General features: G+C 45.7%; 1 protein-coding gene across 3 annotated transcripts; it reads right to left on the bottom strand.

Moving 5' to 3' along the window:
- Window positions 1–415: 415 nt before the first annotated feature.
- Ifnar1 (interferon alpha and beta receptor subunit 1) lies at window positions 416–38,710 on the bottom strand. 3 transcript variants are annotated; one of them, XM_051191883.1, is made up of 11 exons: window positions 38,622–38,710; window positions 23,933–24,056; window positions 13,003–13,181; window positions 11,352–11,506; window positions 11,119–11,260; window positions 10,525–10,639; window positions 9,804–10,003; window positions 9,407–9,549; window positions 7,408–7,555; window positions 6,702–6,847; window positions 416–5,129 (listed from the first exon to the last, which is right to left on the bottom strand). In XM_051191883.1, exons 1-11 carry the CDS (start codon window positions 38,692–38,694, stop codon window positions 4,803–4,805), a joined length of 1,752 nt encoding a protein of 583 aa, XP_051047840.1. In that variant the 5' UTR covers window positions 38,695–38,710; the 3' UTR covers window positions 416–4,802. The 3 variants fall into 3 exon arrangements, with proteins under 3 accessions (XP_051047840.1, XP_051047839.1, XP_051047841.1); XM_051191882.1 differs by lacking the exon at window positions 38,622–38,710 and adding an exon at window positions 28,837–28,935; XM_051191884.1 differs by lacking the exons at window positions 13,003–13,181; window positions 23,933–24,056; window positions 38,622–38,710 and adding an exon at window positions 37,833–38,021.
- Between the last annotated feature and the right edge of the window lie 22,238 nt (window positions 38,711–60,948).

Here is a 60,948-nt window from a genome sequence, read left to right as displayed (position 1 = left end):
GTACACGTAAAAATAGTAAGTAAATTTAAAAGAACCTACCTTAAGTGAGTATTATCAAGATATGTTATAGTCATGCATGAAAATATCAGTAGGGGCTGGCAGAGGGTTGCCTAGCATGTACCAAGTGCTGAACATCACCTAAAGTGGGCATGATGGCATGTGCTACAATTCCAAGGACCAGAAGGTCATCCTCAGCCACAGGAGACCCTGTCTAAACAGCCAATAGTGTCACAATGAAACCCATTATTTTATATAATTGATCCATGCTGAAACGCACCCAGTTTCAGATGATAGGGATACATAATGCAAACAATAACCAAAGGCAGCCACACCAACATCAGAGCCAAATATTAGACGGAAGTATGTCCACATATTTTCCACTGGGGTGAGCGATGAATCAAATACTATGTGGGACAAGTTTACATCAATAGATGATTTATTTGAAATGTCAGATGTGACTCAGGAATGCTGGGTATTGAGAGCTCAGGTGAGGCTAGCCCACTCACACCCAGGCTAAACTTAGATGAACTTTAAAAAGTAATTCAATTGAATGGTTGTTCTATTTTTATTTACTCCACCTGGCAGCTTTGCATGGTACATACTGCCTGCAACCATGACATCCATTTAAGAATCTTTTCCTTAAGCAATCTTGGTGGTGTACGCCTTTAATCCCAGCACTCAGGGTTAGGAGGACCTCCGAATTCCAGGCCAGCATGGTCCACACTCTCAATTCTCGGCCGGCCGGCCGGGACTGCACAGTGGGACCTTATTTCACTAAAGAAACAAGCACACACCGGTCAATGGTGGTTCACACCTTTAATCCTAGCATTCAGGAGGCAGACAAAGGTGGATCTCTGTGAGGCCAGCCTGGTCTATAGAAGGAGTTCCAGGACAGCCAGGGCTACAGAGAAAAGCCCTGTCTCAAAAGATAAAGATAAGAAGGGAGGAAGGAGGGAGGGAGGGAGGAAAGGAAGGAAGAAAAACGACAACACCCCAAACAAAGGATCAACAACCCTTTTCTTATATAGCAGCCAGCTGAGCCCAAAGAGGGTGACTTGTCTCCCTCTAGTGGCGAATCCCATCAATGCATGCGCTCTCCATGACCATGATTAAGGAGCACTCCCCAGGAGTCAGCTCTGAAGTCTCCAACAGTAGCAGAGAGACAAAGGGGAGAAGAAAAGGTCTTTATTTTCAGGGCCCACTGTAAAATGCTGTGCTTGCTCTTTCCAGGGAACACGCTATGGGTACGAAGCTGACTTCAACCTGAGAACGTGTGTGGTTCTTAGGATTTCACAGTGGATGCTACTGCATGCCGCAAGCCCATCGCCGGCTCTGTAAGTCGAATCTTAGAAAACTGAAACCTTGTATGGAACTGGGGATGTGGTACAGTACCAGCAACAAAAATGTTGTCTTGCATAACTAAGGGCTTGTCTTGCGAAAGGACCTGCCAGGGACACACAGTTGACCTCTCCTCTTTTCTCTACGATGGATCCAGAAAAACCTAGGGGTACGTGCGTGTGTGCGCATGCTCACTGTAAGCAATATTTAACTTCAAGCACCCATGGGTAGCGGTTGCAGTTTCTCTTTTCCCAATTTACCCTTCCCCACCGAAAGCCAGAATATCCGCCATGCCAACTCCCTTTCTTCATTCTTATCGGGCCTTTGTAGATTCTTCTGCAGACAAGGCTGAGGGGGTGAGGGTAGGGCAGGGATGTGCAGGGCACTAGGAAGAAACACTTTCTTGCCTCTGTTCTCTCAGATGGAGAAAGAGATACTGTTATCCTGTTAAGTAACCACTCCATCACCCAAATGCACATGGATTTAGGAAGCCCTCAGGGCTGGTAACTCTAAGCCCCAGAAAGGTTGTAAAAGCTGAAAGCTGTCTCAGGAGACTGCTCACTGGGCCAGTGCTTGATCTCTGAACACAAGGAACTGAAAACCTATACCAACACCTGACAGAAAGCCAGGCTTCACAGCGCATGCTCTATCCTAGCATCCGGGCAGACAGATCCCCAGAGCTACACTGGTCAACCACCCCAGCCAGAGCCTCCTCTTCAGTGAGAGCCTAACTCAGGTCCCGGTCAGACCTCCACACTCCGGCACAGGTATGTGACAGCGGCGTGCTCATATTCACGCACAGGTGTGCTCCCTCAGACAGACATGGAGGAGGGTTTCTCTGTGTAGCCCTGATGCTGCGGCCCTTTAATACAGTTCCTCACGCAGTGGTGACCAGTGGTGACCCCGGCCATGAAATTGTTGCTACTTCTAATTTTGCTACATTATGAATCATAATGTAAATACCCGATATACAGGATACCTGATAGGTGACCTCTGTGAAAGTATCTTTGACTCCCAACAACAAAGGCAGAGAATCACTGACTTAGGTGGCACCCTCTCTTGGTCTGTTGTTGGTGCCTGACCTTGGGCGGGCGGTGAAGTTTCTTCATGTTCCTAGGAAGAGTCAGGCCGCAGCCAGTGATCTGAGCGGTTGGGAGCTGAGGCAGGGGTATCCCAAATCAAAGCCTGGGGGGGCAACTGGGCCCTGTCACTGTCACTGAGTAACAGGTCACTTCTTAGGAAGGAGGATTTGTTTCCTCCACAGTGAGGAAGGGACCTGACAAGTACAAGTGTGTTCATCTCCTGAGTGTCCCGAGTCAGAGCAGAAGGGATGAGTGACTTCCAGGCACAGCAGTCTGGACCCAGGAAGTCAGCATCCTGCACAGCTCATTTCACCACGCATTCGCAGGATGCTGGCCACAGGGCACCTGTCCCTGTTGTGAGTGGCTGTCAGCCACCATTTCACACAGCACCCGGGCTCAAAGCAGCACCCACCAAAACCCAGAGTTTTGGCTCCAGCATTTGCTATGTAAAATCATTTTACAGCAGCGAGCCACAGGCAAATATACAAACTTGGTGCAGAGAAGCACAGAAACACTCCCCAGTGCCAGCTGAGCCCAGCGCCCTCTGTGCTGAGCGCTGCACCATTACAGGGGCTGGGGTCCAGTGAGGAACTCAGTCCCTGCCGGAGGCTTCTGCACTAGAGGGAAACAAACTCCAAAGGAACAGTGCACACCAGGGACACAGGCTGGGGGGGGGCGGTGTTTCGGTGTCACCTCCCCCCAAGGCCCAAGAGAGAAATATGAACTGCCTGTGCTGGGCTCTGTTTTATATACACATACAAGTATCCACACCTGTACATACTCTCCAACGGGCCCCTGTTATGCTGCTCAGGTAGACCCCACATCCCCCTAGGCTGCTGAGAAGGGACCACCATTGTGCCTGGCCTCTTTGTTACAGACTTCTCCTGCTCAGTCTTTGATTCTGGGCTAGAACAGCTGCTCTCTTTAGCTGTCAATAGGTGCTCTAAGGCACTACTAACGGATGGAGCCAGGTCACCTGTGTGGGTGTGTGTAGACATGTCCAGGGGCCATCGCTGTTTACATCTGCACACACACATTAATCTTAGGTGGCATTGAGCCTCTCTAAGAACTCCCAATAAGTTTCGGGCAGTTTGCCCTTAGGTGCTTGGTATTTTTTTTAGATCTGCTTTTTAAAGGTTTTACTTTTGTGGATGGATGTCTTGCCTGCATCTGAGTGTACCTTGCCGCACCCTCTGGAGCTAAGTGACAGCCGGTTGTGAACACCATGTGGGTACTATGCAAGAGCAGTGAGTGCTCTTAACTCCTGAGCCATCTCTCCAGCCCCACGTGCATGGCATTCCCAAGGACTGTTCTGGAAAACCCTGTCATCTTAGCAGGCAGCCCGTTGTAGTAAGCACATGCGGGCCGTGGGGCGTGTGGGTAGAACTGCCTTCGCTGTTTACTAGGCAAGGGAAGTCCCCCACCTCCACCTGCTGCTGCCACTGAGGACTTGCTCTGGGGTCTCACTCACCCTCAAGACCCGTGTTTGCACTTATGTTCATGTCCCGGCCTTCACTGTCCCACGCGCTAACAGGCCTGGCCTCTCGGTAGGTTGTCCTGTCAGAAGGAGCTCTCCCGGTGGGGACACAGGGTGAGCAGTGCTGGGTTGGATGTTTAAACTGCCACAGTATGAAGGCCACATCCGTCATTCTCATCTCTTCTGGTCTGAACTGAGAGCTCTGGGACTAACAGTCCACCTGGGGCCACTGGACTCACTAGATGTCCCGCCTATGAAGGATGCTCACGGGAATCATTCTCAAGTTAGTACAGGCAGCTGCAGACAGCACCATACACCCTGGTGGTTGACACTTTGCTTTGTAAGGATGCTGAGAAGGTACTGAACACCTGCTGGAGAGCAGCTGGCTGGCTATCAAAGTGATACAGAAAGGCCGTAGACAGGGATGCAGGGTGTTCATGAGAAGGCCGGCTGTATGCACATGGTCTGTGTGCTCGCCAGCTCCCTCGTTACTGCATGACTCCAAAAGGACGAGAGTGCACTGCGCTTCCCCAGGCCACACAGACTTCGAGAGAGTCCCTTCCCCACAGCGTCAGTCACTTCTGAGTTCTAGGCAGAAGCCTCTGCTTGGAAAGCTAGGGGTTAGGAAGTGCTAGTGTATGTAGTAACAGTACCTCTGAGACACCTTAGGGTATGTAGGGTTAAAAAGCCGAGTGCATGGCCTTGGTATCTCCTAGAATATGAACACAGAGACAACACCAGATGGCATGTGTAGCAGCGAGCCACGCTTGTGGCATAAGACAGCACCTGGGGTCTTCAGCTGCCCGCAGAGACAGGCCGCCACCTTCAGACTGTGGCCGTCCGAGCAACGCAGGAGAGCTGCTGTGCCTGCAGGGCTGTTGGGCTCTGAAGATGCTTCTGCTTTCTCAAGAAGCAGACTCCCTCTCACAGGTCCCGGGAGAGCAAGACATGTCCCATGGATTCCCCCTGGGACCCTCCAAGAGCCCACTGTGGGCGGACACAGCCCTATGGCCTGAGCCTGAGCTGCTTTCGCTCCCGGTACTTCCCTCTTCGTTAGAATAGTTCCCCGAGTCCTGGCTGCTCTGGGAAGTGTGCTTTCTGCAATCTTCCTGGGGAATGATATTTCCTTCAGTTACAGCAACAGTGTCTGTGTTTTCAATGATGAAGCATTGCTCGGTGTGTTCCTCAGGAGTCAAAAAGAGGAGGTTTTTTGAAGACGGCTCAGAGAAAAACTAATGGTAAAAAGAAAAGGAACATGGTTGTTTAAGGTAAGAACTGACTTTCAGTTCTAACTTCTCTGCTTTCTTACGCCCAACAGTAGCAGACCCGCAGCTGAGCCACACCCAGCAATGCACTGGCAGGGCTCTGGAGGTACAGTGAGACCGGCAGAGTGAAGGTCTTTTTTGGGTAAGTCTGTGAGGGCCTAGACAGACGCTGGGGTAGGGTCACTGGGATCACAGACGCTCTGAAGTAACCAAACCCAGTGACAAGTGAGGGACGAACGTGTCCCTGCCGGTCTAGCTGGTCAGGAGCTGGCTCTGTTTAGGTCATGCTGTCACTACCAGAGCACACAGGGGAGAATGCTGAGCTCTGAGGGCATCGGGCCCCTAGTTCCTTAGGGCTCGGATATGGGGGCCTCTGCTTCTCTAGCAGAGCTTGCAGCAAGGCCACCAACCCTGGCCTGGAGCTTTTTATCCAAAGCCTGACTTCTGGCTGTACCACTCCACCAGGCCAGCCTGCACTGGCCCTGGGTCACAGGTTCTAGGACCTCTGTCACCTCAGGCGCTGACCTTACAGGAGGCCAAGAGAAACACTCAAGCACCATGAAAGGAAACTCATGGTTTTGGTCTCGCCTGTGACTTTACCCAGGGAGCAAGGGAGACAGACACATAACAGGGCTTGTGAGGCGGCGCTGAAAACCACACAGGTGGAGAACGGGAAGACAAATGCCCCTGCGCAAGAGGCCAGAGAGTGGCCAGGGGACAGGTACTGTGGACAGTCGGGGGCCGTGCAGGCCGACCATGGGTCTAAGGCAGCTCCTGTCTCAGACTCACACATGTTCACCTCCAGTGTCTGCCTGCCTAGACTGCTCATCTGGAGCATGCTAGGCCCTATCACCCCGTGACGAGGACACAGGAGGAGGTCCCTAGTGTTTAGACCCTGGTATCAAGTGCCTGTGCTGGGAACAGGAAGTCTGAAGCCTCATTCATAGAGAAAATGTCCTGTCCCAGACTCTGCATCTAGACTCAGGACTGTTAGGGCTTCTCTGGTCATTTCTGGGGGATGACATAAGTGCCACTTTGATGATGCTCTTATCTCCTGTCCACTTTCACATTGGTTGTTACATACATGTACAGAACAGCTATAATGCATTAAGCTATTGTTTTGAAAAAAAAATAATTTTTTGAAACAGGGTTTCACTGTACAGCCCTGCCTGACCCCAAATTCACAGAGATCCCCTTGCCTCTGCCTCCTAAGTGCTGAGGTCAAAGGAGGGTGCCACCACCCCCTGGTGTGTGACAGGCTGTCTCTGGAGCCCTGGCTGGCCTGGAGCTTCCGAAACCCTCTTGTTTTTGGAGATACTCGGCTCATGCTGGCCTCAAACTCACTGCAATCCTGTCTCAGCTTCCTGAGTCTTACAGGCACGCACTACCATACCAGGCTTCCAACACTGCTGGGATTCTGCTGGGATTCTAACAACCCACCCTCTCGGCACAGGTTACTTTCTACACATCAAGAAAGCACAGATCTGTGGAATCCGAACATTTGCTCCCTATTTCCTAGCTCATGATCAGAGAACGTACCTCATCGATGCTGGGGGGAGGCTTGGGCGATGAAAAGAACACATAATTGAGATATTTCAGGAGGTTCTTTCCAGCATAAAGGACCAGGAAAGAAAAAAACAGAGTGCCAAATCCAGTTATGATCCAGGTCATGGGAGAAGAATTTCCTAAAACACATAACGATATGAGCATCAGTACACTCTTGTGAGGGCAGCCACAGGGAGGAAACTGGCCCGAGAGCCCTCCTGGCTGGCACGTAATGTACACTGTAGGCAGTGACGGTCTCACCGGAAGAATGTCCTGAGAACTGAGTCTGGGCTCAAGGAAAGAACAGTCGGAACAGAGAGGTCCCCTCAGCTGGTGTCCCCAGCACCACAGCTCGGGACCCACAGTCTGCACAGCCTTCAGTGGCTAAGCCAGTCGCCTCCAGGAACAAAAATACAAAAGAGACGAAAAGCACTGGTGCATCAAAATGAACAACAAACGTTCATTTCCGCAAGTTCACTCAAGACTACACAATGGAAACCTCACAAGTGAGCGATCTGGTGGTTTGCAATTGTGTGAGCCCCGGGCGAAGAACAGAGCAGTAGGAAGCATGGACCGAACTGAGAGGAGAGTTGCCTGGCCCCGCAGAACCCCTGTGGTCCAGGAAGGATATGTTCTACCATTTGACGCAAACACATTCTTCACCAGTCCCAATGCAGTGTTTTATCATGGAGATCCTCACCTGGCCTGGTCATCTTACACAGCATGTCACTGAAGTCACTACTCTTGTTCCACAGGGAGAAGGAGAGCACTCTGGCCTGCACACAATACACAGTCTGTGGTTGCAGGTTCACAATGGCAAACTCTGGGCTTTCCTTCACCATTTTCCTCTATAAAAATAATAAAATCCATGATAAAGTCCAGCCGCCTTAGGAAAATCAGATAGAAAGAGAATCCAGGAAACACATTCTCTATTACTGACTGGTCTCTTCCACACTCCTAGTTGGGATGTTGTCTATAAGCTTGTTTTAAGTAACCCATTAAAACCAAATCAAAGTTAAACATCTGTTGCCTTCCTCAGTTAAGAGTAAGGGTCCCAGCCTCACTCTATTGCAAGCCACAGCAGCGCTGTGTGACGGCCTTTCCCCATGCCACAGCAGCGCTGTGTGACGGCCTTTCCCGATGCCACAGCTGCTTTTCTTCCCACTAGGGCACAAACTGACTAGGGTTGTTTCCTCTAAGGCCTGGCCCACCAGTGTTATCCTCTGTGTCTCAGAGGCCAAGCACATCCCTCTGTCACCCAGGTGATGCACAGAGTCCAGACCATGCCATCAGGCACACTTGGGCTTCTGTTCACACCTAGGTACTCAGGCTTTAGCATCAGTGAAGAACTGAGCAACACCCATGTTCGCAAATTAATTGCAAACACAGACAGGCCAAGTCATGTAAAAACCTCAGTATAAGTCAGCATCCGAGTTACTGCTGTGATTTCAGGGGTCTGCAGAGACAGCACAGCCTGAGATGTACTGAGTCTATGCCGGGTATTTTCATACGCCACCTCATTTCAAACCTGGAGCTTCCTTTCCTCTGGGGTCCACAAAATTCACCATAACCAGGACTCTGTCTTCTAAGAACCCAAGTCTGTCCCCACTGAGCTGCAGTTGAGGACATGTGAAAGACACATCTCTGAGGGAGCGCTGCGGCCACCAGAGCTATCCAATGAAGTAAGGACAGCTTCACCACAAGGGATTACCTGGCCCAAATGTCATTCTTGCAAAGGAACCTTAGTTTAGAAGAGTATTTGGGGACCATGGTAAAAATGGTTATAATTCTGTAGCAATTGACTCAGAATGTATTTCAAAAGCAAACGAGAGGGTTGGCCAGATGGCCCAGTGGGTAAAGGTGCTTGCTGAAAAGCCTGAGTTCAGTTCCTGGGAGGGATAAGGTGAATCACTTCACAACCTGTCCCAGACCTCCACGAGTGCCCTACGATACACATACAGTGGATAACTGTAAACATGCAGACACAGACATGCATGCTGTGGAACAGAGTGTTTAACTATGTAAAGATGTGCTGCTGTTTCATCTTCCCTGTTTAAGGCACCTGACTGGTCTAATAAAAAGCTGAACAGCCAATAGCTAGGCAGAGGAGGGATGGGCAGGCTGGCAGGCAGAGAGAAAAGGGAAGCCTGCCAGCCAGCTGGGGGCCAGGCCTCCGTCAGTCAGGCACAGAGGAAGCAGGGCAGTACATAGGTGAGGTAAATGGTAAGTGAGCCTTGGGGCAGGCAGCACACAGATTAATAGAAATGGGTTAATTTGAGTTAAACAAAACAAAACAAACGAGCTAGAAACAAGCCTAAGGCTGAGCATTCATAATTAAGTCTCTGTGTTGTCATTTGGGACCTGGCAGACCAAGAAAGTCTGCTACTCACACAGACATGCACACTCACACAGCACACACGCACACTCACACACACACACGCACACTCACACACAGACAGGCACACACGCACACTCACACGCACACAGCTGGACTCACACACAACAAAGTAGGTCCCAGACGCAGGGACCGGAATCTGACATTCACTCTACTCTGCACACAGCTGCAGACAAATGTTTAAAAGATCTTCCCCAAACCTTAAAGCCGTGGTTTTTCATTCTCTCCCTGTCCTTCCTTGCTGTTTCTTTCCCAAATCACAGTTACGAGGCTAAGTCACAAAGTTACTGTGGAGGCTTCTTACCTTCGTATTTGAAGTCTTTTCCCAAAAAACGATTTCGTAAGTTAGCCCATGACACTCGATGCTGGAATCGTCTTGACAGGTGACATAAGCGAGCAGTGAGTCCCTAGTGGAGCTGACAGCAATGACTGGGGGAGGGATGGTAGCTGGGAAAGACATGTAAAGACAGTATGGGATTACATTTCTTAAAACAATGTTTACAAACGAACTAAATGAGGTAATTACAGCCTCAAGTAAAAAAATTGATGCAAGGCATGCATGAACCACACCCTTAACCTCTACTCTCAGGAGCTCGGGCAGGAGAATTGTCATGAGTTTGAAGCCAGCTGGGCTACACAAGGAGTTTCTGGCCAGCCGTGGCTACAGTATTAGATGCTGTCTCAAAGAAAACTTGACTTACCGAATTTGTTGGAATCAATCAATTTATCTTCAGACCAAAAGGATGTTTGATTTCCACTGAATGCTTGTACCCGGAGAAAGAATGTTCCTGTGTGGATGGTGTTTTGAGGAAAGACACAGTGCGTCGTTTTGACATCTGCACAGGCAGGTATTGGTTTCCATTCATTTAAAGAGCTTCCAGGAACACTTTTAGAGTAGCCACTTTGCAAGAACAAACAAGAGGTTAAATTCAACATGAACTCGGTAAATACGTACTGAGATTTATAATACTGTCTTATAACATGCCGGGCTGCACCAAGTGAACACTATGGCCCCAGGGACCCCTTCCCCACGGAGGAGACACTGGTCCCCAACAAAGGAGAGTGGGAGACGCTCCAGAGTGTGCATAAACTTCTTGGTGATGTGGCAAGCTGTCCCTCACTGTGTGAGTGTATGTGAGTCTATTTGCATGCGTGTTTATGTAGACCTGAAGTTGATGCTGGCTGTCTTGATCTCTCCAGTTTACCCAGGCAGCTTGCTGATGTGACCAGTATAGCTAGCCAGCCTGCCCCAGAACTCCCTGTCTGACTGTCAGGGGTTTGGACTACAGATGCTGCCACTCCCTGCTTCCCAATGCACCACACCCACCTCTCAGTCAGTCACTCTGTGTGACAGCTGCACACAGAAGGAGCGTGAATGCACATCGAGGTAAACGGGGTAAGAACACGTAGGAAGGAACTCACGGGAGCCACTGTGCTCGGTAGCTCGCGTCTGCAGACGCACAGTCCCATTTCAGAACATAGCTCGCACCATGGACATCCATTTCTATATTTTCCGGCACAGGCATCTTATTTGCCTCTAGAAGCCAAAGAATCCATTAAACATATATTTTAAACTAGTGGGACAGAACCATCTTTATCGTGTTTGATTCTACTAGATAAAACACACTAAACTTATCATTAAACCCACGAGCCAGCTCCTACCCCATCTTAATTACTGGCGAGGTTAGCAGTGACTAAGTATTTCAGCTGTTTTCATCTGCGGGGTATGGTCCGGGTGCCAACTACATGATGGTTACAGGCAAATAAAAAGCATTTGTGATACTATACAAATTTAACCTTTAAGTAGAATTAATTTTCATTAGTATGGAGACAAAAATTTCAAAGTAAATGACTTGATTCTGTAAATACTGTTATGCTTCTGTGCTTTTGTGTCTGTGCTAGACAAGTGTTCAATCACACATCCATACCCAATGATCTGTTCTAATAATAACTGCAGTTAGAGGAGAAAATGCTGTCAATATTTGGCATTGATGTAAAGTCAGGGCTGTTCCTTACCCGTGGTGTTGATACATTGCACCGCACTATAACTGCTTTGATTCTTATGGGATTTATGTATCGCTTCAACTTTTAAACAGTAAGTAGTCTCTGGTAACAGCTTTAAAATCTTTTCTGTGTAATAAAAAGTTGTAATATTTTTCTGCAAACAAAGGACAAAAGCATACAGTCAAGTTTTAGCATTCGCTCACCACCTTCTCCCCCATTGAACCAAGGTAAAAACAGAAACTCACTGACACACCCGAAGACTTCTGCCAGATCTCTATCCTGTATTGGAACTGCATAACATCCTTGTCCCACATCTTCCCGCCCTGTCCGGGGTGAGAGATGTAGACAACTATCGCTTGATCTTCAGCTTCTAAACGTACTCCCGGGGGTCCAATGCGAGCTGTTGACATCAGAGAAGTTATGTAACTAACTGCAGCAGCACCACTCCAGAAGTTCACAATAAACAATGTTGTCCCATGTGGTCACACAGAGGAAGGCCCTCAAGGTCATACACTTTGGGAGGACATGGCAAGAACAGTCCCCAAACAAAGGCATGCAGGCATGCAGTGCAGAGACGCATAAAGACATGCAGGGCAGAGAGACAGAAAGACATGCAGTACAGAGAGACAGACATGCAGGGCAGAGAGACAGAAAGACATGCAGGGCAGAGAGACAGACATGCAGGGCAGAGAGACGCATAAAGAGTTGGGGATGGGACCAACAGGGCAAGGAATCAGTGAGATCAGCAAGAAACCACGTGAAGTCAACAAGAGCCGGATGGAATGTGCTGACAAATAAAATGTAGGAGAGCGGACTGCGCTTGAGCAAGCTACCCACTAATGTCATTCCCTGGGATGGTGAGGTCCCCCTTCCCCTGCGGGAAGGGCTGTGAGGGCGACTACGGGGTGGCTTGAACAGAGGTGGACACTGGACGGAGAGGGTGACTTCAGAGGGGACAATGAGCAGGGAATGCAAGGCTGCAGTCAAGAACGGTTTACTGACTGGGCCTGGGGCCTGCTGCAGTCCGACCTTGACATCTGGAGAAGAGAACAAAAGAAACAGAGAGAGGAACACTGGAGCCTCGGGAACCAGCAGGGCCCTGGTGAGGCTGGAGAGGGAGGGCATCCTGGAGGGGGCGGAGCGTGTGCAGGCTGGAGAGGGAGGGCATCCTGGAGGGGGCAGAGCGTGTGCAGGCTGGGGTAAAGAGCACCAGAGCCTGAGCACTGTGACAAGAGGGTGGCCCTGACCAGCTCTGCAGAAGGAGAAAGGAACGGGAGAAACGACAGACAGTGTACAGGCCATCCCTTTCTACACTGCAACAAGACAGTGTTTCTGGAATCTGGTCTCTAGACCTCTTCCTGCTGTACAGAAATCATAGATGCTGTGACAGACTTGTTTACACTGGACATGTGCTTTGGCACTCAGCACTCTGACCACTAAAACAGGTAAAAATCACAAAATGCTTGTGAATTCACAAAGATGATAAACTATAAGATACAGTTACAAAACTACATTTCCAAAAAAAAGATTTTAAGGTGTGATACTGCTCTACGTTAAAAAAAAACCCTCACTAACATGTGGGCTAACCAACCCAGACCCCCATGTCTACAGTCAGGAAGTTCACACCACATGTCTAGTGTCCTTTCAAAAATTCCTTTGTTTACAGAGATAATCAAAATGAAGGAGGAATAAAGTCTCTGGATTCCTAGGGAGAGTCATGACTTCAAGGGACTCCTAAAGGCTCTTGGCGACCACACTTGGAGAGCCACCAATACAGGAGACCAGAAAAACACGGCCTTAGGGGAAGGCAGCAGCACCACGCAGGGGAATGGGTCACACAGAGAATTCTGGGGACATTCACTAGAGAACAACAATGCAGCCAGCAAGCTCTCTTACCTCTGCAAAATGGAATAAACGGGTCAATCTCAGCCCATGAAGAAGCACTACTGTCTGCTTCAGCTCTTACACGAAACTTTATTTTCACATAAATATTTGTGTCCAGTAAAGAGAATTCGCATTTGGTCCCTGTAACATGTTGACACCCAGGCAATTTTAACCAGTCCTCCATCTCTTCTCTTTTAATTGAGGAAACAAAACAAAACAGACAGAGTGAGCTATTGACTACAGAAGTTTCAAATACATCTTCGACTCAACAGCATGGTTAGCTAAAGAGTTTATTTGCTATGGATCACTATGTGCTGAGTGTGTTTGAGTAAATGAAGGGCCAGGGACCAAAAAACAAAACAAAAACCGACAAAAACCAATGGATGCACCTAAAAGGCCACGTGTGGCAAAGGGCAGGCAATTTGCTATACAAATTGTGCCCGAGAGCAAGGCCATTAAGAAGCTTGTTATTTGGAATAGGAGAGGCTACTGCCTCAAGGATTTTCTGTTTGTTTCTTTTTCAAGTTTTCTCTATAGAACAGCTCTGGCTGTATTGGAACTTGCTTTGTAGACCAGGCAGGCCTCGAACTCATAGAGCTCCATCTGCCTTTGTCTGCCAAGTGCTGGGATTAAAGGTGTGAGCTGCCGCTGCCACCGCCACCACCATTAGCTTATTTAGTCAGTTTTTAACAGGATTTTCTGTAAGGAGTACGGTTTTTCCGCCCGCCGCTTGGTCTTGTCCTGTTGCCGCGCTGCCAGCCCCAAATAACACACAGAGACTCTGTATTTGATATAATTCTGTTGACCCGGTTACTTGTTTCTTATCGGCTAGCTCTGTCTTAATTATTAACCCATTTTTGTTGATTTATGTATTTCTCTTACCAGGGAGCCGGGGGCATACTGCTTTCTCCCGACTCTCCATCTTGGCTCCTCCTTACCACTTCCTATTTCCTCCTTATCTCCTAGCCCCTCCTGTCTTCCTTTCCTATTGGCCAACAATTTTCACTTCAATTTTATGAGTGGTTCCATTAGCATTTCAGGGAGACAGGAATAAATGATCCATGAGACAAAACAGATTTGGCCGGCCTGGTTCAAGACAGCTTGTGACTCCTGGGAAATGAACCTGTATCTCTGGACTTTAACTTGCTTATTATAGACTGGGAATTGATCTGGTGACCCCTCGTGACTCTCTGTGTACAGGCTGCCTGTCCTAGGACAGACCTTGGAATTGTGGGGTGTCACAGACCTGTCACTCTTTCCGTTTCTTCTAAAATTATGTATCTATGTATGTATGTGTGCGTGGACACATGTATGTTATTGTGGGTACCTGTAAGGAGCTGGTGTTACAGGTGTTGAGGCTGCCTGACCTGTGCCAAGCACCCAGGTTGGGTTGTCAAGACCAGCGCCTTTCCATGCTGAGGCCTCGCTAGACCCCAGTTCTATCGCACCTCCAGAAAACACATCTTGGCATGTCAACAGAAACAAATGGATTCCAGTGGAAATGTACCATCACATAAATTTAGGTGACTGGTATCAATAGTTAAAATGGCTACATGGCTGGGGACAGTGGCCCATATTTAGGATCCTAGCACTGGGGGAGGCTAAGGCAGGGGGATTGGACCTTTGAGGCCAGCTGGGCAACAGTAAGTTTGAAATCACTCTAGGCTATACAGTAAGAGTCCACAAACAAACATTTAAACAAAGAAAAATAATAAGTAGTAAAAATTCAATTAAAAAATGTGGTGGTGGTGTGGCTCAGTGGCCACAGGCAACACCTTGACTCAGTGTGACTGACAAAATGACTGACTACATGATTACTAAACTAGCCGCACTGTCCTTTGAACCGACTGTTATCTCTGTCTCCTTTCATGTTCCTGGAGATGTGGTTTACCTGTCAATGAATGGCTACTGAGTTCAAGCTTCTTACAGTGGGAATTACTTTACCATTTACAATAAAAGACTCATTCATAATCTTAGTCTCAAGAAGTATCTTCATGCCCCTTTATGGTTCCTCCCAACAGAGCCATTTGAGCACTCAGGGAGGATACACGACGTAAAAGGCTTTCGGTATCTGCTAAACAAACAAACAACAAACACTGTGTGTGCTAAGTCTGCTCACACTTTAGGTCCATTCCCATCAGTTTCCTGAGCAATTCAGCTTTTATTTTACTTAGATAAATGTTTTTATTTTATTTAAAACACTTAAAAATTATTTATGTGGTTATGTTTATGTAAATACCTACAGATACCTCTGGAGACAATTGGGAGCTGCCTGACCTGGGTGATAGGAACTTACCTTGGTCCCCTGGAAGAGCAATGAGTGCTCTGAATTGCCGACTTCTCTCCCCAACCCCACTGAGTACTTAATATAAAATCACTCACTTGGTTATCAGAACATTAGAGTTAAGCTCACCATCACCATCACCACTACCATCATCACCATCATCATCACCACTACCACCATCATCACCATCACCATCATCACCACCTGTAGTGAGGTAGTCCTTCTGTAGCACTGACCACGCCCATTGGGGGGTGGAGCGATGGGCGGAGGTGACATCCAAAAGGTGTCGTTGCATATCAGTGGGAACCAATACATATGAAAGATTTAAAAGGTATAAAGGAAGCAGTAGTCTCTTATGGCATGTACTCACCTTATGTGAAGCAATTAGTAGAATCATGGGCATGGAATAACAAGGTAACCCCTAAGGATTGGGATCAATTAATATCAGCTGTCCTTGAAAGCTCCTCTCAAATAGAATGGAGGGCTTTATGGAGAGAGGAAGCAAAAGCTCTTGAACTTCAGGGCTTAAAGAAAGGGTATAAAGCTCCCCAAGATAAAATTCTTGGTGAGGGTCTCTATGCTGACCCAGAAACCCAAGCTGCCTATGATGAACACATCTTGTCTCTATGCAGTACAGCAGCTTTGAATGCTTGGGATAAGGTTCATGAATTAGGAGAGAGGATAGAACCCTATACCAAGATAAAGCAAGGACCTAGAGAACGTTTTAGTATCTTTCTAGAAAGATTATCTAGGGCAGTACAATTAGAGATAGCAGACATAGATGCTAGGCGAATACTCATAGAATCTTTAGCTTATACGAATGCGAATCCTAAATGCAAACAGGTGCTTTGGCCTTTAAAAATGCGATCAGCACCCTTGGATGAATGGGTCCTATATACAGGCAACATTGAGTATAATGACAATAAGACTGAAGCATGGATAGGAGAAGCCATATCTAAAGGTCAGAGAAGATATCAAGATAACAGAGTTCCTTACTATGGTGACTTAGAAGCTTGGGTAGGAGAAGCCATCCCCAAAGGTTTGAAAAGATATCATAATGTCAGATGTTATAACTGTGGTAAGATAGGACATCTAAAAAGAAATTGTAGACAAAGCTTCCCTAGAAATAACACCCCCAGGAATGAATCAAACAGAAGGCCTCAGCCTCCTGGGTTATGTAGAAGGTGTGGCAAAGGCAGACACTGGACAAATGAGTGTAGATCGACCAGAGACAAGCAAGGAAACCCTTTACCATCGGGAAACTCCTTGGGGGGCCTCTCGAAGGCCCCCACGTCACAGGTGGTTTGAACATTCCCAGTCACAGTGGAAGACAATCTCCCACAGGACAATTAGAAAATTCTGTGCCTATTATAAAAACTCATACTGCTCTGGATGACGAACTAGTGACGGAAGTTGAATCAAACATGACAGAAGGAAATGAAAAACGTATATTTTGGCAAACTGCTATAAATAGTCATAGGCCTAGATTGATAGTTAAGATGAATAATAGACTGTTTGAGGGTCTCCTGGACACAGGAGCTGATGTAACTATCATATCTAATAAATCTTGGCCTCAAAGATGGCCCCTGCATGAGGTAAATGTTCAATTCTTAGGGATTGGAACCCTGTCTCAGGTAAAACAAAGCACGAGATGGATTGAATGTATAGGACCAGAAGGACAGAGAGGGAAGTTGAGACCATATGTGGCTGATGTAGTGATAAATTTATGGGGTCGTGATCTATTACAGCAATGGAATACACAGATTAACATTCCTCCTGTATTAGATAGGAACCATAGACGACCTCATGATTGTGGAAAGAATACTGTTAAGTACTATACAAGACAGATACCAAATATCCAGGCAGTACAAAAACAGAATACAAGTGCTGAACAAACAGAGGAACCAAAAGCCCTACCTTTAAAATGGCTAACAGAGGAACCTGTCTGGGTAGGACAATGGCCTATGACCTCTGAGAAGTTAGAAGCTTTAGAAAGCCTGGTTCAGGAACAGCTAAATGCTGGACATATTGAGAAATCAACCAGCCCTTGGAATTCTCCTGTATTTGTGATCAAAAAGAAATCTGGTAAATGGAGAATGCTTACAGACCTGAGAGCCATCAATAAAGTTATCCAGCCAATGGGCTCTCTACAGCCTGGAATGCCCTTGCCTTCTTTGATACCCAAAGAATGGCCTATTATAGTTATTGATTTAAAGGATTGCTTCTTCACTATACCTTTACAAGAACAAGACAAAGAGAAATTTGCCTTCACGGTACCTAATTATAATAATTCTCAACCGGTGAAGAGATATCAATGGAAGGTTTTGCCACAGGGAATGCTAAATAGCCCCACCCTGTGCCAATATTTCGTACAAAAACCGTTAGAAATAATTCGTAAACAGTTTCCACAATCCATAATCTATCATTACATGGATGATATATTGTTAGCTGACTCTAAAGGAGAAATATTAGAAAAAATGTTTGAGAAAGTAAAGGAAGTTTTACCTCGCTGGGGATTACAAATTGCACCTGAAAAAATACAAAAAGGAGAGTCTATCAACTACTTAGGATATAAAATAGGTCTACAGAAAATTAGACCACAAAAAGTACAGATCAGAAGAGATCGCTACCAGACTCTTAATGATCTTCAAAAATTACTAGGAGAGATTTCTCAACTGCAAACCATAATTGGAGTAGAAGGGCATGATTTGAAAAACTTGAAAATGGCCCTAAAAGGAGATAAGGACTTGAATAGTCCACGAATACTATCAGCTGAAGCTGAGAAGGAATTAGAATGGGTAGAAAAGAGGATACTAGAAGCACATGTGGACCGTGTGGATCCAAACCTAGACTGTATTCTGGTTATATTACCATCTAGAGAATATCCTTCAGGGATTTTGATGCAGAGAGAAGATATCATATTAGAATGGATATTCCTACCACATAAACAGAATAAAAAACTGAAAACATATATAGAAAAGATCTCTGACTTGATTATAAAAGGTAAATTAAGACTTCGTCAGCTAATAGGAAGGGACCCAGCAGAAATTATAGTACCTTTAACTAATGAGGAAATTTCTTCCTTATGGAAAGATAACGAATATTGGCAGAGAGCTTGCAGTAACTTTTTGGGAACAATTAGCAACAACTATCCCAAAACTGAGAGAATCAAATTCATAAAGAAAACGATTTGGATTCTTCCACGCATTGTAAGAAAAACACCTATTTCTGGAGTTCATACATTCTACACTGATGCAAATAAATCAGGTAAGGCAGGATATAAATCAGGAAATATTAGCAAAGTGGTCCAAAGCCCTTACAATTCTGTACAAAAGGCAGAATTGTATGCCATTCTCATGGTACTTATGGATTTTAAAGAACCCCTCAATATAGTTACTGACTCTCAATACGCAGAGAGAGTCGTTTTACACATTGAGACTGCAGAATTTATTCCTGACAATACAGAATTAACTTCATTGTTTATACAGTTACAAGATACTATCAGAAAGAGGACTCATCCTATATATATAACACACATCAGATCCCATACGGGTCTGCCAGGTCCTCTAGCACAAGGCAATGATGAAATTGATCGTTTATTGATAGGAAGTGTGCTAGAAGCCTCAGAGTTTCATAAGAAACACCACGTGAACAGTAAAGGTTTAAAAAAGGATTTTTCTATCACTTGGGAACAAGCCAAGGAAATAGTAAGGAAATGTCCTACTTGCTCATTCTATAACCAAACTCCTTTACCACCAGGCAGTAACCCTAAAGGTATAAATAGGAATGAAATATGGCAAATGGATGTGTTTCATTTTGCAGAATTTGGAAAATTAAAATATGTACATCACACTATAGATACATTTTCAGGGTTTCAGTGGGCTACTGCTCTGAGCTCTGAAAAGGCTGATTCTGTTATAATGCACCTTTTAGAGGTAATGGCCATTATGGGCATACCTGCACAAATAAAAACTGATAATGCTCCAGCATATGTCTCCAGCAAATTGAAAGAGTTTTTTGAGTATTACAAGATAAAGCACATAACTGGTATACCACACAATCCTACAGGACAAGCAGTGGTTGAGAGATCCAATCGTACTTTAAAAGAAATGCTCCATAAACAGGCAGGAGGAACCAAAACACCCAAACACAGATTACATAATGCTTTATTAACATTAAACTTTCTTAATGCTGATGAAAAAGGAAAAACAGCTGCAGAAAGACACTGGACAATAGAAAAAACTTCTGAACTAAATCAGCCAGTGTATTTCAAGGATGTACTGACCTCAGAATGGAAAGCAGGATATGTGTTACGTTGGGGTAGGGGTTTTGCATTTGTATCTACAGGAGAAGAAAAACTATGGATACCATCTAAGTTAATCAAGAACCGAGTTGAACAAGAGAAACACCTTAATGAAGAGAAATGACAAGTCATCCAACAAACTAGGTCCTATGAGGTGTGCGGAGGCCTCTCAAAGGTAGGGGAAGTGTTCTGTTCTTGTTTTTACAGGAAAACAGAGAAAACCTATCATCAAACAGCCAAAAGACAATGAACATGTAGGTGTCTACAGAAGAGAAGACAGCTCTTCAGAAACAATCACTTAAGGAAGCAGAATCTGATATATGGTAAAAAAAAAAAAAAAAAATATTTAATTGTAGTAAACTATTTCTATATAGAAATCTATTTCTCTCTACTATCTAGTATTCCTGAAGTCCCAAATTTTGTAAACCAATGCTGGCTTTGGAGTTGGATTTGGCTTTCCTTCTCTAAATTCAAGCATGTTGTTAAGATTAAATTCATGGTTTCTGCCTTAAATCAAGAAGCCAATTGGTGTAAGGCAGAAGAAAACAAAATCTGGGGACTCATATCTTATGCAATTTTCTCTCTGAAATCCTAATTTTCTCACATACTTTTAATGCTTATTGTTGTCTTTCCCTAATGCATACCTTAAAACTTGAAAATTTTACTTTAATATTGATGTGTAACTTTTTCACAAGGAATAATAATGATTCCTAACAGCAGTCTTTGAACTTTCCGGAAAGAAGATGGGGCCCCACATCATCATTTCCACTTGACTCAACCTGATGCATCGGAACTACAAACATCACCCTAAAACCGGTTTGAGACTGTTTTGCTCCAGACAACTCATGACTAGCTAGCTGTAATGGTGCACCTTTTTATTACACCCTGGCCAGTTTCAAATAGAACTACAGTCAAGAATTTTCTGCCACACAGTGACTAACTACATATGTCACAGCCAGTTCTGTTGAGAAATTTGGTTGCTAAAAATTTTATTCCTACAGGATCCATTGGAGCAATCATCATCCCATTTCAGCAGGAAGTAATCTTAATATGACTACGCCCCCTTTCCCTACCCTTGGAATTTTGGGATAATAGTCATCGTCTTTGGGTTGGTTTTAGTTATTTGGGATTGGGTGATGCTTACACTCGGGTTTATCTTTTAGACAGGAATAGGGAATGGTGGGTAAAGGTATGGTTTAGATGGGATATAAGTAGATTAGCCTATTTCCTTGAGAATTTGAGTATGAATGAGATAGTATTTTACAGCTTACATTGTTATGTATTCCTATGTGGTAAGCTATGTAAAATTAAGTTTATATTTTGTTATATTGTGTTAAATATTTCCACTTACAATGTTTTATGCACATTATTTTTTACCATATTCTATGTATGTATACTTTTCCTGTATTCAAGACATTTTGTATATTGATACAATTTGGGATATTTATCTTGCTGCCCTTTATAGTTCTACCTCTTGTCTTGACACTTATACTCTACCTCTATTTTAGGGATTTACATGTAGGTATATGTAAATAGTTATATTGTTTAAGTATTTGTTCCTGCTTTACTCAGGAAAGTTTTAATCAGTCTTTTTAGCTAAGTTCCCGAGTATTACAGATTATCTTCACTCACATTTCCTGTACCTATGAGATTAGTCAGATATAGATGCTTAATCTTCAATCACTTCATAGACATGCAGAACATGGCATTTAAATGTTTTAATATTAGTACTCCTTTGACATGAGACACTGTTGCTCCTGACAGCACCGTGCACTTTCCCGAAAATATGTTGGACACTGTTGTTGCTCCTGCTGGAGTTCAATCTCGCCTCAGCTAATGGCCTGTTGGGCATAGAATTGCCCCCACCTTGACCACTGATTTGGACATGCAGTCCTATATGCTTGCAGGAGACAAATATAGAAAACTGCTTGACCTTGCCAAGTCAGGGTAAGACAGCCATTCTATTTCCCTGCTGTTGTTGTGGTCTGTCAAGTTCTCTTGGCCTTAGCCAAATCTGGGTGTACCAACGTCGCTGTGAGACCTAGGGTGACTGTTCAGGTGGCTTACTGTTTCTGTCCTTGATGCACCTTTTGGAAGTTGTCCATCTGCATTTCCTGTCTACTCTAGTATTGTTAATTTCCTTCTCAGGTCTTGATGAGGTTGAAGATTAAACTATCACAACTATTATTCTCTCTTCCTAGTTAGATATATTAGGTACTAGACTTATGTTTTCCAGCTTAGGACAACTCTATTGTAAACTCCATTATGCCCTCACCCTAGGACTAGATATGTAGGTCATTTTGTTCTCGATTTTCCTTTTCTTAGAGCACACTTGTTATTCACTGTTTTGTATATAGTTTTGTATTAAGCCTAAATCTTTTCTTTAGACTAAAAGGGGAATTGTAGTGAGGTAGTCCTTCTGTAGCACTGACCACGCCCATTGGGGGGGTGGAGCGATGGGCGGAGGTGACCTGAGGAAGGAGGTCGGAGGGGGCCAGGAAGGCGCTCTCTTTCTGGCGTGACTCGGACAGGAGAGGATCGGGTTGAATTTCCTGGTGTTCATCTGTCTAGGTTGTAAGTTATTTCTCCCTGATTAAACATCTATTCGGCCTATTTGTTTATCCTGATCCTTATTTACCGCAATAACCACCACCACCATCATCACCACCATCATCACCACCATCATTACCATCATCACCACCACCATCCTCATCATCACCACCATCACCATCATCATCATCACCATCATCACTACCATCCATTACCACATCATCAGCATCACAGTTCCTGGGCAAGTTCCACTTGAAACTTGTTGCCCAGCTCATTTAAAAGTAAATTTCCTTTTGCTCTTAGAACTATCTTGATTTGGAGTAGATTTGGTAATCTACTCACTGTCACACCTGTCACCCCCATTAGCAAAAAGGCAATGCAGACACAGACAGCAGCAGAGGACAGACTCAGGGCAAGCAGATTCACTCAGTCTATTTAACACTGCACCATGCTGTCGGTCACACAGGTTTCTGCAAGGGGACTGCTTACAAAGCCAGCACAACAGGGTAAGGACCACACAGGTGATGCTCCTGCCTGCCAGAACTGAGGGCTCAGACAGCCATGAACCGAGTCTGGGATAAGAAGGGTATCTGTGTGAGACTCTGGCTGTCTGCTCTTTATTATGGGGTGACTTCCCCACTGCACCTAAACCAGCTGTGGGATGAAAGAAAATTCCAACCTAAGGCAAAGAACAAACGGTATCAAAACTCCAAACTGAATGCACAGAAAACTCACTAGAGATCAACGTGCCCGAGTACACAGACACAGTTGGGAAGCTCTACGGTCACTCTGTTTCAGTAACACATGGAGACGGCAGCGCACAGTGGCGGACGGAGCAATGGGCCCTGACTCCCTTCTTCCTTGCTGCCTCCATCCTACACAGGGACAGGGGGCTGCATGGAGGAGCTGGGCCGTCTGTAAGCCTGCCTTCTCAGGCTCTCTGCCCATCATCTTGGCCGAGCATCAGTGCTGAGAAAGAGGCACCGAAAGAAACATCCCGTCTATGGAAATGGCGGTCCAAAATGCTGGTGCGTATGAACTGTTTCTACGATGGAAATACGAGGCTGGAGAGGTGGCTCAGTAGTTAGCGCAGTTACTGCTCTTGCAGAGGACCTGGGTTAGGTCTCTAGCACCCATGGCTTACAAACATCCTTAACCACAGTTCCAGGGAATCTGATGTCCTTTTCTGGCCTGGTATACACCAGGCACCAGGTATACACATGGTACACATACATACAGGCAAAACAGTCACACATATAAATGAACTAAACCTAGCAAGAAAGTTTTAGACAATGAACCCTCTAAGGATGACAGGCGTGAGGGTAGAATGAGGGCTATGAGGGCCTGCTCCAAGACTCTCCACACGTCAAAGGCAGTAGACACTATCACATGTTTAATGAATGTGTGATAGCCATGCAGAGGAGACATGGAATGGCTGTCCACTAATCTCATCCTTACACCTCAAGAAATGTTTTACTTATTCTGTGCATGTGTGCATGGGTGCAGACACACCAAGGCACACAAATGGAGGTCAGAGGACAACTTGCAGGACCATAGTCTCTTTCCGGGGTGCGTCCCGGAAATCCACTCTGTCTATCGGGCTTGGTGGCGAGTGCGCTCCCTTGCTGAGGCACCTTAGCTGCCCTTCATTTCAGATCTTTCTCCACTGAGACAGAGTTACAAATATGTGAGGTAGACATAAAATCCCCTATAATGGAAACAAAGGCTTCTCCATTAAAAACACATTGGTATTGAAATTATAGAAACTGTCCCCATCATGCCAAGCAAGCCAGTCGGTCACTTACTCTTGGTACTCTGCTGAAAATGTCACACTGCCCACTGAGTAGTTCTGGCTGCTCCACTTTAGGGTAAAATTGTCATCTATAATGTAGACATCCACATCCTCAGGAGGCTCCAGATCATCTCCATCTATAAAGCCAACAGGCAACAAAGGGCTTATTTATATGTTGTAAAAAATTATAAATTGTTATTGTTTACGTCAATAGCAAGACTGAATTTTTTTTTTGTTTTGTTTTTTGCTATGATGCCAAAGGACCACAGTGACAACCGATATGGCACAATAACCCTAAGGATACAACAGTGGTACACATACCTTGGAGGTGACCAACAGCTTCCAGTTGATCTTAATATCTGCTTAACAAGACAGAAACCATCCCTGGGACTGGAAACCTTGCCAACTGCCAAGGCTAGTGAAGTCATGCCTACAAACATCACCTTACCAAAACCAGCATAATCCTTAACCATATCCTAAATGTTTGTCCTCACACTCACAGGCTAAGTGTCGTTCTCACTGACCATCGGGGAAACTTCTCTTTGCAACAGTTGGAGACCATAACAGAAAAACACAACTGATAAAACAAAAAGTCATGGAGTCCAGTACCAACGGATACATCTACAACTCCTGAACCCAAGGCTCGGGGATCACCGTGGAAGAGGGAGCAATAGTAAGCGCCAGAACGACAGGGGGTTTGCTGTGAGATTGTGTGTCCTGGAAATCCATGCAATCTCACCAATATGGCTGCCTAACGTTACCTAAACAAGCACACCACCAGCAGACATGTTAATGTGGAAGGGAAAAGCCCAGGAGGCCTCAGTCTTGAAAAACAAAACAAAGACCTATGGGCAACTAAGGGATGCTGAGAGCAGGAGAGAACCGCCTTCCACAGAAGGGCACGACAATCATCTGATATTGATTATCTAATAGCAAATGGCCAACGTGAGAACATACACACAAGTAACATTATACACATTGAGAAGGTTGTTAATTATATGTTTAGGAACACACGTGAACACAGACATACACACTTAAAGAGAATGAGACCATGAAGTTGATAGACAGACAGACAGACACACACACACACAGATACAGACACACACACACACACACACACACACACACACACACACGCGCGCGCGCGCGCGCGCGCGCTGGGAGTGGAGTCAGGTCCTTTGCAAGTGCACTTAAGCACTCAGTCACTAAGTTGCCTCTCCAGTCCCAGGACAGAATTTATTCACGCACATCCAAGTATTAGCAGTCTCTGAAATGTGGGAGCTGTAGCCCAAGGCCCCCCAGGGGATGCCTCAAACTGCAGTTAGAACCCAGCTCTATCCAGACATGACAGTTTAATAAAATAGACATAATACGATAATAGAGATAAATATGATGTACAGTAATTACAGTGGGGTTGGGGACCCGGGTCATTATTAGGTAAGTAAGAGGTTCCTTGGACAGGGTCTCTGTACTACTTCCATGGTTATTTGTACATTCTGGGCAAAGGGAAGATCCCCACCCTAGGAAGGAAGGAGAGATTTCATATACAATTTAAATGTGAGGTGTACGGACCTTTATAACTGTTGTATAGAACCTTCATTAATATATAATGCCTTGTCTCTTATAGCCTTAACTGTGTGAATTAGAAAACTTCCAAAGAAACTATCTGACAATAGACCACTCTAAGAAGGACAAGATTTAGACAGCATCTTCCTCCAAAAGGAGTTAATTAGCATAGAGCCATCTATCTGTCGCCTCAGGCACTGCACGGCTGGGATGTCACTCCTGACTTAACACGTAGGGCAAGTTCATAGAGGAGTAGACCACTGATGTAGACAGTCTTCTAAGAACGAAGTATGGTATCATTTCCTTCTGGTGGCTCGGGCCCTTCCTTTAACTTGTCCATGTAACACCCTGGCCCTTGTGCCCTCATAGTTACTAAATGATCTAGAACTTGTTTGCTCTGTGGGTACAGGGGAAAAAAAAATTCATGTAACCTGGGTTTTGGTCCCTCATATTTGTTTCAGAAGAAAGTATTTTATTTCCCTTCAAAGCAGAGTCACTCTCTTTTGGGTAGATGACTTAAAATTCTTCTGTCTGAAGTTGATACAGCCACCCTGCTCATCAAGTCTTCCCTTGAAGAAGCACGCCTTTGGTACACTCCAGAGTGCCAAAACAGTTTCAACAGTAGTGCAAGTACTGTCTAGGTGAGGACGCCGACCACTGACGCATGCTGCCTGCTCCAGTCATAGTTCTAGAACCCTTAAAAAGACATGCTTTTCAAATTTTTTTTTTAATGTTGAAAGTTTTGTTTGTGTGGGTATAAGCAGATGAGAGCAGGTGCTGTTAGGATTTCCTGGAGGTGGTGATGACAGTGACCCAGCTCCAGTCCTGATGTGCTGTTTCTTTTAGTGTTTGCTTTCCGCATGCGTGTGTTTCCTATGTGCATGCATATGAGTACTGAATCCCCTGGGGCCCAGGTTAGGGAAAGGTCCTGCTACCCCAGCACTCCTGCCCACAGAGCCATCTCTCCAGCTCCTAGGCTGTAATTTTTAAAATGTATTTGTTCATATCTGGCTCCACTGTTATTTCTTGCTTTGAAAACAGGACATCAGGTCTACCCAGAACTGGAGTTACATTTGTATGACACCACATGGGTGCTGGGACTTGAACCCACATCCTCTGAAAGAAAAGCCATCTTTCCTCTCTAGACTCTGTAATATTCTAATTAAAATGACTGTGAGACAGAGAAGAAGTGGAGATCTGATCAGGTACAGCCAGGGATGCTTTCAGGGGTGTAACCCTTCTAACGAAGCAGCTCCTGATGGTATAAGCATTTCGGTGCTTTGGTGACCAGAAACTCAGAAGTGAACGGAGATTTGGAAATGAGAGTTAACTGGATTTTGTTTTCATAGATTTTGCAGTACTTTATTCCTCCCTTAGCATGCAATATAACGTCTCTTAATTTGTCTGTGTGTCTATCTGTAGGCACATTCACACTAGATGGAGCATGCAGAAGTCAGAAGACAGCTTGCTGGAGTTGGTTGGTTCTTTACCATGTGGGTTGGGGACTGAACTCAGGTCTTAGGCTAGGGGGCGGGTGTGTTTCCTATTTAGCCATTTTGCTGGTTCAGGATGTAAAATTCATATAGGAGTGTTTATTTATAATTTCAGTTGCTTCCAACTTTTGATGTTCATCTTGACGGCAAGTAGGGTGTAATATTTTTTGAAATCTGATGAGCAACATTACAATCTCAAGTTCAGAGTACCAATTCACTTACTTCCCAACATCATTACCCCTTTAAGGGGAGAAGAGCGTTAACAGAAAGAGAGCTGAGAAGGAGGCCTTTAACATGTAAATGTGTAGTCAGCTATCTTATTTGCAATGTTTTTCTTTAAGGAAACAGCTCTGCTCGGAAGGTAGTGGTGCACTTTTAATCCCAGTACTCCAGAGGTGGAGGCAGGTGGATCTCTGTGAGTGCCAGTGATCCCAGGGCCATAAAATGAGACCCATCTCAAAACAACAAAACAAACAACCCACCTCTGGCTTGGGGTGGTAGCTCATGCCAGTAATCCCAGCACTCAAGCAGCAGAGGCAAGAGGGTCCAAGTTAAAAGCTAGGCAGCTACACAGAGAGATCCTGCCTTTAAAAAAAAAAAAAAAGGTGCAGGGAAATGGCTCAGGTGAAGGCCTTCTGGGGCACAAGCACCAGAATCTGTTAGGGCCCGCAGCTGGGTGTGGCAGCATGTGCCCGTGATTGCCGTTCCCACAGCAGGAGGGTCCTTGGCGCTTGATGAGCAGCCAGTATGTTATCCAGCTCCATGCTCAGTCAGAGACTCTGTCGCAATACGGAGGGCAGTAGCACTGGAGCCAGGTGCCTGACATTCACCTGTGACCTGTCATGTGACGAGCACACAGGCAATGCACAATGAATGCACGTGTGCACGCATCAAAACAATAGCCCAGAGTGGTTAAGCCCAAGGCTCTCAGGATAGACTCTCAAAGTATGGTTTTCGATTCGGTCAGAAACTGGTGCACGGTGTTAGGCAAGCTACTTAAAAACAAACAAACAAACAAACAACTCTCAGTGCCTCAGTTTCCCCATCTGCGGAATGGCCCCGCCGAAAGTTTAGTTTAGTTTAAAACACTTTGTGACAAGCGTTGTGACGAGTCCAACAAATGCTCCTATAAAGTATGCGTTAGTAACTAGTTCAGTTTAAGGTCAACTCTTTTGAGACAGTCTCACTATTGAGCACAGGGGTGGCGCAAACCCCTCAAACCCCTGCCTCAGTCTCTCCAGTGCCAGGATTACAGGGGGTGTCACAACTGTCTAAAATTAACTTCTTAACGAAATCCTCTTCAAAGGTCCATTTCACGAGAAAATAGGGAGGAGTTCCCTTTTATACCGAAGTAAACGCGAGCATGACGCTAAGAACAAAGATTTCAAAACAATTACCTTGGGCTCTATCGGGCCATCTGCACAAATTCCCTGTACTGGGCGCTATCTGCAGGGTGAGACTTGGGGTGTCCCGTACCTCCCGGGTGTACCGGTTTCTAAGAGGGATGGGAACTTAGTAGCAGCCTCACAAACCCCAGAAGTCCTGGCTGGCATGGTGAGCCGTCTTCCTCTGGTGCCTTACACCACTATGAAGGGTGGTTCTTGTCTACCACCCCTGAGTAGCGCCATTCTCCTGATGCACCAAACTGGCCCAGGCTTCCTGGCTTGCTTGTTACTGTTTTGTTAGACTCTACGGCACTCCTCGGTGGGGCCGGGCCGGCGCCTTCCTGCAGCTGTCTGTCACCCGCCCCGAGCGTGACCCGGTCACCCGCGCCCGCCCGCCCGGCTCGCGGCCAGGCCCAGACGCGCAGGCCTCTCCCTCCCCGCCGCCCGGCCCTCGCCCAGGCCCCTCGGCTCACCTGCGGCTGCGAGCAGCACCCGAGGCGCCCCGGCCACCAGCAGCAGGGCCGCCGCGCCCAGGAGCGCGAGCATCGTCTCGGGAGGCCAGGCCGAGGCTCACATCCCGGTCTCCATCAGCCGAGCGAGCGGAGCCCGAGAGCAGCGCCGCCCTCCCCGTGACGCCCCGCCCCTTCCGCGAACGCCCCGCCCCTCCCGCGGACGCCCCGCCCTCCGCCCCGCAGGCCTCCACCAACGCCCCGCCCCTTCCGCGGACGCCCCGCCCTCCGCCCGGCAGGCCTCCACCAACGCCCCGCCCCTCCCGCGGACGCCCCGCCCTCCGCCCCCAGGCCTCCACCAACGCCCCGCCCCTCCCGCGAACGCCCCGCCCTCCGCCCCCAGGCCTCCGCCAACGCCCCGCCCCTCCCGCGGACGCCCCGCCCCTCCATGAGAAAGGGGGTTTGAAAGTACCAAGTTCAACCCCTGCTAACCTCTGCTCTGTGCCCGTCACGCCCTACTCCCACTTCCGTAAAGACAGACTCAAGAGAAACGCGGGGTGCAGCGAGTGCGCCTGCGCAGGTCCTCCCAAGCCCATCCTGAACCCCACCCCTCAGCTTCCTGTTTTTGCCCTGGGGTGGGGCTGGTACGGGGCCGCCAGGCGCTGCCTCAGGGGAGCCTGGTGCACGGGCTGGCACCCTGCTGCGTGCGAGCCCCGGAGGCCCGGGACCCAGGGCTCCGGCTCCACGGCGTTCACTGTGTCATCGGCGCACGCTGGTTATGCTTGATTCCTTGACTGAAATCCCACAGCGACCCATGGGATGGTCTGGTGGTGCAGATTAGTTCTGTCTGTGGGTTTTGAATTACGCAGTATTTGAATCTGGCCTCTAAAAATATATTTTTTTAGGTTGGTTTTATGTGTTTGAGTGCTTTGCCCGCATGTATGTATGTGCACCATACATACGTGCGTGCCTGGTACAATGTGCCAGATACCCTGGCATTGGAGTTATTGATCTTAGGAGCTACCATGTTGGGCCCTGCTCTCTGAATTCCGGTCCTCTGTAACTGCTCTTAACCATGGAGCCATCTCTCTAGCCCCTAAAAGGAGTTTTGTTTATTTATTTTTTTTAAAAAACACGCTTATCCATCAACAATGATACAATATATAATTAATACAGTGGAAAAAAACAATCCCCAAATACCAAAAAAAAATTCTGTGTTTTATATTTCTGACATGCTACTCTTTAAAACAAATAAGTATTTCCATGTAGTCTCAAGGCATTGAAAATAAATTAAACATGTTACAAACTTTACCTCTATAATCCGAATAGCTAGAATTCCTGGGTAAAGAATCAAGTACACCGTATTTAGTAGTATTTAGAACTACATTCTATAAGAAGGTCAATGAAAACAATTTACAATTCGGGTCTCAGGGTAAGATAAATAGTCTCTCATGGAATCACATAGCCAATATCCATCTATGGACTTTCTTTACATTGGAAATGTTTTATACTTTGAGAGTACATTCACGGGACTCACACAAAGTGTATTGTGAACTCCCGAGTAAGCATTTTATGTTGTAAATGATCCATTCTTGCTCTTCTATAACTTATTATACTATACGTTCAAGTACATGTTCAGTTATACACATGTAGCCTTACGCTAGGACCCACATATGAAGAACATTTCCCCCCTCAAGATTGGTGGCCTTGCTTCTAAATCCATTCATGCTGTGGATATTTTAATTGGGCTGCAGATGTGTTGCATTTGTTTATACTGTGGAATGTTACTTTAACTGTGTCAAGGTGTGTTACTTCTGTTTATGCTGCATTTGTGTAATGACATAAGGATGCGTGTTTAACTATGTAAAGACACATTGCGTCTGTTTCACATTGCTGCCTAAGGCACCTGATTGGTCTAATAAAAAGCTGACCCGTCAATAGCTAGGCAGGACTGCCAGGCAGAAAGAATAAATAGACCAAGAGGAAGATGAGAGGAGAGAATGAGGGAGACTTCAAGACTCCTGGGGTCATAAACCAGGCTGCCATCAGCCGCAGAGCCAGCAAGAAAGTAATATATACAGAACGGAAAAAGAGAGAGAGAGAGAGAGAGAGAGAGAGAGAGAGAGAGAGAGAAACTTAAAGAGAAACAAGATTAAAATAAGACCTAAGCTAAGGTTAACATTCATAACTGATATTAAGTCTCTGTGTCATGATTGGGAGCTGGTTGGTGGCCAAAGAGAAAAAGCCTGGTCCACATTACTTTTTCTTTGGAGTTGAATATTTCATTTTTTTTATATGTACTGGATTTTCAGTATCCATTCACTGCTGATGGACAACCAGGTTGGATACACTTCCTTTGAAGTGACAATAAAAGCAAGGGTGCAGACATCTCTGTGACAGGGTGTGGAGTGGATGCAACAGCTGGGTCATATGATAGTTCTATTTTTGAGGAACCACCAAAGTGTTTTCCGCTACGTCTATTAGTTTGCATCCCCACCAGTAGGAAGAGTTCCCTTTTCTCTGCATCCTCTTCAACATTCGTCAGATTTCTTAATGACACCATTCTGACAGGGGTGAGGCTGCATCTCAAAGCAGGTTTTAATGTACATTTTGCTGATGGCTCTGGACACTGAATAATTTAAAAATAGTTGTTGGCCATGCGTTTCAGTTTTTGAAAACCGTATTTGACCCATTACTCCATTTGTTGATTGTTAGTTTTATTTCCTTGGTATTTAACATCTTTGGTTCTTTGTGAAGTTCTAGTATCAGAGCCTTGTCTGAGGTATAACTGGTGAAGATTTCCAGTGGTCTGTGTGCTCGCTCCTCTGATCGCCTCTGTGGACATAGTCTTCAATGTGTACAGTGCCTTCTGTTGACACTTGGGGGAAGTTCCCATTCAGAAACGTCTTGCCTCCCCAGTGTCCTGCACAGCATTCCCTGTTTTCATCTAGATGTTTCAGGGTTATTGTCTGATTTTTTTCCCCAAGACAGGGTTTCTCAGCGTAACAGCCCTGGCTGTCCTGGAATTCACCTTGTAGACTAGGCTGACTCAAACTCACAGGGATCTGCCTGCCTCTGCCTCCAGAGTGCTGGGATTACAGGCGTGCACTAACACTGCCCAGCAATGTTTCAGGGTTTAAAGTAAGGTGTTTGATTCATTTAGAACTGGCTTTTGTATAAAGTGAAAACTAAAACTCTAATTTCATTCTTCTGCCGGCGGGTGTCCAGTTTTGCCAGGACCATTTGTTGAATGTTTTTCTTCCATGCATTTGTTTGCCTCTTTTGTCAAGAGTTGGATGAACACAGCTTGGTCAGTTTATTTCCAGGTCCTCTGATCCGTTCATTTGTCTACCCGTCTGTTTTTATGCCAGCATCTCTATACCTCTAGAGTATAATTTCAAGGTGTGTGTTGTGTTAGGACTGCTTTGACTATTAATGATTGTTTGTGGTTCCACATAAATCCCTGAATTATTTTTATTGTATCTGTGAAATATGACGTTGGAATTTTGATGTATATTGCATTAAATCTATAGATTAATTTTGATAGTACAGCCATTTTTACATATTAATTCTGCTAGTTTGAGAACGTGTCAAGTTTTTCCATTGTTTAATGTTTTCTTTTTCCGTGTCTTAAATTTTGCATTGCAGAGGTGTTTCTTTTTTAGGTGTATTCCTAGGAACTGTTTTGGGTGGAATGGGGAAGGAATTTGAATGGCGTAGGTCTCCTAACTTTTTCCTTAGCGCATATATTGTTGGCATATATGAAGGGCATTATTTTTGTTGTTGTTGTTTGAGGCAGGGTTTCTCTGTGTAAGTCCTGGCTGTCCTGGAACTCGCTTTGTAGACCAGGCTAGGCTGGTCTTGAACTCATGGAGATCCGCCTGCCTCTGCCTCCCAAGTGCTGGGATTAAAGACGTGCACCACCACTGCCCGGCTGCTATCTTCTTAAGTATTCATTGTACCCTGCAACCCTGCTGTGTTTATTAGTTCTAGTTTCCTAGGAGCTTCTGTAGGGTTTTCTAAAGTATAGAATCATGCCATCTGCAAGTAGAGATAGTGTGGTTTCTTGGTATTCTATTTTTACTCCCTGTAGTACCGTCTCTTATTTTCTATAGCTAAGACTTTGAGCAATATATCAAATAAGAGGGAGAGCAAGCACCCTTGCCTCATTCCTGACGTTTGAAGAAATTCTCTCACTTTACCTTCATTTAATATTGGCTATAGGTTGTGTACCCTTTACTATTTTGAGGCATGAACCATATGTTCCTAACAGTTCCAGATTTTTTTTTTTTAATTATGAAGGCGTGTTCAACTTTGCCAAATGCCTTTTTTTTGGCATCAGTTGAGATGGTTATGTGGTTTCTGTCCTCAAGTTTGTTTATATGATGTATTACATTTATTGATTTATGTTTTAGGTCAAGCTTGCCTTTCTGGGATGAAATTCACTTGAATATAATGTTTGTTCTTTTTAAGGTGTTCCTGAATTTGGTTTGCAAGTATTATGCCAAGAAGTTTTTCATTGATGATCATCCATTTTTTTTGTTGTTCTGTAATTTTCTTTTGTTGTATCTTTACCTGTACTTTTGTATCTGTCCTTTTGTAGTTGGACTTTCTTTGGACCACCAGCTCCCAAATAATGACATGGAGACTTCTTATTAAGTATGAAAGCTTGGCCTTAGCTTAGGCTTCTTCCCAATTAGCTCTCAAAATATAAATTAACCCATTATTTTAATCTGTATTCTGCCACATTGCTCATTACCTCTTTCACGACCTGTGCCTCACTTCCTCCATGTGTAGATGATGAATCTCTGCCTTTTTGATTCCTTCCCAGAGTTCCTATCTCTACCTGAAAGTCCAGTGTATTCTCTCCTGCCTAGCTATTAGCTATTCAGCTCTTTATTAACCCACTTGGAAGGTGTCTTGACAGAGACACATCTCAATGTACACAAAGATTATTTTACAACAAGATTTGTTATTAATTAATACTGACTTCCTGGAATGAATTTGAAAGTATTCTCCACTTTGTATTTTGTGGAACAAGCTATGAAGAATTACTGAGATCTTTCTTGGCATTTGATAGAATCCCAGTTTGGAGACAGGGTTTCTGGGTGTAGCCCTGGCTGTTCTGACACTTGCTCTGTGGACCGAGCTGGCCTTGAACTCAGGAGATCCTCCTGCCTCTGCCTCCTGAGTGCTGGCAGAGTGTGCATGTGCCAGAGGCTGAGAGCAAGCTCTTGATTGCAGCTTCGGCCTCATCACTTGTGATGCACCTGAGTTACTTATATCTTCATCTTAGCTATTTATTTGGTAGATAATTTGCATTTAGAAACTCCATTTCTTTGTCTTCCAGAATATTAGAATGTAAGTTTATAGCGCATTCTCTAATAGGGTCTGATTTGTTGGATTTTATTGTAATGACACTCTGTTGGTCTCTGATTTTGTTTCTTCTCTTTTTATCGGGTAGGCTAAATGTCTGTCAATCTTACAAAAAACAAAACAAAACAAAACAAAAAAACTTAGAGGCTTTTTTACAAATATTTTTTTCCTAATTTCTTTCTTACCACGGGGAAAAATTTAGCATGATATTGAAGATTCTCTGTCTTCTAGGAACCAGTTCTGTTCCCCTAGAGTTCTTGTAACGGGCCCTGAGACCTTAGTATAATAGATACCATGTTAGAGGCAACCGTCCTGACCGTAGAACCCAGTATGCACACCCCAAACGCCTGCCAAAAACAGGAATGCAGATTTAGTGCACTGAAGACCTAGTCTTCAGGGTCTGGGAAGTCCCTGCAGTGATTTCACTTATAATGGCCTCCACAGATTTGAGTGCGTGGTCACCAGGAAGTGTCATTATTTGAAAGAATTAGGAGGTGGTCCTGCTGCAGAAGTTGTGTTACTGGGGATAGGCTTTGAGGTTTCAAAAGCCCAAGACAGGCCCAGTCCCTTTTTCTCTCTTCCTTTCTGTTGCCTGTGGATCAGATGTAGAACTTATCCCTCCATGTCTGAAACTGTAAGCAAGCCCTAATTAAATGTTTTCTTTTATAAGAGTTGCTGTGGTCACGGTCTCCTTACAGCAATAGACCATGTATAGTCCCAAAATGCACTAGCCTTGCTTCTTAGCTTCTGTAGTTTTGCTTCTCACTAACTGTTCCGGCTAACTGAAGGTATGTCAAGCAGGATGAGTGTTTTGTGATAAAAAGCAAAGATCAGTGGGGCCAGGGCTGCATGATGTGAGCAAGTTTCCCATGTAGCCATTGACCAGCAATGTAGACTTTAATTTGGCTTTAAGAGTGTCCATGGAAGCCAGGCAGTAGTGGTGCACTCCTGTAATCCCAGCACTTGGGAGGCAGAGGCAGGTGGATCTCTGGAGTTCGAGGCCAGCCTGGCATATAGAGTGAGTTCCAGGATAGCCAGGGCTACACAGAGAAACTTTTTCTCAAAAAGCAAGCAAGCAAACAAACAAAAGAGTGCCCATGTATGCTCTCTGGAGGAACTGGCTTTGTAACGCTGCTACCTGAGGACATAGGACAATGTCTGAAAACACTTTTGGTCATCACTACTATGAGGGAGTACTACTGACACTTAATAGAGCCAAATGGTGTTAAGAATCCCATGGGGCAAGGACAGCTTCACCTCAAGGAATTACCTGGCCCTAATGTCACTAGTGCACAAAAATCTTGCTTAGGTGACTACTTGGAAATCATGCGAATAAGCATTCTAATTTAGCAAGAATGGCCTCAGGAATCATTCCAGTTTCATTCTGTTACTGCAGTAAAATATGCTAGGAGAAAGGGGTTTATTTGACTTACATTTCCAGGTTTCAGGCCATCATTACGGGAAGTCAGTGCAAGAACTTGAGGCAGAAACCATGGAAGAATGTTACTGCTTGCTGATCTGTTCTCAGGCCTACACTAGGCTAGCTTTCCTACATAGCCCTGGGCCACCTGGCTATGAAGTGGTAGAGAGAACTTGGCCCCCGGACACTTATTAACAATAAAGACAGACCCCCACAGATGTACCCAAAGGCCCATCCTAGCTACACAACCCTCAAGCGGGACTTCCTTTCAGATGACTCCAGGCAGTGTCAAGTGATCTATCAGTAATCTGTTTCAAATGCAAGCTGGGGTTTGGCAAGACTGCCCAGAGGAAAGCATTTGCCCAAATGACCCAGGACAAACCTTTGGGGCCCTCATGGTGGAGACAGAACTGACAACCACAATCTGTCCTCTGATCACCACACACTTAACAGCACACATAATAAATAAGTAAATGTAGTAATAAAAAAAATTAGAGAATATAAAAACAGCAAACTTCAGTCTAGAGGTTAGTGCCCCAGAAATGTAACACACAAAACACAAAACTACAGGTACACTTTGTTCTACACACAAATTATAAAGGTTCAAAAGCTCCCCCTTCTAACCTCAGCCAAGCTCCCCTCCCCCACATCACAGTTATAAGTCTAAGGTGCAAAGTGACACTGTGTTTTAACTTCAGTATTTGAAGTGTTTTCCCAAAAAGTAATTTCATAAACTAGTCAATGACACTTGCTCATGGAATCGTCTAGACAACTGATATACTCATGCAATGAATCCCGATAGGCGGGTCACGGCAATACCCTGAGGAGGAATGGTAGTTGGAAAAGATTGATAAAGACATAATGTGGAAATGACATCCATATTAGTCAGGGTTCTCTTCGTGAACAGAACTAATAGAACACAGACATGTATGTATGTATGGGAGTCTTAGAGTGGCTTAGAGGCTGTGGTCCAGTTAGTTCAACAATGGCGGTCTCCCAGCAGCAAGTCTGAGGATGTCTCAGCTGGTCTTCAGTACATACCAGAATCCCTGAGGAGGTTCTAATGCCAGTGAAGGACTTGTCAGTGAGAGCAAGCAGACAAAGAGAAACCTTCCTTCTCCTGAGTCCTTATATAGCTGTCACCTGAAGGTGTGACCCAGATCAAAGGTGGATTTTCCCACCAGGGAGATAGGGACTTAGGATGGATCTTGTTAGATCTGAGAAAAATCATTTCTATGACGGATGAAAGCAAGCTGTATTCGGAAGTGTACACGGGACTAGCCAGACAAATGCCTCCCCCTAAATCAGGGTTTCAGAGGGCTTTTGAGGTCCCTTTTAGGGGGAAGGGTTACGGGTGCTAGAAAACAGCTGTTGAGATCATTGGGTGTTAGCACTTGGACAGAAGATGGGGCATTAAGGGCTCAAGGCTGCATAATTGCAAGAACTCGTCATGTGGACAGGGAATCATGACAGGTGTTCAGGAATTTAGCAAGGCAAAGGGGAGGACATACATCATGGGGTCAGGAATTCAGCATAGGTTGGAAACCATGACTTACAGGACACAGTAGGCGTAGGAAACAGAAACTTATTCGTATAGAGTGTGGAGATGTAGTAACAATGTATTCTTGTAGAGTATGGAGACTTAGTAACAATGTATTCTTGTAGAGTATGGAGTCTTAGTAACAATGTATTCTTGTAGAGTATGGAGACTTAGTAGCAATGTATTCTTGCAGAGTATAAAGACTTAGTAACAATGTATTCTTGTAGACTATGGAGTCTTAGTAACAATGTATTCTTGTAGAGTATAGAAACTTAGTAACAATGTATTCTTGTAGACTATGGAGTCTTAGTAACAATGTATTCTTGTAGAGTACAGAGATTTAGTAACAATGTATACCAATGTGGCTCCTGCTTTGGTCTCAGTATCTTCCCACTCAAACAATTTAATCAAGAACAAACAGGTGTACCCAGCCTCTTGGGCTTTAGTTAATTCCAGATAATCAAAATGAAGGAGGAATAAAGTCTCTGGATTCCTAGGGAGAGTCATGACTTCAAGGGACTCCTAAAGGCTCTTGGCGACCACACTTGGAGAGCCACCAATACAGAAGACCAGAAAAACGCGGCCTTAGGGGAAGGCAGAAGCACCACGCAGGGGAATGGGTCACACAGAGAATTCTGGGGACATTCACTAGAGAACAACAATGCAGCCAGCAAGCTCTCTTACCTCTGCAAAATGGAATAAACGGGTCAATCTCAGCCCATGAAGAAGCACTACTGTCTGCTTCAGCTCTTACACGAAACTTTATTTTCACATAAATATTTGTGTCCAGTAAAGAGAATTCGCATTTGGTCCCTGTAACATGTTGACACCCAGGCAATTTTAACCAGTCCTCCATCTCTTCTCTTTTAATTGAGGAAACCAAACAAAACAAACTGAATGAGCTATTGACTATATAGAAGTTTCAAATACATTTTCTACCAACATAGTTAGCTAAAGAATTTATTTCCTTAGAGATGTCCTATGAATATTTTCGTGATTACCTTCTTTCGTGATACATATGATCCAAGTTACTACTTGGATTAATTGAGACATATAGTCAATTTTTAACAGGGTTTTCACTTCAATTTTATGAGTGGTTATTAGTATTTCAGGGAAACAGGAATAAATGATCCATGAAGACAAAAGCAGATTTGGCGGGCCTGTTTCAAGACAGTTGTGTGCCTTCTGGGAAATGAACTTGTATCTGGATTTTTAAGTTCCTTATTATAGATTGGGAATTGATCTGATGACCCCTCGTGACTCTCTGTGTATATATAGACTGCCTGTCCTAGGACAGACCTCAGCACTGTGTGTGTGAGTTTCCTTTGCGACTCTACCGCACTCCTCGGTGGGGCGGGGCCGGCGCCTTCCTGCAGCTGTCTGTCACCCGCCCCGAGCGTGACCCGGTCAGCGTGCGGGACTCCGGCCACCCGCGCCCGCCCGCCCGGCCCTCGCCCAGGCCCCTCGGCTCACCTGCGGCTGCGAGCAGCACCCGAGGCGCCCCGGCCACCAGCAGCAGGGCCGCCGCGCCCAGGAGCGCGAGCATCGTCTCGGGAGGCCAGGCCTAACCCGGCAGACCTCCATCATTTCAAATGACGCGCCAAAACCCTTCCTCCGGGGAAGCCATCGAGGAACCCATCGAGGAACCCCGCCCCCGCCACGCCCCCGCCACGCCCCCGCCACGCCCTCCGCCTGGAGCCCAATCCGTCCGTCCCCTCTCCGCTCCCTCCGTGCAAGCTCCCTCTGTCACTCTCCTCCGCCCCGCCCCGCCCCGCCCCGCCCACCCGCCAACGCCCACCCCACTTCCGGGAAGGCTTGCCTCTAACTGTCCCGTAGCGCAAATACGCTGTCTGTGCGCCTGCGCGCCTTCCTCCGCCGGGCTTCCCTTTCTGCTTGGGGCCGGTTTGTGCTCCGCAGACGTGTATTTTACCTACATATTTTAGGACTACGCTGTGGAAATACACCAAGTGAAGTTTAAAGGAGGATGAGGAACGTTGTCAGCTGCTGGGATGTGTAGGTCATTGGTTGGCACAAAGCTTCCATGACAACACTCTGTAGCGGCAAAAATAAACCTAGTTGAGGCAGGCACAGTGGCACAAGCTTGTAATCTCAGCATTTGGTTAGCACAGTGCCTCCAATGGGATGGGCGTGGCGCGCCAGCCTGGGCTGCCAAAGATGATCTTTTTTAAAAATGTAAAGCGGTTGTACCTATTTCCTTTGTAAGGTCTTTGGTATAATCTGTCTACCTTGAAATCATGCATTTTAAATGAACAATGATCTCAGTAACTGGTTGTTAGGGCTTGTTCTTAAGTACTTTGAATTTCATGAGTCAACGACCTTGGAGTTTTGCTTCTTTTACTCCATGATTCAGTGATCTGAGGTTTGAGTGCCATTGTCTGGTTTTCACAACGGTTGTCATAGCTAGAGAAATAACCGTAGGAAGATCCATGGATCCGAAAGGAAGAAAATTTTTAGTAATGGCTACTAAATCATACACACTGAAGAACCTTCCCAGTGACACATGCTTCAGGCTGTCTTTAAAATTTCCAGTTCTCACTGTCCAAGGGTCCTTACAAACTAGTTGGAACAAACGACCCCTTCACAGGGGTCACCTAAGACCATGGGAAAACACAGACATTTACGTTATGATTCATGCCAGCAGCAAAATTACAGTTATGAAGTGGTAATGAAATAATTTTATGGTTGGGGGTCACCACAACATGAGAGACTGTATTAAAGGGCCGCAGCATTAGGAAGGTTGAGAACCACTGACTTGGAATAACCAACACAAAGAGCAACAGCTGGATAATGCAAACAGTGAGAGATTTCGGAACATGCAGTCCTAGATGGAATGTCATCACCAACCCCCCCCCCAGGCTGTGCCAAAGAGGAGGCAGAAAGATTGCAAGAGTTGGAGGTGACAGATGACTCCAACCAATAGCATCTTCCAGACACTGATAGACATGTGAACTCAGCCTGTGCAACCAAGTATAAGGCCTGCACGTGGTCAAGCCACGTGGAGTCATAATGCCGAGAGCATGAAGTAGACAATGAATAATAATAATAATAACAAATAAAAGGAGGACATGTTCCTAAGAGGTTGAGGAATTTATTATAAACAATAAGGGGGAACACAGTGGATATGAGGTAGAACAGGCAAGAGATAGAGGTAGAGACATCTGGGAGAGCCCAGAGCAGCCACTTGAGGAGAGCAAGGAGGGGAGAGAGGAAAGGAACCAGGGGCATTGGCCAAGAGGCAAGAGTCCAACCCCCCCCCCCCAAAAGGGCCAGTGCAGCCAAAATGGCTGAGTTACATAAGAAAGAGCAGCTGGTAACTCAGCTTAGCCCTGGGTTGGAGAAATTTAGGGTTGGGGCGGGGTGCGTCAGCTGTGAGGACCCAGTAACAGGTAGGGACCGAGGGATTCTGAGAGAACCTGGTGGCCAGAGTCTGTTTTGGTATGTTGCTAGGCATTTTGGAGGTTCTGGGTTTGAGACCTACAGGACAATAACCCCTAACTAAGAGGCTATCTGCAACTGGGTATGTTAACCACACTTCAGAGTAGGCCTTGGGCCCAGAGCTAGTTGCTCAACACAAAGCTCAATGGTATTTTTTGTAGATTTTTTTTTTTTTTTTTGTCTCACTTTGCTCAGGCATCTTTTTTATTTTTGCCATTTTTTTTTGCTTGTATGTTTTGATTTCTGTTATTGTTTTTTTTTTTTTGTTGTTGTTGTTTTTTGATTGTTAAAGAAAGAAAAAGAACAGAGTTGGGTAGGTAGGGAGGTCGGAAGAATCTGGGAAGATTTGGGGAAGAGAAAACAACCAAAATATATTGTGTAAATTTTTTCAATTAAAAAAAAACCTAGTTGGAATGGGTTGAGTTTTTTGAGAAACACGAGTTCACACGGTCTGAAACATTTCTCTGAAGGATTTAGGAACATGTCAGCAGCCTCCGTTTTCTTTGGGTCGGGCAGAGCTTTCATGACTGCGTCCCCAGCCCTTGATCATCGTGTGACACTGCCGTGGGCTTCATTGTACCCTGTCCTGTTCCTGTTCCTGCCCAGCCTGGAAGTAAGCCACTTCGCCAGGGGCTCCTGCTTGCTTTTTGTTGGAAGGATTTAGAAGCCAAGATCTGGCCACTAAAACCTTCTCTTTATTATTAGAGTTATCATTGAGTATATTGCCTTTGTGATTCCTTTGGCATTTCACTCTTGAAAAGGACACGTTGGGAACCACTGTGTTTCACAGTACATGGGCTTAGAACAGTGGAGTAGTTGCTGTGAAAGGAAGACCTTTTAGGTCTTCAGCCATATTTCTTAATACTTTCTAATAACTGCCAACTAAGAAACCTGTCTTAGTTTAACAACACATGGAAGCCAGGAAAGCCAGTGCCACGTGGTTTTCCTTTTAAGAATTTACAAAGCAACCTCTAAAGATTGTCAGCAGTTGTGAAATTTTGTAAAGAACTAAATGAATGAGTATCAGTGACTCAACATACTTTTGGGAAAAAATTGTAGATGTTTGTTTTTAAGGAAGAAGCCATCCTAATATGATGGCTTGCTACTGTGATCTGCTAATATGTCAAATATGTCAAGGTTAATTGTAACCATGAGGGCATGGAAGGTCAATGAAAAAGGTCAATACATTTCCCAGGTAGTCTTTTTTGTGCCTTTTTTTTTTTTTTTTCCCTAACTTGAAGGTCTGAACAGATTCTCACTGTTTTTCCATTGTGCTCAAAGAAACAGTAAACGGGTTAGTTCTGCTGTTAACAGTATCATCTTTATTTTCAGTTCATTTGCAGAAATCTTGTGTATTGAGGAGCATTAGGTTAGTTACAAATAACAAACTTAGAAAAAAAACAATCTGCCCAAGTAAATGGGTAGACAGTGTAGCAGACTAACTGGGAATAAGCAGAAAGCCTGCTGTGCAAGTCCACCCAGAGAGCCTTCCTTCCCCTGCATGTGTCACACACTGACTGTGACACTCAATGACTTGACATCCTGGCGTTTGGGACTGAGTGGAAGTGTGGGTGGTAGTGTTATCTGCTGTAGAACAAGTCGTTTCTGCGCGGAGAAAACAATGGACACTCCACAGCAGACTCTTTGTACAACGGCTGAGACCATGGAATTGAGAACCGGAGTCATGAAGGCTGTGGAGGGTCACAGCCCACGCTTGTTTCTATCCCTGTTTTAATCACATTTGCAGAACTTCTTTGCTGCTTCTGGAATAAACCAAAATAAACTTTGTGCTAAACAAGGCCTGAGTCTGAATTTTCCAATCTGAGGTTCTGGATTAGACGTTGTTATCCTCCCTTGAATGCATCCGTGTGACTGGAGAGCTGCCCATGACCTATTCCATAGTCATTATGTCTGCGTGTATGTGGATCTATAGTTTATAATGACCTGTTAGGTGCAGAACAGAAGTTCTTGGAACTGGTGTCACCTTAGGCCATCTTTTAAGCAGTGACTAATGAATGGAGGACGAGAAATACCCTGGTTCCTTCTGTTGGCCAGAACGACCAAGTCATATTCTCTCCCAATCTTCTCCATGTTTTTCACAGGATTATGAATTACCAAGTCCAGGAGCAGGCTTCCAGGAGGACTTACTTTCCCATGTCATTCCCTCTCTCCTCTGTCGCTGTCCCTTCTCCCAGGGAAAACCCTGCAGGAGGTTTTGTGGAAGGGGAGAAGTGTCAACGGAAGATAAACGGTAGAATGGACCAGAAGTGGCGTCCTCAGTCCTCATCAGCACTTCCTTCAAAAAAGCTCCACTTTGCCCCTGTAAAAGGCCAGGAAGGGAAGCCGCTGAGAAGCCCCACATTTCCTCTCCTGCCTTTTCCCTCAAGTGCTTTGTCCTGCTCAGAATCTGGGTAGCACCAGAGATTTAGGATGGGCTGGGTCTGTCTCTAAGACTCCGCCCACAAACCTGCAAGACCAGGTGGAATGAACACGCTCCAGCTGACTTAACCGATTCTGCCAATGGTTTCACATCCGCTGTCTCTACACAAAACTGAAGCCACAGTAACTCCATCGGAGTCAGGACATAAGTTTGTGCTCAGGGACTTCTGCATTGGACAAGGCAGTGGTTCTCCAAATTATTGTGCTCCACAATCACCTATACATGTTGAAAAACCCAGCCCCAGGGTCTTTAAGCTGCTAGTTCTGAGATGGAGTCACACAGAACATTTCTTACACATTTCTCATGGCACTGACTTTCAGGACCAAGGAACATACTGTGAAAAACATTAAAGAATTTTGATCTTTTTATCACTAGCTTAAGCAATCGTGTGTGTACATGTGCGCATGTGTGCACGAGGGTGTGTGCGTGCTCATGAGGGTGCATAAGTGTGTGTGTGTGTGTGTGTGTGTGTGTGTGTGTTTGGAGGCCAGAAGACAATCTCAAGTACCTTTCCTCAGAAGGTGGTGTCTGCCTTATTTTTGAGGCAGGGTCTGTCATTGGCTCAGGGCTTTTGAAGTAGTCTAGGCTGGCCATCCAGCAAGCTAGAGAACTCTGCCTGTCTCTACTTTGTAGCACTGAGATTTCAAACAAGTCCTGCCTCGATCGACCTTTACTTATTTATTTTTGCGTCAATTCTGGAGACCAAGCTGAGCCCCTCATACTTGGTGCAGGAAGCCCTTTTCAGGCTGAGCTACTCCGTAGCCCTAGCAACTGTAACTCTCCAAGTCCTCTTCCTTTCTTATGCTCTTCTGATGTGACATATACAGTTTTGTAACAAGTTGTTACATTGTAACTTGGAGACTGGCAAAACTTTCTCATTGGGGGGAGGGGGAGCTGGAGTCCTGTTCCCAGGACCCACATAGAAGCTCATGACACCACCTGTAATTCTGTTTCCAGGGAATCCAGTGCCCTCTTCTGACCTTCATGCACCAGACACAAACATAGTGCACATATACACATGCAGGCAAACCACTCACACACACACACACACACACACACACACACACACACACACACACACACTTCTTATCAGTGCTGGTAACATATTTAGAATTTTCTTCCTAATTAGGTAACCTAACCAATGGTTGTCACATGAACAACTTCTTTCCCTAGTCATATTAACTTTCTTCATTTTGAGCAGAAACAGACATACCATTTTTTCAGAAAACAAACAAACAAGCAAAACACTTGATATATCCAAACATATGGTGAATACAGTGTACAGTTCCATGAAAAGCTGCAAGGCTTATACTCTTGTGGAGATGCTTTAGGCACTGTCCTTAGGCTTTGGATGTGGTTTGTGTCTCCAAAGTTCATGTGTTGGAGACTGTAGCCTCAGTGTGGTGTGAGGCCTTTAAGAAGTCCCTGTGTCACTGAAGGGGCTTTGGAATAAGTTAGTTTGTTGGTGTGCTCTGTTGTGTGGGATGATCAAAGAGAGAGGGCCATTCCCGGATGAAGTTAGGCCTGTGGGAGCAGCGAGGTCCAGCCCCCATGGACTGCACCCCAGACAGCCCAGCAGGGCGGTCTGTATTTATTGATTCTTTCCCAAAAGTTGTTTGGGTAAAACAAGTTCCTCTTTCCACAGCCCTTTGATGTGTATGTTTTCTGAAGGAAAAAACAAACCACACCTCTGCAACTTCAGCACTCACTGTGTACTGTTTGCAGTAATGCAAGACACTCCTGGTGTGCCGGGATAGGCTTGTGATCAGTCATGTAAAGGATGTAAAAACTCCTTCAGAAAAAAACCCTATACATCATAGAAAACAATCATTGTTCTCTACAATGATGTCTTCAAGGTCTAAGTACCTCCAGCAAACAACTGTAGCATTCTAATGTTCCCCGGATACAGTGAGGAACAACTGTTTCATTCTAATGTTTATCTAGCTACAGTGACTCTACTAGGTTCCCCTACAGTAGTTCTCATGGGACCCCAAGTGGCTCATCATGAGGACCTGAGTTTGAATCAGAACCCACACAGAAAGCTAAGCATAGCTGTGTGTGCCTGCAACCCCAGCACTGGAGAGCAGATACAGGCAGATCCCAAGAGCTCACTAGCCCAGCCAGCTGTGTTGTGACAGCGAGCTTCCAGGTCAGTAAAAGACCTTGACTCAAGACAGTAAGATGACAAAGGAGGACACTGAAGGAAGTCAGGACAGGAGCTCACGCAGGGCAGGAATCTGGAGGCAGGAGCTGATGCAGAGGCCATGAAAGGATGCTATTTACTGGCTTTGTTCTCCTGGCTTGCTCAACCTGCTTTCTTATAGAATGCAGGACCACCTGCCCAGGGGTGGCACCACCCACCATAGGCTGGGGCCTCCCCCATCAATCACTAATTAAGAAAATGCTTTGCAGCTGGATCCTATGGAGGCCTTTTCTCAATTGAGGATACTTACTCTCTGATGACTGTAGCTTGTGTCCAGTTGGCACATAAAACTAGCCAGTACATTGTAGTTGAATGTTTTTGTTTTGATGGTTCCCTGGGATGGGTTTCTCTCTTGCTTATCATGGGTCCCTGCAGCCACTTATAAAATAATCACTCAGAGGCTAATATTAAATATAGTTATTTGGCTAATGGCTCAGGCTTATTCCTGGCTATCTCTCTTATAAATTAATTTTTTTTTTTTTTTTTTTTAGAATCTGTGTGTCAGTATGTGGCTGTGGCTTACACGCAGTGTTCTGGCATTTTGCCCCTGTCACAGCTACATTCTGTCTCCCTGACCCTGCCTTCTTTCTCTGTATCTTTGTTTGGATTTCCTGCCTGGCTCTATTCTATATGGCCATTGGACAAAACAGCTTTATTCATCAACCAATAAAAGCAACACATGTTTGAAGCATATGGAAAGACATCCTACATCAGTACAATTGATATCTTGCTCTGGCCTCTTCCACACAATCATAGGAAAGCAATATGTGCATGCATACACACACCCCACAAAATCATATGAAAGCAACACACACACACACACACACACACACACACACCAAATTAGAGCATATGGTTCCTTGGGCAGGGTCCACTAGCAATGTGCAATTTGCATCCTGTTGGTAATTTGTCCTGTGCTCCTTGAGCTCACTGAGGAGATGGCTTTGGTTGTGAGCTGCCCCCTCCACCATTCCAGACTGAAGCATGTTTGTGTCCAAGTGTCCTTCAAGGCCCCTTGTGTGGAGGGGGCTGCCCAACCCTCCCAGCCCTCCTTGATGGTGAGCAAAGAAAGTGGATAAAACAAAAACAAACCTATAAAACCACATGCCTTTGGGAACAGCTAAAAGGTAAATCATTTCCAATAGCAGTTACTATTGTTTGTCCTATAATGCAAAATGCCCACCTTGAGAAAGACTAGAAGTTCAGCTATGGAGAGCAAACTCAACCGAGAACTCCAGACAGCTGCCTCAGTTTCCCAGCCAGAATTTGCTGGACGTTGGGGGTGTCCTATTTGGTAGCTATTGGTGGCTGGCTGCCCTTTCCCTTGGGAGCCTCACCTGAAGAGATACCCTGTTGAGCCTGAGGTGCTGGCTGCTTAATCGCCCCCCAGATGGTCTCTGATGGATATCTTGTAAACCCCACTATGTTAACATTATTGTCCTGCTGTTTTTGTTTGTTTGTTTTATTTTTTTGAGAAGAGGTTTCTCTTGTAGCCCTGGCTGTCCTGGAAATCACTCTGTAGATTTCTCTGGCCTCAAACTCACAGAGATCCACCTGCCTTTGCCTCCCAAGTGCTTGAACTAAAGGTGTATGCCATCACTGCCCAGCCTGCCAGGTATTTTGAACACTGGATCTGATGATGCTTTGCTTTTTCTTGCTCTCTACTCATTTGTTTTAAATATTTATTTATTTATGTCCTTGTAACAGGGTCTCACTATGGAGCCCAGGCTGGCCTGGAACTCTCTTTGTAGATCAGGCTGGCCTTGAACTCATAGAGAGCCACCTGCCATTGCCTCCCCAGAGCTGGAATTAAGGGCATGAGCCAGCACACTTGGCTGTTGTTATTTATTCTTTCGATTTGGCTTGTCATCCACATAATAATCTCAGTTGCTCAAAACTGAAAGTACAGTTATCAGATTATTCTCTGGGCCGTACAGAACACAGTGGTCTCAGCTTTGGTTCTGAATGAACTCAGTTGTATTCTCTGTATTTGTCACTGTGGTAGTTTGGTGTGGTTTTCCTGGGGTTGGGCCAGTGTGTGGCAGTTGGACCAGCACAGGTGCCTGTGTGGTACAATCAGCTACTGGCTATACGGCAGGCTCCGTGGTGGGTGGGGCCATTATCTGACTGACTGTTGGACTGGGCTTGGGTGTGCCAGGGTGCTGTAGACTGCATGGCTGAGCAGTAGGCTCAGTAAGGGTGCTGGGCTGTCACCTGGCTGATGGTTGGACTAGGTAAAGGTTGGCTATGCAGCAAGCTCTCCAAAGAGGGTGGAAGCTGCCCATTTTGCAGGCTGTTCTGCCTCATTTGGGTGCGGTAGGCATTGCGGTCCAGTCAGGTGTGTGATGGTTTCATTGGGTAGGAGGAGGTGACTTCTGACTAGCTGTTGGGCTGGCCACAGACACACATGGGCACGTCAGGCTGCTGGCTGTGTGTCTGCTTCCTCTCTCTGCACATCTGCTGAAGGGTAGGAGGCCATACTGGCAGAGTCTGAGGTCGCCTTCTTCCTGCTGGACTTGAGCTCCGAGCAGCTGGGTTTGGAAGCCTCTGGTTGCCTATATGAACACAGTGGAATAACTGGGTTTCCAGAACAGAAAACCACCGAGGGATATCAGCCCCCAGAGCAGGACAAAGTCTAGCTGTGGTTCTGGTTTCAAGATGGCACCAAACCATGGTGGCTTAGATCCCACTGGGTAAATGGGGGGCTTCAGCTGTGATTGGGGGGGCAGCTCTCCCATGTGTGAGGCCAATGAGGACTTCAGGGGCTCCTTTGTAATGGTCTCAAGTGGTAACAGAGACCATTTGGGGATGGCGATGTCTTCGGCCTGCCTTTTTCTTGGAGGGAGTTTGTTTTGATGTGACCCTGCAGGAGACCATGTAGGTGAGATGATGTGGTGCTGCCTCCTCAGGGTCTTGTGACTCACACCACCTCCTCAGGGTCTTGTGACTCACACCACCTCCCCGTCACTCTCCAGCTGAGATGGTCTAGCGGTGGAGCTCCCTTCTTTGCTGGGAAAGGAGAATGACTCTATTCAGATATCTTGCTAACCACTTTGGTTCCCTGCTGTGTCTTAGAAGAGCGAGCTTTATTTAGGCTTCGCTCCTTGGACCCGTTCACTGAGGTATGTGGCTTATTCCCTACCCGGAACCTTTCTCTCCTGGGGTTCCGGGTTCTCACAGGCAGCCCCTCCTGACAGTTTTCTGGCTTCTATACTCCAGGACTGATTTTTTTTAGGTTGACTTTTTAGAACCCACATGTGTGCTGACATCTCTTCTGTTGCTCTCCCAGGCTTATTGCAGGCGTGGCTTACAAAATAACCTCACTGTGCCTCGAGATGGGTAGTTTTCAAGAGTCTCTTGATACATTAAAGCATTTCCTCAAGACAGCCTAGAAGATGAATCAGCTTGAATTTGATTTGGGAGGGGGGGGGGAACAAACCAAAAATGGGCGAGGCAAAATAAAAAGGGGAAAATTAGGGAACATCAGCAGATAAAGGAGTTACTCAGCCCAGAGTGCCCGCAGAGTCGAGAAACGTAGGCACATCTGGCAAGAGTAAAACCGAGGGGAAGACGGCTTGTTGCATAACAGCCACGATTCAAACCAGAGTTAGTCAGCCGAGCTCGCAGCACTAACACCCATGGCCTCTCGGTTTTATCATGTGGGCATTTCTCGCTTGCCGCTGAAACTGAACAACAACTCATGCCATCAACCATTTCACAGTTTTCTCTAAAAACAAATTACTTCCAACAAGGCTGTACCAATGTTCTGGGTGAGCCGAATGCACAAGCCGAGCTTTGCCTCTCACCTCAGCCCCTCTCCGGGCCCACGAGCTATTTATTGTGGAGGTGCTTGGGGCTCTCCCCTTCCTTCTTCCCCTGCCCCCCCCACTCCCCAGCTTCACAAAGATCTACACATATACACTTCCTTTTAGATCTCTCAGTGACTCAGCTTTTTTTCCCTGTCCTAAAATTCTTCTCTGTGGCAAAAGTTAAGATCATAGCCACACTCCAGGTGAAGTCCCTATGGCCACACGTGGCTGCTGACATGGAGCGTGGCCTTTGCATCACACCACAACGGATCACTTCTTTACAGAGTCTGTAGTCCAGGTTGATGTTCTTGTTAGGTAGTTGAGACTGGCTTTGAACCCCTGATCCTTCTGTCTCTGCATCAAAAATGCTAGGGATTACGGGCATATGCTTTCTTGCTTGCATCCCACCCCACCCCCCTTTAAAAATGTGAAGCATGACATGAAGATACACAAGAGACAATCTAGTCTTAAGCAACTGGCTCTTATTAGCATACAACTTAGAGGAGGAAATGGAATGTCCTGTGGTGGCGCTGAGCTCCACAGTCAGCATCTTACAGACTAACAGTAGACCAGAGCAAGTCGATCAAGCCAGGTTTGCACTGATGCTAGAAAGGAGAGCCACCCGTGTGTACAAGGTCGAGTCCTGTAACTGGAGTTTTTTCTTGTCAGGTCCCACAACCACTCTGGCCCCAAATAAATACACAGAGACATTATGTTAATTATAAAACTGTTGGCTGATGGCTAGGGCCTCTTATTGGCTAGCGCTGTCTTGTTAGCTTAGTCTGCCATGGCCTCCCAAACTAAACAGAACAAGGAGGGTGATGAATTAGGGTACGTTTGCTTCTTTGTTTCATCCTTGCCCTCCCCTCCCCTTCCTTGCTTTTTTCTTTCCTTTTTTTTATTGTGAGACCGAGTCTCACTCTGTAGCCCAGGCTGGCCTCGAACTCCCCAGAAACCCCGCTGTCTCAGCCTCCTCAGTGTCCAGGTTACAGGCACCTGCCACCACATCTAGTATAACGATGATTCTCCCAAGGATAATTGTAAGCATTACTCAACACAGATTCGTCCTAAAGATGGAGAGTGAACAGATGACAGTTGTTTCAGGTCATCTAGAATAGTCTACGAAGGCTGCAGCCCAGAATGAACTAACAGTTATATCGTTTTGTTCGGTTATTAGCTAGCTGTACATATTATTAGGGTTCGGCACGCTACCTCCCGTGTGTAAGTGTTGTAAAACCCACGTTGCAGCCAGAAGAACAAAGGGCACAGGCCTTTTGCTTTGAGGAGGAAGTGTTTTGAGAACTGGGAGCCAAGAGGAAACTCTTGACCTGCAGCTGGGTTTGCTTCTGGCTTCCTCTCCAGACAGGGAGAATAGCCGGGCCGATGGGGAAAAGGCCAGCCACTGCCTGGGCCAGACCACCTGGTGAGACCTGAGAAGTGAGGGCCGCCTTACCACATCTCCCAGCTCGACTCTTAACGTTTACACTGTATTAACCACAGTTCAGAGAAAGATTTTACATTAGGGAGACCCTCAGGAGAGGGAGATTGGGCTGAATAAAGCTACAGAGAGCTCTTACCAAACATCTGACATTCTGAGGATGCTAACATGCGGGTCATAAGATTCTGGGACACAACACAGGCTGACTGAGGTTTATTCGGGGAGAATTCACTTACACAAGAAACAGACGACCGCTCGCCAGGGGTGTCCTCGGATCTTCTCCGTCTCCGACCCGGAAGTGAGTGAGTGCGTGGTCCGGGTTGGGACCCAGACCTAGACTCTATCAATCAGCCACACCCACACCTGTCCCCACGCCCCAGTGGGCGTGGTCAGCAAACAGGTGTGGGCGGGGCGGATATCTCACTGCACACTTCTTCTCTGCCTTTTTAAGGAGAATGATCTCTGTCTGTCTCTCTCTTCGCACACAGGTACAGCACTCCCAAGTGCTGGGTTAACAGACGTGAGTCAGCACACTCAGCTACTTGAATATTCTCACTTCCCTCCTGTTTTCTCAGAAGTCTGGACACAGACGGGCTGAGTTTGGATCTGGTTTGTTTTCCTCAAAGACCCAAGTGTCAAAGGCCTGGTTCTAGCTTGGTACTCTCGGGAGTGTTGGGGCTTAGCGACAGGCTTGAGTCACAGTGAGTTGCTCTCAAAACCTCCCACTCACCCTAGACATGAGGCGAGCACCTGGGTTCACTGTAATTTCCACCGTGACGCCTGCTTGTAATGGACCCTAAAGCATTGTGACTAGCTGATCATGAAGGAACTGAATCTTCAGAACTGTGAGCCAGAGAAGCCAGTTTCCTCTTTGATGTCATGTGATGGGTTTCTGTTTTGCCGGATCCTGCTGCCCTTCAGCCCCAAATAAACACCAAATAAACACACAGACGCTTATATTTATTATAAACTGTTTGGCTGGTGGCTCTCTCTTAATTATTAGCCTATTTCTATTAATTTGTGTATCTCCATGAGTTCTTGGCTTACCCAGTGATGCCCAGACCTCTTGCTTTCTCGGCCATATGGCGTCTCTCTCTGCCCCCTCTCCTCAGAATTCTCCTAGTCTGGTAGCCCTGCCTATACTTCCTGCCTGGCTATTGGCCAATCAGTGTTTTATTCATCAACCAATAAGAGAAACATACGGCCAGGTGTTGGTGGCGCATGCTTTTCGTCCCAGTACTCGGGAGGCAGAGGCAGTCGGATCTCTGTGGGTTCAAGGCCAGCCTGGTCTATAGAGTGAGTTCCTCCAGGACAGGCTGAAAAACTACAGAGAAATCCTGTCTTGAAAAACAAAACAAACAAATCACAGAAGGACATCCTCCATCAGTGCTAACCGTCCCAGGCACTCGTGATGGACACTGACTAATTTTTAACCCCATCTCCTCTGTTGTAAAGAAGGTGAAGACTCATAACCAGGTAAGGGACTCTTGACAGCCCAAGGCCAGTTAGCAGAGCTAGCTCATTAAAGAAATGGTAACCCAACTTGGTTTGGGCAGAATTATTACTTCTCAAATTTTTTGTGTGTGTGTGTGTGTGTGTGTGTGTGTTTCGAGACAGGGTTTCTCTGTGTAGCTTTGTAGACCAGGCTGGCCTTGAACTCAGAGATCCACCTGCCTCTGCCTCCTGAGTGCTGGGCTTAAAGGTGTGCATCACTACCACCGGGCTGTTTTTCAAATCTTAACAAGAAATGTTCTTTCCAGTGATCCTCCAGGTCACACACAGACTAAGGAAGAATGATGAACTTGATGACGGAAGCAGCCTCAGCAAATATTAGTGTCATTGTTGCTTCAAGTTCAAGGAGACCTGGGCGAGACTGTTGTGTGATCTGACTGATAAGGACTAACCCTGGGGCGAGGTGCTTCCAAAAGATGGTGCTTGAAGGGCACAGCTGCTGTCAAACTTTCTTAAACAGCTAAGCCTAAATTTATCCCGTGAATCAAACCTTGGACTCCTGCACATACACTCAAGAGGAGTGAATACATGTATCTGCACACAGATCTATGCATGGCATGCTGGGAGTGGAACTCAGTGGTACAGTACTTGCCTAACACAGACCAAGATCCCCAGGGTTCTTCCCCAGCTCACCACAACCTTAGTCCACAGCATCCACCTACCCGTCAGCCATCAAACAGCATCTGCAAACTCTAATCTTGTGCAGGAAAAGACAAATGAGTGGTTTGAAGCACATTACAGGTCAAAGAGCCATACAAGCCCTCTGCAAAGGGGCACGAACTCTGTCTGCAGAAGCAGAGTCATCAATGCCGAAAGCAGCTTGGGATTGCTGGAGTTGAGAAGGGTTGGGGAGGGTGTATAGAGTAGTTGTTACCAGCTAGGGGCTTCTTCTGCGGGTAGGAAAGCTCCTCAGTGGGGTTAAACTTATTGACTAGATTAAGAGCTTTGCATGGCTGAGATACAACGGCTTCTGAATGATTTCCCAGTAAAACGGTTTTTTTTTTTTTTTTTTTTTTTTTTTTTTAAAGAAATGAAACTGTATTTGTCATGGGATGCATGGAAGGTCTGGGGATGGGAACCAATGTCATTTGAGGATTTATTTGCTGTGAGCCTCCTGTGGTTTGTCACCCCCATTCTTTGAATAGCTTCCTGGAGGCGGTGACATCTGTCATGTGCAAGGTTACCCAGGCTGTGACTTTGTGGTCAGCTTCAAGGCTATGGTTTAAGGCAGGGACCGTACAAGGCTGAGCACGCCATCTTGTCTCTGAGGGTGGTCAGACACTGCAAACTTCTGATCAAATACTGAGTCTAAGTTGTCTAAAGAACCCAAGTGCTAAGCTTTTGAAGTGTATTTGTTGTTAAGCTCTAAGATGGCTTTTAAGGATAAAACAAAGTTTGCCTCTAAGGGTATAACTTTTAAACTATTCTTCCACTAAGTAAAACAAGGACTATATTTTAGCAATATGAAAAGTATCAAAATATTTTCACATGCTATGTTTTCCATAGGTGCTGTAAAATTATGGGTGGCTTTATACACAGAACTGAAATAAAACACCAGCTTTAAGAAGCCGGGGTCCATATGCCCAGGCTATTATAACAAAATGACACAGGATGGATCCTTTTAAAACAACAAAAACCTTTCTGATCTCAGTTCTGCAAGCTGGGGTTGCCCAAGATGGAGGTGCAAGCAGAGCCAGTAGCCAGGGAGGATCTGTCTTCATAGACGGTGTCTTTCGTTTGTCTTTGGATGGTTGGAGAAACAGTCCCTTCTGCTAGAGACACCAGTCCCAGCCATAGGGCTCCGTCCTGTTGACTTAGACACAGCCCACAGGCAAGCACCTCTTAGCACACAGGGGCAGGGTTTCAACATCCACACTTTGGAGGTACAGCAACACAGAGGCCACCGCCTCACGTCAACCTGCGCAGACACCTCTTTCCTTTTACCTGGAGAAGTTTTGTTCAGTTTTACTAGTTTTGTTTTTCTCTTGCATGCGTGCTTTGGTGAACTACAACTTTTTGTTTCATCTGCAAGTTTCAGTGACTTGACTTGGCATGTTTGGTTGTTGTGCCAAGAAGGCGTCATCTACAAAACAGATTCACTAATCAGTCATTCTGCGTAATAGCTGTAATGGGTTGGCGGTGCCAGGGGCTAGCAGACAAGGAGCTGCAACATACAGAACTGCTTTACAGGAAAAGCTGGCAGGGTGGGAAGGCGTTGCTCAGAGGTGATCGTAAACCATGGCAATGAATGAGTTCCCGAACAGATACAGAGTTTCCTGTGACTTCAACTAGCTGAAAGATAAAAGCAAAAGTAACCATTTCCCAGGAAAACCCTCCAGGTCCTTCTTGCTCTGCTGGCTGTGTCTGACAGGTGGAGGAACACAGTTAATATAGTCAACTGGTTAACTAATTGAAGACTTTTTGCTTTTGCATCAGATCAAGTCTCTTGGTGATTTGGGGGTTCATAATTTGGGCACAAAAACACATATACACAACACACACACACACACACCACATACACACACTCTCACACACATATACACACTCACACACACTCACAACTTAAACGTCTCTGATGTTTAGATGTGTTTCCCTGTTGGTGGTGAGGAATATCTTAGTGATAGCATTTTCTTCTCCCCCAGTGGTTCAAACACCAGTAGCCTATTTTTATAATTGATAAATTTTATTCAATAGACAATGGTACTCTAGTGTGCCAGCATAGGGCTGAGCTCATTGTTAGTACTGTACAAATTTCAGTTAGTATTACAATAGCAATCTAATTTTTTTCTAATGATCTTTTACCCCCTACTTATTTTTAATTTTTCTGTATATATTTGTGTTGTGTGGGTCTTTTGAGAATGGTTAAAACTTTACCAACATTTAAAACCTGTGGTCTTTCTGGATGTTGGTGGCACAAGCCTTTAATCCCAGCACTCGGAAGGTAGAGGCAGGTGTAGATCTCTGTGAATTCTAGGACAGCCTGGTCTACATACAGATCTAGCTCCAGGACAGCCAAGGCTACACAAAGAAACCATGTCTTGAAATAACTAACTAACTAAATAAATAAATAAATTTATAAATAAAAGCCGTGTTCTCTGGGGTTGAGAGATGCCTTAGTGAGTACGAGCCCTGCTCTCCAGAGACCTAACTTCAATTCCCCAGCACCCACATGATGACTCACAACTGGCTAAATCTTCAGTTCCAGGGGATCAGATTCCCTCTTTGGAGTCATTTGTAAGGGTCATGCATGAAACTGGTGTGCAGACATATGTGGGCAAAACACCCAAGCATATTAAGACAAACAAGCAAGGGTGGTCCTTTTATTTGTGGATTTTACTTATATTGTTTGTGTTTTCCTTTGCCCTGCCTTTTTAAGAAGAAAAAAATTCTGTTTCTCCCTTCACTGCATAATTGTTTTTAGTCCACTTTCCTCTTTAGAACAGGGTTCCAACCTCTATACTGATGCCATCTCTGGACTGTGTGTTGGGGTTGAGGAGGGCTGTTTGTATAATTGGTAATATGTGTGGGGCTGCTTGTGTAATTTTGGGAACTTAGTAGCATCACCAGCTCTACTCACTAGATGAAAGTAATAGTCTAATAGTCTATTCAGCTGAGACAGTCAAATAGCTGGCATTGCCAGATGTCCCCTAGGGGACAAAGGCACCTCCTTTTGAGAAACACTTCTCTGGTAGTGAGATTGTTCTGGAAATTTTAACGTATATAACTCATGTGTCATTGACTGTGGAGGGATCACTGTAATTACTCTTTTCCTCCCAAACAACAAGAGACACTTGGATTTCAAATCTTCCCCTTCTGAGAGCCCATGAGGCCTCGGCCCTACACAGAGAACCAGAGGCAGCCAAGGCTGGCTGATAGTGGGAGACATGGTCATTCATGGTCAGCCCCGAAAACATGCATACAAGTAACATTACCCAGACTGAGCAGGCTATATTTAGGAACACACACACACACACACACACACACACACACACACACACACACACAAACATTTTCTTCTTGAAAAAGAGACAGTGAATTTGAAAGAGAGCAGGGCTGAGGACTACAGGAGGGTTTAAAGAGAAGGAGAGGGAGAAATGATTTAATTAACATTATAATCTCAAAAATAAAAAGAAATGATGTAGGATGTAAAAAATTCCCTCTCCTGCTTTTGGTTACCTTAAAAAACTATAGTTGTTTAAACTTTTTAAAAATGAGTCATTATTTTTTTAATCAGGTGTCATTATGCAGCCCAGGCTAACCTCAGGCTCACTGGGTAGCCTATCTCAACTTCTAGATTGTCTCCTGGGTAGGATTTGGAATGAGTCACCATGCCTGCCTTTTATTTAGTTGCGAAACTTGTCTCTATTGTGTAAGGCATGATATTTTCGGATATAGATATATTGTGAATTGACTAACCTAATTAACATAATTTTTCTAAACATTGAGATAACTTAAAATGTACTTTCAGTTAGCTCAGGTTCGACAGGTTCTCATGGGCACCAGCAGGTCCTCGTCCCTTAGCCACATACTACCGAGTATTCTTTCATCTATTGCTGTTTGATTAACCAGTGTATTTCCTGAGCTTTTCTTGCATTTAAAAATAGCAAGCACCACTTCCATCTGAGGTCAGTTTCCTTTCCTAAAACAATCCTTAAGATCTTTAATAAAGATCAAACTCTCTCACTTTTGTTTGTCTGAGTCTATTGTATTGTCCCTGGTATTTTGTGCCACCATTTTCCCCAAAGATGAATACCTATCAGTGTAAACAAACCCCGGGTGGACCAGGGCTTTTTTCGTTTTTTTTTTTTCTCGAGACAGGGTTTCTCTGTATTGCTTTGGAGCCTGTCCTGTAATTAGCTCTCTAGACCAGGCCGGCCTCGAACTCACAGAGCTCGACCTGTCTCTGCCACCCGAGTGCTGGGATTAAAGGCGTGCGCCACCAATGCCCAGCTTTAGAGCAGGGTTTTGATGCACTTGGAAGGGGTCGCACCCCTCCTGGCATCAGAGCAATTGTTTGCTTTCCAGAAAACCTGGCGTCTCTGTTTTCCATGTGATGCCGATTTCTCCAGGTTTGGACATCGAACAAATCGCGGTTTGAGATTTCTAACCTGTGGATGTGCCGTTTTCTTTTTAGACATTCAGACATTGCCTGAGCTGGATTCTCCGTCCCCTCTCCTTGGACCCTGGTCACACATATTCCAGGGCCCTTCTCTCCTCCGTTAACATCTGAGAACCGTCCATAGTTTCGTCTTTTTGTTTTTCTCTACTGTGCTCTGGAAAATATTTATCTTAAAGTAAGACGCAGTTTCTACAGACCAGGTATTTTTTGCCTTCAGCGCTCTAAACATCCTATAATAAAGCTATTTAAGCAAGGTTCTTAAGGTACAATTTTAGGTCAACTGTATTTCTCTAGATAGTTTAGGAATGCTAGTCTCTGATACTGTGAAAGTATTTCTTTTTTTCTAAAGGTAGGATGGAAAACAGGAGATCTGGGTAGAGTAGCTTGCTCTCTACAACGTGATGGGACTCATTCAAATTAAATGATTTAAGGGATTAGTCGCTCCCAGGCGAGTGCTTGGTCCCACAGTAGGAGGGACTCTTTTTGTAGGGCTGGGGTGGGTGGCAGTGACTGCTTGATAAGGTATTGGAGTATTGCCTGGGTTTGGGGGCCCTGCAGTTGTGTCCTGGGTCCAGCGGTCACTGTGGAATTAAGTGTCAGCTTTGCCCAGTGTTTTGTGCAGGCTTTTTGTAAGCGCGGGCTTGTGGTGGGAATCTCTGTTCCATTTGCAGCCTTCTGCAAACGCTTCTGGCTGTAAGGTGGTGACTGAGGGGGCGGGGCCGTGTGGATCCTTCTGTCTGGAAACCTCCAGCCTAATAAGTATGAGAAAAGATCTGAAGTCCTCCTGCCTCGGCCTGGCCTGCGTCACCCTGGTGGTTTGTGCTGTAGATATGGGTCTTGCTGACTCCCTGAAACAAGTGCCTGAGCTTCTGCGGAAAACTTTAACTAATGCCTTTCTTTTTCTGCTGGGTCACAGTGCCCTCTGTGTCTGGTAGTCAATCCGTCATGAGGTCAGTCCCTGGATTCTCTAAACTTCGTTTTTCAGATTTTCGTTTCTGGTTGCATTCTCACCACCCACCCATCTAGCCGGTCAAAACAGATGGCAGCTTTTGCTCTCAAATAATCTTTTTCTTTCTATACGGAAATTGTACATTTCTGGGCTTGGGTGTGTGGCTCAGTAGGTAAAGCATGAAGACTGGAGCAGGAGAGTGTGCCTGTAATTCCAGGGGCCCTCCGTGACAGAGGAGGCAGAGGTAGATAATCCCAGAAGCTCTTGGGTCAGCTAGCCCAGGGCTTGCAGTGGTGAACAAAAAGACTCTCTGTTACGAGCAGGTTTTCCCCACCAGCCTGGTCCCAGCGCTGTGCCAGCCCCAAATAACACACAGAGACGCTGTATCAGATACAAAGCTGTTGGCCGGTTACTAGTTTCCTATCGGCTAGCTCTGTCTTAAATATTAACCCATTTCTATCAGTCTAAGTATTTCCACGTGGTCTTGGCTTACCAGAGAGAGGGCCCGCAGTTCTACCCAGTTGGTCCTGCATCTTGAATTTCCTCCCTACTACTTCCCGAATCCTCCTTGTCTCCTAGTCCTGCCTATCTTTCTTTCCTATTGGCCAACAGTGTTTTATTCATTAACCAATAAGAGAAACATATTTACAGAATGCTGTCTCCCATCAAGACTCTGGGCCAGGGAGATGATGGCCTGCCACTGAAGCCTGACACCTTTGGCTCAGTCCCCAGATCTCTGTAAGGTTGCTACCCGACCTTCACACACAGGCTGTGACATTCACTCAGACCAGCAAAAGTGTTACTGACCACAATCACGAATATACACATCACACGTCTACAACAACAACATCAACAACAATAACAGTAGTAAATAATAACAAATTTCTTTAAAAAAAAAAAAACTTAGAAAAACAAAAACCAAAAAAACAACCCACCATCCAGCCAGGTGGCGGTGCGGTGGCACACACCTGTAGTCCCAGCACTTGGGAGGCAGAGGCAGGTGGGGCTCTGTGTGTTTGAGGCCAGCCTGGTCTACAGAGCAAGTTTCAGGACAGCCAGGGCAACACAGAGAAACCCTGTCTCAAAAAAACGAAACAAGACAAAACAAAAACAAAAAACAAAACAAACAAACAAACCCAGCATCTCAAGGTGGAAGGTGAGGGCAAACACCTGAGTTGTCCTCTGACTTTTCATTCTCTTATCTGTACTCACACATCCTATGAACACACACATTTACACGTGCACATAACACAAGGAGAGAAAATTGCTGCCGGACTCACAGCTGTCGCCTGGGGAGGAATACACTTCCTCATTCCTTTCACATGGGCCTTGCCAGTTTCCTGCCCCCAAGGGACGGACGGGTCATACAGTAAGCAGAAGAAGCCAGCTGCTGCGTGAACTGATTCGTCTTCCCTTTTCGTGCGGCTTGCAGCCTAGAACTTGGCATGAGCCCGCACTGATCCCCCAGCCACTTGGAGCATGAGTGAGAAACAACCCTTTGCTGGAAAACTCCATAGAAAATTGGGGTCAATGCGTGATTCACCTCCCGGGCTCCCCTCACGCTGCCAAGGTCTTCTCCCATGGGGTGACCCAAACACCCACCCACATCGACCGTTTTTATTCTGTGCACCTTCTGCACCTTGCTGGGTCTGACTTAGCAGGTCATTGCTTCCACCGGCTCTGGTTAGTCCTAGACCCACTTTTGGGTTTTGTGATCTCTAGGGGTTGACCCTGAAGCTTTGTTTGGCCACCTCGTTAGGGTGGTTTGGGACTGGGACCCACCACAAGGGCCGCTGTGAGGTTAGAACGTCTCAGGAAAGATAAATCTGGCTTCGTCGCTCAGCAAGCAAGCTAAACCTCAAAGTGAACCAAAATGGTTTCCTTGTAGTTCAGGCTGGTACACAATGGCACAATGGCCCTGAGTAACGATCCCAAAGGTCATCAGATCCTGGCACTCAGCCCTTGAAATGGTGCCAGGTGTTCTTTGCAGATGTGACTACAAGCACTGAGATCTGCCATATGCCAGCAGTTAACAGAACCCTTAGGAGAGATGTGCGGTAGGACGAGACAGAGAGAGGGCAGAGGGAGGCTGGGTATGGCCACAGCCAAAGAATAACAAGGTTCGCAAGAGGCAAGGAATGGATTCTCTTCAGATCCCCCAGAGGCCCCTTGAACCCTTCAATTTCATCCCATTGATGCTGGGGTCTCGAACTCTGAAAATTAACTCTGCCATCTTAAACTGCTGGGAGTGTGGGGACTTATCCCACTAGTCAAAGGACATTGGCATGGGGGGAAAGGGCTCATTTGTTCCCAGTTCACCCTTTACAAAGGGTCTCAATCTTTGGGGTCTCCTTTAGGCGCCATCCGGGTTGATGGCTTACTTTCTATCCCGAGAGCTTTTATGAGAGGCTAAAAGCTGAAATGCCTTTGAGGTGGAAGGCAGCATTGACAACCTCTTTGGGTTTTACTGGCCTCTGAGTTTTTTCTATCCTTGCTAAGAAACACTTCAAAGGGTATGTGTTAGGCTGGGGAGGCAGTGTGGTGATATTTTGTTTGTGTGCTAACAAACAAAGCTTGCCTGAAGATCAGAGGGCTGAGCTAGCCACTAGATAGCCATGGAGGCCAGGCAGTGGTGGCTCACACCTTTGATTCCAGCACTTGGGATTTCAAGCCTTTGATTTCAGTACTTGGCAAGCACAAGCCTTTAATCCCAGCACTAGGAAGGTGGGGATTGGAATATAAGGGGGGGGGTGGAGACCGGATCTCGCCCATTAGGTCTGAGGATGTGGGTGGAGGTAAGAGGTCTCTCTAGTGGCTGGCTCCTTGACTTCTCTGATCTCAGCATTTATCCATATGCTACTATGCCCATTAGCC

This window comes from Phodopus roborovskii, unplaced genomic scaffold, assembly GCF_943737965.1.
Source record: "Phodopus roborovskii unplaced genomic scaffold, PHOROB, whole genome shotgun sequence".
NCBI classification, from domain to species: Eukaryota; Metazoa; Chordata; class Mammalia; order Rodentia; family Cricetidae; genus Phodopus; species Phodopus roborovskii.
Note: the sequence above shows the minus strand (reverse complement) of the source record. Positions and strands in the feature narration are given on the sequence as shown.

Bases quoted from the DNA above. Each gene is read 5' to 3' on its own strand.
- Ifnar1 (XM_051191883.1), bottom strand. From the start codon at position 38,694: ATGCTCGCGCTCCTGGGCGCGGCGGCCCTGCTGCTGGTGGCCGGGGCG. The intron at 10,004-10,524 runs GTGAGTTCCTTC...GTTCTTGCAAAG, and splicing joins TACCGAGCACAGTGGCTCCC to TGGCTACTCTAAAAGTGTTC. The intron at 6,848-7,407 runs GTGAGGATCTCC...TATGTGTTTTAG, and splicing joins GTGTAAGATGACCAGGCCAG to GAAATTCTTCTCCCATGACC.